Source organism: Choloepus didactylus, chromosome 1, assembly GCF_015220235.1.
Source record: "Choloepus didactylus isolate mChoDid1 chromosome 1, mChoDid1.pri, whole genome shotgun sequence".
NCBI classification, from domain to species: Eukaryota; Metazoa; Chordata; class Mammalia; order Pilosa; family Megalonychidae; genus Choloepus; species Choloepus didactylus.
Genome location: NC_051307.1, coordinates 97,783,903 through 97,845,562, shown reverse-complemented (window position 1 = coordinate 97,845,562; position 61,660 = coordinate 97,783,903). Strand labels below are relative to the sequence as shown.

At 46.2% G+C, this 61,660-nt stretch overlaps 1 long non-coding RNA gene across 2 annotated transcripts; it reads right to left on the bottom strand.

The window, feature by feature from the left end:
• Positions 1-1,514: 1,514 nt before the first annotated feature.
• On the bottom strand, positions 1,515-44,063 carry LOC119535747. 2 transcript variants are annotated; one of them, XR_005217286.1, is made up of 3 exons: positions 43,900-44,063; positions 25,156-25,478; positions 1,515-2,995 (listed from the first exon to the last, which is right to left on the bottom strand). It is a non-coding gene; the product is annotated as an uncharacterized LOC119535747 (long non-coding RNA). The 2 variants fall into 2 exon arrangements; XR_005217285.1 differs by having other exon boundaries at positions 25,156-25,465.
• Between the last annotated feature and the right edge of the window lie 17,597 nt (positions 44,064-61,660).

The window sequence follows — 61,660 nt, the reverse complement described above, 5'->3', positions numbered from 1 at the left end:
TGGAACTTCTCTGTAACGTGGTTTCCTCACCTGTAAAATGGGTCAGTGAGCTACTGAAAAGGACAAATTAGGTGATGAATGTGAAGATGCTCTGTGAATGCAAAACACCGTTCAGCCAGTGGTGAGGGTTATCACGGCACAATGGACTTTCATTGCTGTGACCGTGATTGGGAGCTCCACATGCCACCCGGCAGAGTGGGAAAGGAGGAATGGTGAGTTCCAGCAATGTCTCAGGGAGAAGAGCATCTTTTCTCTGGGTGGCAGCTGTTCTTTTCTGTGGCTTGACTTACCCAGGAATCAATTCTGGGAATTTGGATATAGGAAACATTAGGGTAATCATGGAGTAGGGAGAAGCATATTTCCTTAATGGATAAAGAATTGAAACCTGCCTTTTCTAAAGAGTAAGATGATACCTTTGAAGAGGACATTCCTAAGATAATCTAAAGGTACATTTGCAAAGCCTCTGCATCGTGCTTTATGGTGATGAAATGCCTTAAGGAAATGCTGACTCCTGATCCTTTATTTTGGAGAAACACGTTGGCGGTGTGAGAGTGAGCAGGTTACTTAATCTTTCTGAGGCTTGGCATCCTCACTTTTTTTTTCTTTTTTAAATTAAATTCAGTTTTATTGAAATACATTCACACACCATACAATCATCCATGGTATACAATCCACTGTCCACAATATGATAACATAGTTATGCGTTCATCACCACAATCTATCTCTGAACATTTTCCTTACATCAGAAAGAACCAGAACAAGAATAAAAAATAAAAGTGAAAAAAGAACACACGAATCATCCCCCCATCCCACCCCATTTGTCCTTTAGTTTTTATCCCCATTTTTCTACTCATCCATACACTAGATAAAGGGGGTGTGATCTACAAGGTCTTCACAATCACACTGTCACCCCTTGTAATCTACATTATTATATAATTGTCTTCAGGAGTCCAGACTGCTGGGTTGGAGTTTGGTAGTTTCAGGTATTTACTTCTAGCTATTCCAATGCATTAAAACCTAAGAGGTGTTATCTATCTAGTGCATAAGAATGTCCACCAGAATGACCTCTCGACTCCATTTGAAATCTCTCAGCCACTGAAACTATTTCGTCTCATTTTACATCCCCCTTTTGGTCAAGAAGATACTCTCAGTCCCACGATGCCAGGTCCACATTCATCCCCGGGAGTCATATTCTGCATTGCCAGGGAGATTTACACCCCCGGGAGTCGGGTCCCACGTAGGGGGGAGGGCAGCGAGTTCACCTGTCGAGATGACTCAGTTAGAGAGAGAGAGGGCCACATCTGAGCAACAAAGAGGTACTCAGGGGGAGACTCTTAGGTACCATTACATGCATGTTTAGACTCTCCTTTGTGGTAATGAGCTTCATAAGGGCAAGTCCCATGATCGAGGGCTCAGCACATCAAACCGCCAGTCCCAATGTTTGTGACAACATCAACACCAGTCCAGGTGAGGATGTCCAACACATCCGCACCTTCCCGCAGATCCTCGGGGCTGGGGAGGGGGAGGCTGTAAATATATTTTTTATTATCTGCCCAAATTACTCTGGGATGTGTCACTATTTCACTCCACCCTATCTAACCTACCGTATCTCACTTCCTATTCAAAGTTCCTGCATCCTCACTTTTAAAAGGAGGAAGCTGCCCCAGGGGCTGTGAGTGCGTACATGTGTATGTACATACATATACATATATGCATGCACAACAATACATATTATAGAATAGGGGAAATGTGGTCACTGCTGAAAGGACATTTTTTCCTTGTTTCTTCTGGTCTCTTCTACACACACAGACAGAGGCTATGGGCAAGGTGAGGTTATTCAGAAAGAGGGCTTGGCCTGTAAATGGGAAGTTGGTTTCTTAGGGTAGGTTTCTTAGGGTGTGGGTGAATGATGTTTAATCAGGGATAATAATTGTGACTATTGATTCGATGTCTACTATGTGCCAGGCCTATGATAAGCCATGCCATGACTTACTCCTACAACCATGCTGGGGGGTAAGTATGCCTGTTGTCTCCGTTTTGCAAACAAGCAAACTGAGGCTCAGAGACCCCCACCAAACTGCCCAAGGCCGCACGGCCTGTAAGTGGCAGACTGAGTTCAGTGTTCTGATCGGTCTCCTGCAGAGGTTGGTCTCTCCTCAGCCCTGTGGCACAGAGAATAGGGAACAGGACATGTGTCAGGTGTCTCCAGCTGTTCAAAAAGAAAGACAAACTGGTTCCGAGCCCCTGTGCCTTAACTGTTTTGAGCATGGGTGGGTTTTGTTTGTTTTTCCTACATCACTTAATGCTTAATCATTTCTGCTCAGCTTTCCAGTTCTCAGGCCTGTAGCTCTGTCACTACTCAGCCTCCTGTCCCCCACTGCAGATGTTCCCAGCCCCTGAGCTGCCCCACCCGGCTCTTCCAGCTCAGCTGCCTCCCCCGGGGCCCCCTCAGCCCTCACCCCTGTACACAGACAGGCAGAGTTTGCAGTACCTGCAGCGAGGGCAATGGGCAGTGGGGCCTCACCTAGAGGGAAGCCTGTCAGGCTCCTGCCGCCGGGGTCTCTGGGCTCCGGCCACCCAGAAGAGAGGGCCTGCCTGAGCAGAGTGGGGCGCTCGGCTGCCCCCCAGGCCACGTGTTTCCCATCACCCAGCCCCTGCGTGCCCGGCCCCCTCCACCCGGAGCCTGCCCAGGGCCCTGGGAGGTGAGCGGGAAGGGGGCGGTTTGTGTTGCTGATGAAAGCTGCAGAAACCAGTACCAAGCACACAAGAAGAAGCACAGGGCTGGCTGTGGGTCACAGGCGTGCTTGGACTTGTCTCCCACTTGGGGAGATGGAGACAAAGACTGCATTATCCCCAGAATGAGTGACTGCCTCCGCGGACTGTTTCCACGAGAGACCAGGGAGGAGCGATGCCTTTGGTGTCCTGCGTTCCTCACAGTGTCCCCCGGCCGAGTATGTGGTTCCAGCAACATTCAGGAGTCCTGGGTGTTGGAAACCTTGAAGGGTGTAAGCAGAGAGACAGCACCATCAATTCCTGTCTAGACTAGATTTCTGGAACCCACATCCCCAAGATGAAAGGGTACATTATGAAGACAGGGCATAAATCTACCGTGCCAACAAGACCCACATTCACGTTGGATTATTTATGCCTTTTGCCTCCCTCTAGTCCTCGCCTGTGCCATTGCAATCCATTACCCAGTCCTGACAGATTCACTTAAGACATTATAGCCTCTAAGTAGCCGATCACATATATTTTCATTCTGAGGGGCCATGCACTCCAGGCCGGTTTGCCCCTTCCCAGCTTCCCACAGTGTTGTACCTTTTTGCTTGGGGCCTTAAAAACCCCTGGAAGGCTAAGGAAGGGATGGGGGTGGTCAGAACCGAGCAGTGAGAATTGGCTCGGGAGGCTCCCCGCATGTGCATTACTAATCTGGCCTCCACTGCACCCTTGGTCCCGTGCCCAGTGCCTCTGTGCCGGTAGTTGCTCAAGGATGTGGGAAGCCACCAGAGCGAGGCTGCTGACGTGGCTCCTTTCAGAACGGCCAGCCCAGGCTCCTCGGCAGCTGGAGTTCACCCTCTGCCCAGTCACCCGGGGAGAGCAGAAAGGGCAGTGAACTTCTGCCAGGTCAGATGGTTATCGGCATTGAAAACCAGCCATGGAGTTTCAACCGATACCAGGGAGCCAAGTCTACCTCTCACCCAGGCTTGGGTCCTGCATTTCTTAACTGTCTCTAGGACATCCCAACTTGGATGATCCCCGGCCATTTACAACGTAAGAGCATGAGGCTGGGTCAAGTCACTTCATCTTTTGAGGCCTCAGTTTTCTCATCTTTATCACGAGATCCCTCTGACGCAGTGCAGCAGGAAAAGAGGAGGGGTGAGCTTTGAAATCAGAAATATCTGTGTCTAAATGCTGGCTGTGCTGTGTGACCACTGGAAGGCTCCTTAACCTCTTCCACCCTCAGTTTCCTCATCTGTAAAATAGGAGTAAATAATGTATATTGGCAGACAGTGTTGTGATTCCCAGTCTACAGCAATGGCAATCACAGCTAACATTTATTGTCTGCTTACTCTGTGCCAGGCTCTGTTCTGAGTGCTCTGTATGTACTGAGTCACCTAAATTGTTAGACAGCCCTCTGTGGAGTGGACACAAAGTTAGAGAGTGGTTATGTGCCTTCCCATGGCCATGAAGATAGCAAGTCCTGGATCCGGGATTTGATCCCGCAGTCACCCCTTGACTATTACACTGTGTTCCCACTCCAAGAGGATCCCCATAAATGTCAGTTCCTTTCCTTTTCCTTCCCTCTCCAAGTTCTACATGCTCTCTAATCTGGTGACCAAAAGTAACATCCCCTATTCCGTTCTTAATGTTTACATGACCATCCTCCTCTTCCCACACACTTCCCCGTTGATGCCTGCCTTTTACCCCAACCCCTTTACCGCCACACTTAATAAGTTCCAATTAGAAGGAACAGCTTTGTGCAAATATCCTGGGGCAGAAGGGTGCCTGGAGGAGGACTGAGAGGGGGTGCCTGGTGGCTGCCTCGGGACGGGCAGCAGCTGCAACAGTCAATGGAGCCAAACACCCTGAACTCGGAGGCCACGTGAAGCAGTTTCTCTGCACGCTAGGAGACATGAGGGACTTCTGAAGGATTTTCAGCAATGACGTGATCCAGGCTCTCTTTCTGAAATGCAATTTTCTTTCTATGAGAAACTTTTCCAAGAGCCAGCAGTGCCTTCCTACATCTCTGGGCCAAGGTTTCTCTGCCTCAAGTTCCAGGCCCCTGTGCAGCATCAAATGGGGACATGTGTCTGGGCTGGGAACGAGGTGAGGGCTTCCTGGGTGAGTGGGGAGGGCCACAGAGCCCCCACACTCCACAAACCTGAGTGCCCATCTCCAATGGGCCCTTCCACCCCCTAACTCACAGTCCCCCTCTGTTTCCCACTCTTAGAAGGCCCTTCACCTCTTTTCACAAATCTCTAAAATGTATTTCTTTTCCATTACATTTTAAAAGTAACTCTAAGTCATTCTGATCAACTCTGGCCTCTATGTTTCCAGAGAGCTCTAAGTCCAGTCATCGTGTGCTGACAAAGATGTTTCCTGAACACCTACCAATTGCCAGATCCTGTGCTAAGCCCTGTTTTGAGGGCACATAGCTCTGCCTTCAGAGCATGCACAGTCTAATGCTGGGGAAAGGACATGGTGTGGACACAGGTAACTACACAACACGGAGAGTGAGGGGAGCTGCACAGTGTGATGGGGGAGGGGAGGGGTGTGGGTCAGCACAGACTTTTCCTAGTGGAGGTGACATCTGAGTTGAGCCCCAGAGGCAGAGCTGGACACCCATGCATGGGAGAAAGGACACTTTCGATGCAGGGAACAGCAGGAGCACAGGCCACCTTTGTTCAAACACTGGTGTGGGGTCAGGAGAGACGAGGCCAAGGGGGTTTAGAATGAGATCACTCTTGCTTCACACAGAGCTTCACTCTTGCCCCAAGCTTTTGTGTTCCCAGAGGGACCACCTAGCCGCACTTTTCTTAACAGTCCCAGTGCCTGGAACTGTGATCTGAACAGCGTGGATACTCAGACATGCTAGGAAAGTCTCACATGCTCTGTATATGAGTCCTGTGGGAGACGGAAGGAATGGGACTGAGAAGTGGTGGTTGGCCCAGAGCTGTCCATCCTCTCTACCTTCATCTCAAGCTATTCCTTCCATCTATGGTTCTTCCCAGCCATCATTTCCAAACCTTCCTTCTTAAGTTCCAACTCAAAAACTACCTCCTCCCTGTAGTCTTTCTGGTATCTCCAGCTGGAGGACAATGCTCCCTCTTTGGAACTTTGGAGCTTCCTTAGAACTGTCCCTTGCCTCTCCTGCATGACTGATCACTCTCGCCATATATGTTGTTTGTCTGGGTATTGGCTCACCCTGCCCTTCAGAGTGAAGGGTCCATGAGGCATCTCTCAGCACCTCTTCCCTTCCTGACATCCTGCCACTTTCATATATCATGTGCACAAGAAGTGTGTGCTGCCTGAGACAGTAGCTTTAAAAAGAGGCCTTCCTGGGCCCCAAGAGCTGTGGGCTGAGAGGTGGTTCGAGGTCCTGGGGGTGCCTTGGAGAGTTCTGGCATTTCCTGGAGCTACACTTATCTCACTCTGTACCTACCTGGCAGCCACCTCCTCTGCCCTCCAGAAACGCCTGGGACTTGATGCTTGAGCCCTGATAAGATGGAGTGCTCTGTTCACCTGACTCCCGGTACAATAAAACCTGCTGTCACTGCACTGAGTCATTCAGGGAGGCACCACTTCCTCCTTGTGTGTGGGTTTGCTTTTTTTTTTTTTTAACCACTCTCTCACGTGCTTTAAAAGCAGCAAGAGCCAAAAATATAACCATCAGAGAGCTGGGAGAATCGGGGGGCCTATTGGAAAGAGGGACCCTCTTTCTCTTTAGGATTTTGGAGTATGCTCTCTTGAATCTACTCACTCCAAAGTGGGTGACGTCAGTCACATGAAAGCCTCTCTCCCTGCTGATTTGCAAATACTTCGGCTCCTTTACAACTTGAAATTGGGGCACATTATCAAATGACTCGATTAGGCATTTATTGCTCATTTCTATCTACCCTGCAATGTTCTGAGTGCTTTAGGGTTTACAAAAGAATTATGGCCCCAACCTACCATCCGTTCCAACCTGCCATCCCATGCTGAACCTCAGCATTTGTGTGACGCCTCAGTTCTCTGGACCAGGGCCAGCAACAGCGGTAGGGAACTGCCATCTTGCCCCCAAAATTGCCTACACATTCCCACCTCCAGCCAGGTGTTTGCTCAAGCTGTTCCCTCCACCTGGAATTCCCTTTCACCCCTATTTGCTTATGAAATTCCAATGTATCCTCTTACAACCCAGCTCTAGAGTAACAGTCACCAGGAAAAGGGAACCAATTTCCCCAAGCGGAATTCCTTCCCACTTGCCTCCTGGCTTTCATTGCAAATTTCTGTGCCTCTCCTAAAGCAGTGGCTGGTGTTTCTGTCGAATGCTCCTTCACACACAGGGCCTGTGCTCATGCTGTGAAGACAGAGGCAGGTGTTCCAGAGCTGGAGAGACCCAGGCCTGGTGTCTTCCTTGTCAGCCTCAGTTGCCCCAACTGCAGAGTGACGGGCTTGCCCAGAGCAGGGGTTTCCCGTCCTGGCTCTGCCTAACCATCTCCTGGGGCACCTGTTAAAAATACAGATTCCTGGGTCCCCTCCCTGACTGACTACATTAGATTCTCAGAAGGTGGGGCTTAGAGTTTATATTTTTAAAAAGCTTCTCAGGCAACTTGTACATAGTCTGCTGGTGCTTACCCCAGATTGCAGCCACTATGCTAGAGGACTCCTAAAATCCTATGACCTTGTGGTTTCTTGAAAGATCAATTTTTTTCCTCCTTAATTTGATGATTCCCTGGAATAAAATACATCAAAACCACCACCATAAGTACAAGTCTGGTGCTTAAATGGGAAAACCCTGGGTCATGACTCCGGTTTCATGTCTCTCTAGGGGCTACTATTTTTTTGTAGACAAATAAATACATCTGGATCTGAAGATTACCCATAGTTGAAAACACATGCCTACCATCATCCATCACTCCGCAATGCTTCAGAGAAAGCCAAGCTGACGTAACAAGGCAAACTTGTGTCCAGATAAATTCCATTACCTATTTTTCCCAATAAGTTCTTGAGAAGCAGTTGCTGTGCTCTCTGTTGCCTGGGTCATTTGGGGCTTACAATTCAGGAAGACTGTGGTTGGCTCCTCCACAGAGGTGGTGCAGGGTCTACCTGTCCAGTGTGCCCTCCTGGAATAGTTCTGGACAATATCTCGGTGTGGGTCTGGTTCTCTGAAAGCCCCTCTTTCTTGCCCATTTCTGAGCTGGATTTCTAACATTTTTGCCAATTCTGTGGACAACCCCATTTCCTCTTATTAAAAATCTTTGTACCTAAGTCAACTTGAGTGGATTTCTATTGCTTGCAACTCAGAAACTTTACTGATATGTATATGGAAGTATTTGTTCTGAACCAGAGAAGTCTCAGGGAGTTGCTACCCCTGAGCAACAGATGAAGGCTGCTGTGTAGAAGAGAAACAAGCTGCTTCTATTGGCTCTAAAAGGCAAAGTCACAACAGGGAATGCTTTGGGGAGAAATATCTCAACTCTACACAAGGCAGAACCTTCAGAGCTAGTCCTCAGGAACATGATGGGGGGAAGTGAGCTTAATCCCTGCTACTGGAGGGGTTTCTTGGAGGCTGGCCTCTTCAGTTGAGGATGGGCTCATTCATTTGATAAAGGTGTCTCTGCTTTTAAGATATATTTCCCTTTCTAGTTGGGTTTCAGTACAAAGAAGGTGCACCCACCCCAAAGCCAATTCCTTCTGTCAGTGAATAGTTACTAAGTGTCCACTAGATTCTAGGCACTGGGGGCCCAAGGACTCAAAAAGTACAGCCTGGTGGGGAGAGAATGATGTGCAAACAATTATAGCGCATCATGAAGAAACGATGTACAATGTGCCATGAAAACACAGAGAAGAGAGTCAGCAGGCCAAGGGGCATGAACAGCAAGGAAAGCTGCAAATGCTAATAAGTCAGCACTCTTTTTCTTACTGGATTTAATTTAACTCATGGCATTTAATCAGACAGCAGTTATTCAGTGGCTGGGTCAGCATACAAAACATGAATAGACAAGCTAAACATTTAATAGGGGATCCCAATTGATACAGATGAAAAAAAATTATAACCGAAGTGAGAATTTTTCTTTCCACAATAGCTTGTTATTATTGGAATTACCCAGCTAGCAGGCAGGCAGACAGCCGTAGTAAGAACACCAGGAAGGCTAAGTTCTTGGCTGGCTTTGAGATTGTGCTTTTCTCATCTAGAAAATGAGAGGATGGAATTCAAAGATCTCAGGTTATGTTTCAGTTCTAATCTCATGGGCCTCTTAAATAACCTCAACTCTCCACTTTTTTCTGAACAGCCATCATTTATTGAATGCTGACTATATGCCAGACACTAGCAGCCTTGCAGATTGTATTTAGTCCTTTTAATACTCCTGCAAAATAGGTATAGTTACCCCGTTTTATAGATGAGAACACCAAGGTGCAGAAAACCTTAGCCATCTTCCTAAGGTTACACAGCTTGCCATGACTGAGTTGGGATTTAAAGCCAGGTCTCCTGGACACCAGGATCTCCCAGGCACGGAATTAATCACTGTGCTCTGCTGCCTCCCTCTGTGAGATACTAAACTCTCCTCAGAGGAGAAACAGGAGTTTCCTGGAGGACAACAAGAAGGGCATGATGGGGGTCACATTTTAGTCTGAGGGAAGCATAAAATGATGGAAGCTGGAGTCTCCGAGAAACGAAGCTGGTAAGGCACGTTGGCGCCAGGTCACTGAAAGCTGTGAGTGCCAGATTGTGGAGCTTGGGATTTATCCTCCAATAAACACTGATCCTGTAAAAATTTGTGGGTCAGCAAATACATGGGGCTGTGATTCAGGATAGTGGCACGGTGGCATTAGAGATGGGAATGAGGTTTAGACAGAAGGTATGAAACTAGGTAAGAAGCACTTTGATAGCCATTAGAAGGATGTTGCTCTCCATCTCTCTCCGGCACCTTTCCCAGGGCTGGTTCCCAAACTCCCGAGAAGTTATGCCTCCCCAAAATGACTTCGTGGAGACATCTGTCCTCATCCTCTTTGGAGAGACATCACCTGTTCATGGAAACTCCCCCTGTTCTCATCTGATGCTATGTAAGTGTCAATAGTACTCTCTGCCATAAGAATGGTGGGTCAGGATGTAGGAGGTGAGAAACACTTCCCACACGTGGCGTCCCCTCCCACGCAGCACTTTGGCCATGTGGAGTCCCACACAGGTCTCGGGCCCTTTAATTAACAGGAGGATCAGGGAGTCCCAATGAGCCAACCACAAGGACTACAGGGCCTTCAAATCTCAAAATTCAACTAGGGGTCAAGGAAAGGATTTCTATACACAGAAAGGAGTTCGTCTGTGTCTCGCCCTCCATCGAAAATGTTCATGAGAGCTGACACTCCCCGGAGAGGTGGCCAGTGCCACAGAGTCTGGAGTCCTTCCCACTGCCAGGAAGGTGTCCTAGGGCAGGAAGACGAGGCCTCCCTTGCCACAAGCTTCCACCACAGACAGTGTGAAAGCAGTTCCGTGGAAAGGAGCTCGCCTGGCAACTGTTCCTCGTGTACATTTGCTGGCTGTCTCTCTTCCCGTCCAAGGTCCCCTCCAGGGTTCTGGGGCTTCCGGAGACACAGCTCTCACCTGGGCATCCTGACCAAGGGGGTTTTCTGAGGAAATACTTTCTCAGAGAAGAATGTCTGTCCCTGGAGGCACTTAGAGAATCTCAGGCTCTCAGGGCTTAAAGGATGTTTAGGGGACAAACCTGATCTGCTACCCCAGGCTTTGACTTGTTTTGCTGCATACCTGACACATTGTCATTTAACCTCTATTTTAACATCCTGGGTCTCAGACCACTCACTACTTTTCAAGAGAGTCAATTCCATTGTTGGGAAGGAAGGGTTTCTGTGTTTTGAAATATTACCCATTTCCCTGTAGCTTCACCTACTGTTGGTTCTGCTTCACTTCCCTAGGGAACCAGAAGAGATCAGAGCATCCAACATTTGCCTCATTTGTACACAATGAGCAGAGGGGAGGTATGCCTGTTAGCGACTGCTGTGTAACAAGCCATCCCACAATGCACTGGCTTAAAACAACAGTCTTTTATTATTATTTCACAAGTCTATAGGTGAGCTGGATGGTTCTGCTAATCTGAGCCAGGCTCGGTTGATTTTGGATAGGCTCACTCTATGCTTTTTGGGGGCTGGCTGGTCTAGGACGGCTTCAGTCTCACATCTAGCAGCTGGCTGGCTGCTGGCTGCCACAATGGAGGTGATTGGACCTTATGTCTCTCACCATTCAGCCTAATAGCCTGGGTTTGTTCATATGGCAGCAGTAAGGATTCCAAGAGAAACACCAGAAGTGTGCACGGCTTCTGGAGGCTAAGCTTGAAACTGGCGAATGGTCATTTCTACCATATTCTATTGGCCAAAGCAAGTCACAGGCCAGGATATAGACGTCACTTTTTGATGGGAAGGGTTAAAAAGTCACATTGCAAAGGATGTGGACACTGGGAGGGATGAAGAATTGGGGCCACTTTCATAAATAATCTCTCAGAGGAGAAAAGAAAATGGTAGGAAAAGAGAAAAGGAACCATCTAGTCCCTGCTTATTAATTTTTCATAATCCTAATATTTGTGATTATAAAGGAAAAAATAAACCATGAGCACTGAAGAAAATTTGGTAACTATAGAAAAATATGAAAAAGAAAATTAATTTTATCTATAATTCACTACACATTTTGGGGTATTTGTTTTCAGTCTTTTTACATCTATAAGCATATATATATATATTTGTAACAGCTTTATTGTGATGTAATTCCACATACAGACAATTCAGCCACCGGAATTTTTTAATATACTTAGAACTGTACAACCATCACCATAATTGATTTTAGAACATTTCCCAACACCGTAAGGAAACTCCAGATCCTTTAGTAGTTACCCTCATTTTCCCTAGCCTCACAGCCCTGGCCAACCACTAATCAACTTTCTGCCTCTGTAGATTGACCTATTCTGAACATTTCATATATATAGAATCATGTAACATGTGATTATTTATTGCATTCTTGTCATAAATAACACTTGGTTGTTGTATATAATCCTTTTTATATGATGCTGGATTCTGTTTGCTAGTGTTTTCTTGAGGATTTTTTGGACCTTTATCCATGAGATATTGGTCTGTATATTTATTTTCTTGTGATTTCTTTGTCTGGTTTTGGTATTGCAGTATTGCAGTAATACTGCTAATTGTTCCCTCCTTACTGTTTTTTTTCTTTTCTTTTCTTTTTTGGCAGAATTTATGAAGAATTTGTATTAATCCTTTTTTAAATGTTTGGTGAAATTCAAACATCTGGGCCTGGGGTTTTCTTTGTGGCCAGTTTTAAAATTACTAATTCAATCACTTTACTTGTTATAGTTCTCTTAGGATTTTCTATTTATTCTTGAGTCAGTTTTGATAGTTTGTATCTTTCTGATCTAAATATGATTTTAAAAGGAACTTCAGATGTATCTTTGTATCATTAAACATTCTTTGAAAACATACGTTTAACAGTATCATAAGTTTGAAACATATGGTATTGCTTCCTTATTTTAGAATAACACCTTGGCCCAAACTGAAATGGACTTTATTCTGTAGCCATAGAAACAAAGTGCCCTGAGCATCACTGGCTGAGCAGCAATGAATATGGCAGCATCCTGAGGTCGTCATAGTTTGAAATTCAAACAGGTGAAAGAAAAAAGATGGAAAGGAAAAGAAAGGGGACCTGCGAAATGGGAGGGGGAGGGAGGGAGCAGATGCAGAAGAAAAGCAAGAAGAGGGAGGAGAAGAGAAAAATAGGAAAGAAAAGTACATGTGCGGGGTAGTGGGTGTTACCAATAACTGATGCATGTCCACAAAGGACACCTAGCCCATGGCCTGCTTGTCCTTGCAAGGTCACTTATTCATCTGTTCACTCCTTCAACAGTTTCCATAAGGATCATGGAAGGAGCTGCTGGTAAAGTAATAAATCAGATAGGGTCCCAGCCCTGGAGAAAATCACTGTCTAGTAAAGCATTGGACACAAATAATGTGAATACAATAGAAGGAATGATAAAAGCCATAAGATTTGGAAGCTAAAAGACTAATAGGGGAAAAGACTTTCATAGCAGAGGATAACATCATCAGCAAAGGCAGGGTCCTGGAAAACAGGGGCAGGTCAAGAATTGTTGCAGTTGAGTTTGGCAGGAGTGGGAAAGAGCAGTGGGGGACAGGTGGAAGCAGTGGGTGACAAGGCTAGAGAAGTAGTGGTCCAGAATACAGGCTCTGACCATGACTGCTTATCTTAGTGTGTGTGGCGGCAGACTGGGATGTTCTGGCTGACTGCAGGACCCCACATTTACAGCTTCAACAGCCTTCAGAACTGGCCTGAGGGTCCACCTTGCTCCGATCCTGCAGCTCTAGAAGATGAGGGCTGACCATGAACCCCTACAGAGCTTCATGAAGGAGACATCTGCAGGAGACTCCCCAGAACCAATTCAGCTCCCCAATCCAGGCTTGCACTGAAGCCAGTTCAGAACGTCTCCCTTCCTCACTTGGCAAGAAAACCCTTTGTTGCAAACTGATGCCCAAGCTTCATTTCACTCATGCAAATTTTGCTACAAAGACAGAAGTGTGGCTGCTCCTTAGAGCTCAAGGAATGTGTATAGGGTGCATTTTCTCACTTTTAGTGGTGGCAGTGGATGGAGCGGTGGGGGAGGGAGAGGAAGGCGACGTCTTGTTGCTGCAGAACCCCATGGTCAGGGTTCTGTCGCAGGTTCCACTCAGGGAGAGGAGGGTGGAGCTTGGAAAGGAGGATCCCACTGGATGGACCTTGGGCCCTTGAGATTCTGAGAGAGAGAGGCGTCACCCCACCGCATTGGACCTTATCCACAGCCTCTCCCCTCTGGAGAACAAAGGCTGTGAGGCAAGGAGGAAAACAGATTAACATTGTAAAAGCTCCCTGGGTCTTCAGCCAAGGAACAGCAAGTCCCAAATAAACTTACAGGAGGTTGTTTAAAGGGAAATAGGCCACAGAAGCCTGCTAACAGCAAACAGAAAGCCATATAGGACTAGCCATGCCACTTCTGCTGTTATGGAAGAACAGAATCAGAAGCCATCTCCTGGGAGGAGCCCCCTTTGGAGGAACATTTAGACACACAGGAAGAGCGTGCACTGGTGGGGCTTTCCTCCCTGCAGCACCATCAGGGTGGAAAGAAGGTCAGCATCAGGGATTCAGAAACAGGAGGCTGGCAACCTGGAACATGCAGGGACTTCCCTTTCCTAAGCCACAGTTTTCCCAGATTCAAAATGGTCAGTGTCGTGTCTTCTGCCCACCACTACCTGCCCCCTCTCCTCTTTGTTGTAGTGTCCCTGTGTCACCTAGTTCAGTCTGGGGGCCCTCATTGAGCCTGAAATCCCTCTTAAAACGGGCAGACAGAGCGCTGCTTCCTCCCCACCCATAACGAGTAACCTCAGGAGAGCCGTCTGCAGGGTAAGCCCCACATGCCACAGGCAGCCTGTGCTTTGCCCCTGGGAGAGCTGGGAGCCATGGCAGACTAGAGCCAGGAGACTTGGCTACTAGTTTCAGCTCTGCCACAAACCTAGTCTGTGGCTTGGGGCACACCATTTAGCATCTCTGGGCCTCAGTTTTCTTTCTGTGAAACAATCCAGGGTCATATGATATTTGTGAGTTGCAGGGGTCCTTAGAGATCTAGTCTGTGGGTGGCAGACAATAGCCTGCTGGCCAAATCTGTTTGCTGCCTGTTTTTTTTTTAAATAAAGTTTTATTAGAACACAGCTAGACCCACCATTTACATATTGCTCCTGTCACTACAACAGATTTGGATAGTTGAGACAGACACCATGTGGCCCGCAAGCCTGAAACATTTGCTCTCTAGCCCTTTACTGAAAAAGTTTGGTGAGCACTCCTCTAGGCCCACACTATCATCTTACCAGCCAGGAAATTGAGGCATGCACAGGACAAGAAATTTGCCAAAGCTCATAGAGCGAGTCAGGGCAGACGTGAGGACAGCCCAGCTTTCTTGATTTGAGTCAGCAGAAAGGTCTTGCCTGGTCTAAAGCTCTCTATCTGATTCTAAAAATGCCATGGGGCTGTGTCGGGGGAGAAAGCCTGTGCTGACAGAGGAGTGGATTTTGTTCTTCTTTTTCAAGATGGCAGAGTTAGGGCAGAGGCTGGATTCTTTCGCTACAGGGAGCAGCCCTGTTGAGTCCGGTGTGGCAGGTGCGATGTGGGTCAGGGTGGGGAAACTGCACCTCGGGGATGCTGGGCCACAGAGCGGAGCCAGGTGGCTCTCTTGAAAGGCAGCAGTGATTCAGGATGGAATCAGAGGAGAGCTGGCCTCTGAGGACATTTTAACCACAGGTCACAGATCTTGGTAAACTTTCATTGGCTTTTGAACCACAGGGAGATATTTTTTCTTGCCTCTTTGCTTACTGGCTGTTTCCTCCTTCTGGCATTTATTAATCTGACTGGTTAACCATTGAACCCAACTGCAGACTCCTCTTATTTCAAATCCTGTTCTGCCTGTTGGCTTCAGAAAAGAGCTCCTACTAAACAAACCTACTTTTCTTCTCTTTCTTTTCATAGCCGGAGTTAACTGATAAAGAAGGTAGGGTCAGGGGTGCCATGTTTGCTATAAAAGCCACACCCCAAAATCTGTGCCCTGGGAGTGGGGGGGCCTCTCCATTGCAGATCAGCAATGCTCAGAAAGAAGTTGACCTGCTGCCACACACATAAGGCAAAAACAAGTTCATTCAATTAGTGCGGGGCACATTTTGGAGAAGACATTTTAAAAGCTTTAATTTATCTGATTTCTCAGCCATTGAACAAAGTATATCTCCTGCTTCTAAATGCAATTGCTATTCTGCTTTACTCTCCCACCACCACCACCCCACCCCACCCCCAGGTAAAGGGGAATAATTTAGGCAAGGAGAACGAGGAAAATGGAGAAGGAAAGGGAGACAGCAGCTATGGGAGGGAAGACAATGAAGAGTCTGTGGGCTCTGATGTGAAAATAATTTCAGAGAAGAAACTTCTGAACAGAAAGGGATCAGAGCCTTGCATTAGCCCTGTTGCCATTTTCTTTTGCTTTTTTAGAATCCACGGGAATGTAAGCTCTGTGTGGGCAGAGATTTTATTTGCTCACTGCTGTGTCCCCAGCCCCTGGAACAATGTCTGGCATAGAGGAGGCGCTCCAGTATTTGTTGAATGAACCGATGAATGCTGAATTAGGGGTCTGGCCACTGGCCACAGCCCTTCATCAGGTGATGGAGGTGCCATAGTTGTTTATTGGTTTCCTTTTGCCCAAACATATTCAGAAGCTCTTTCCCAATTGGGTCAGAAGTGATAGTGTGAGTCCTCCAAATTTGTTCTTCATTTTCAGGATGGCTTTGGCTATTCAGGGTCCCTGTATGCTTCTATATAAATCGATGATTGGGTTTTCCATTTCAGCAAAGAAGGTTGTTGGAACCTTGACTGGAACCGCATTAAATCTGTAAATCTCTTTGGGTAGAATTGACAACCTAAAAATATTTTATCTTCCAACCTATGAACACAGAATGCCCTTCCATTTATTTTCTAGGTCTCTTCTTTGATTTCTTTTAGCAATATTTTGTAGTTTTCTATGTGCAAGTCCTTTACATACTTAGTTAGATTTATTCCTAGATACTTGATTCTTTTTGTTGGTATTGTAAATAGAATTTTTTTACCGATTTCTTCTTCGGACATTGTTCTTTACTAGGGTATGGAAACTGTACTGATCTTTACATGTTGATCTTATAGCCAAACACTTCGCTGAATTCATTTCTGAGTTCTAGTAGTTTCACTGTGGATTTTTCAGGATTTTCTGTATATGAGAGCAAGTCATCTGCAAATAAAATTTCACTACTTCCTTTTTAATTTGGATTGTTTTGTCTGTTTTTGACATTTCCATAAATGGAATCATAGAGTATGTACTCTTTGTGTCTGTCTTCTTTTATTCAATATTTGTAAGATTCACCCATGTTGTTTGGGGTAGCTGTTGTTCATTTATTTTCTTTGCCGAATAGTATTTCACTGTCTGACTGCACAAAGTATATTTAAATATACTACTATAGATAAGCATGTGGATTCCTTCCAGTTTTAGATATTACAAATAATGCTGCTATGAACATTCTTGCACATGCTTTGTGACAAATGTATGTATGTGTTTCTGTTGAGCATATATCTAGGAGTGGAATTGCTATGACTATGCATATGTTCAGCTTTAAAGGATAACACACCAAGCAGTTTCTGAAGTGGTTGTACCATACAGGTGTTTTGTAAAAGCTACCCAGGTGATTCTAATGTGTGGCAAGGTTGAGAAACCCTACCTTTGCTACCCCTCACTTACTAAGGGGTGGCAAAACCAGACCTACTGCCATCACTACCCTGAAATGCCTCCCACCGCTAAAAAAAGAGGTGGAAGGAGGACAGGGCATCATTGGCTATGAGGGAGGGCAGTGTTCCAGGTGAGAAGCTTGTCCTTCTGTCCTGCGGAGAAGGATGAGAGCTACATGCACACTGAAGCCAAGTAAGGTGGGTTCATCACAAGAATCTGTTAGAGATTGGGGCATCTGCAGGCAGGGGAGACTGGCACCTCAGTCCCAGCTGCCTGCTTGCCAAGGGTTGAACCTGCAGCCCACCCTGGTCCCACCATTCAAATGGACTCAAGTTGGGTAGGAGAATTTCTGGAATAGCTTAACAGATAACCCCTGAAGGAAAGGGTCATACACTAACATAGAAAGAGCACCAATTTCTTTGCTGGGTATTTCTGAAACTGGGAGCCTTGCTGGACTGGCTAGTGCCAACAGGGATTAGGAGGGACTGTGAAATCTGTGTCTGGGAAGAAGGAAACTACTGAGGGTGTGGAGGAGAGCATCACAAGTCCTGCTGCTCCAAATGAGCTCGTGCAAAGCAGAGGAAGGACAGTAGTCACTGGGCTGCGCAGTGGATGTGAAGCAAACACCACCCCCACATAGGGAGCTGGGGATTTGGACAGAAGGACACTGTTCCTGGGGAGATGGCCATATTGGTGGAGGCCTCCAGCAGCCCGAAAAACCAGAGTGAGGCCAGGGACCTCCCTACCTGGGGAAGAGAGGAGGACTGAAGGAACTGGCCTGGCCCTCTTCCCCATGCCAAATTCTTCGAGATATTAGTACAGCCAGCATCAGAGGGCAGGAAAGCTTGGAAACACACATGAGATTGACAGGTTAACACAAGATCAACCGAGATTTTTTGTTTTTTTGTAAAATTAACATAGCATAAAATCGCCATTTTAAGCATTTTCATGTGCAAAATTCACTTGACTGAGATTTAATTAGCTGAAAACGATGCAGTCTGTCCAATATGCCTCAAAGGAATAGGGAAGAGGGGAAGCAGTGATTTTTCACTGCCTGATTAGGAGGGGGTGTGTGTGGGGGGCACAGACAATCTAATGACAGTCCTATGAACCTTTTCTTTTTTAACACTGAGCATCTCTGTTTGTACATCCCACAGGCAACTAAAACTCATCATACAACATTGTGAATGCATTGTCTTACTCCTCTACAAACCCCCTTCTAAAAAAAAAAATAAATAAAAACTTGTTTCCTTCCTTTTCATCCCTATATTGGCAGCACCACCATGCACTGATCAACCACGCCCAAATCCTGAGATTTCCAGATTTCACTTTCTCCTTCACCCCCATCTCATGTCATTAACAAATCCTGTCCACTCTACCTCCTGCAGACCTCCCTGGTTCACCCTCTCCTCCCTGCCCTCACTGCTGTGGCCTTTGCTCAGAACTCGGCTATCCCTCCCCTGGACTGCAGCAGTAGCCTCCTCTCCAGTCACCCTCCTTCAATCACAGGCTCTGCCCTGGGAGCTTTCCAAACCTGGCCCCACCTCATCACCCCAGTGTCAGCGTAACAATCACTTCTGCAGCAAGCCTTTGCCTGACCACCCACCACATGCCTGCCCAAGCAAGAGCCATCCTATTTTATTTTTTTCATTCTAGTCGTTTTATCTTTTCTGTACTACTTATCACGACCTGAACCAATCTTGCTGATTTACTTGTTTACTGTTGGTTATCGGTCACCTCCCTTCAACATTAGAATATGAGCTCTGTGAGAGCAGAAACCTCCCCTGCGGGTTCTCCATCGCATCCCCTTCCTCTAGAGCTGCACTGTCCAATATGGCGGCCACAAGCCACAGGTGGGTACTGAGCTTTTGAAATGATCCAGTCTGAATGAGATGCAGTGCAAATGTAAAACACACACACTAGATTTTGAAGACTTGGAAAAAAAATAATGTAAAAGATCTTATTAATTGCTTACATTAATTCCCTATTGACATGATACTACTTTGGATCTATTGGCTTAAATAAAATATATTATTTAAAAAATTAATTTCACCTGTTGTTTTTTCCTTTTTTAATGTGGCTACTAGAAAATTTTAGATTACATAATTGACCCGCATTATATTTCACTTGGACAGCTCTGCTGTAGACGGTTACAGGACTCATTCAACAGGAAGATGCTCAATGAACATTTGTTGAATGAATGAGGGTAGCCGAGTGATCTTTCTAAAAGGCAAATCTCATCCTGTAATGCGGGACACTGATTACGTGCTTCAACTTGGCGGGCCTGGGCTGGGGGACCTGATCAGCCCCTGGGGAGGGTGGTGGGCACGGGTGACAGCGCCCTCCGCAGCCCCCCGGGCCTGGGAAAGTGAGGCCGGAGGCAGGCCCCATTTCCTCACCCAAAATAACACTGTTAGGGGAGGCTTGCCGGAGGGAACCGCCTTTTCCCCACCCCCTTACCTTGCCCGGACACTCCCCGTTGCCAGTGCAACTCCCATTACCACCAGTGCGCATACATTGTTGCCAGACACCGTTACCGGAGCAACTCTCGCCCCTTTTCAATCAACCTCCGCGCCCTCTCAGAACCAATCCAAGCCTTTAACCTCTACAGCTACCCCGCCCTCTAAACACCCGATATAAGCTTGTACTCTCCCCTAATAAACTCTCTTGGCTTCTTCACCCTAAAAGAACCGTGTCCCGCCTGTTCCTTTCTCGCCGCCCTCCATACTTTGCACGCCACCCCGCCGGGGACCTGGCCAAGTCCCCCGCCTCGCCCTCGCCTCCGGGAAAGAGCCCCCGCTGCTGGTACCCTCCAAGCAATCCTGAGAGCCTAGGATTTAGCAACCGGCCGCCACCCCCCCCCCCCCCGACGAATCCACTGCGACCGCAACTGGCGCCCAACGTGGGGCCCCTGGAATTAAAAGTCCTCTCCACGCAGCGGTCCAGTGAAACCACCCGCTCGCCCGGACGCCTCTCCAGCTCCCCTTCTCCTCGCCTGCAAAGTAAGGGCCGCCTCTCCCTCGCCGCCCCGCGGAGCCGCCTCTCCCTCGCCGCTCCACGTCTGGAGCCGCCTCTCCCACGCCGCTCCGCGCCCGGGCCGCTCTTCCTTTCCCGCATTAACCTAGCTTTTGCCCCCGACTACCTTTCGTCTTCTCTTCCTATGTCCCCCCATTCCTCCTAACACTCTTCCTCCAGTAGCTTTCCCTCTTCCCCTCCATTACTTTGCTGTGGTCCTTTGTGTCTTTGTTTCTTTGTTTCGCGTGGTGTGCCTCTTTGCGACCGCCCCCCCCCAAACTGCTCTCGCTACTAGAGGCTCCTGCCTTCTATTCTCGCCGTCTCCTTCGGCCTCGCGACCACGGTTTACCTCATTTTCTTTACTCAATAATCAACCCCCCTTTTTTCTTTTCTCACTCTGCTATGGGTAATCGTCTATCTGCACGCCAAGCACCCCAAGTTCGTGCTCTGGCTGGTCTCCTAGACACACATCGCTGTAAAGTGTCTGTCCGGCAGCTGCAGGTATACTGGGACCTCCTGCTGCCCTTTAACCCATGGCTCACCACTTGCCATCTTTGGGACCCTGTTACTTATGATCGCCTTATTGATCGGGTCACCAACGCCATGGAACATGAGAGCAAGCGCTTCCCTCCCGGCTTGCTCCCCACCTTAATAACCGTCCGCTCCTGCCTTCAAGGCTCCCTCCCCCCTGATCGAGGCCCCATTAAATCCAAGGAGGCCCTATCAACCCAGTCAACAGATTCAGACAGTGATACTAATGTAGACCACGATTCGGACACAGAGTCCTTAGTTGAGCAGATTAACAACGCGCTCGAAGTGACTCCCAAAAAACAAAATAACACTGAGCCTCGCCAAGATGGCGAACTTCCTCCTCCTCCTTCTTCTTCCATCGAGGGGAGGAAGTGCTCCGGCGATGACGTCAGCCCTAAGCTGGGCCGGAAACCGCAAGCGCTTTACCCCGCCCTTTCACAGGGCGGAGCTAGTCCACCATCTTATGCCTTAGCCACTCCCACCGCGCCGCCGTCTTGCGACGCTTGGGGCCTCCCACTTCCGCCTCCCCCTCCGGCGAGCTCCCCCTCGGAGCCGCTACCGGCAGCTGCCGCCGCTCCTCCCACCCTGCCGACTAACAACCCCTGGCTGCCTTCTACACCTCAAGGCAACCCTTGGGGCAACGCTCCCCCTACCCCCACTCCCGCGCCAAGCCCTCTGCAAGCGCGTCCTCCTTTCTCTCGTGCTTTTCACTGCTTTCCTCTTAACCTTACCCCCACACCACAGAAACCGTATGACTGGTATCCCATTGACTCTGATACTATTAAGCAGCTTCGCAGGGCCGTCAAGGAGGACGGGTTAGGTAGCCCATACGCTTCCCAAATACTGCAGGATCTCGCCATGGACTTTTGCCTCCCCCAAGACTGGGCCCCGCTTGCCCGTTCCATTCTTAACCCCGGCCAGTTCGTTGATTGGCGTGCCCACTTCCAGGCAGAAGCAGCTAGGCAAAGTGAGCAAGACGCAGCCACTGGAGTCTATCATCACCCCGAAGCTTACTTGGGCACGGGAGCGTTTATAAATGCATCTGCCTATATTAATGCACCTGCCACCTTTTGGCCTATCCTTTGGGGAATCGCCTTACAAGCGTTTGCCAACTGCTCTGCCTGTCGGCCTAATAAATTCACCAAGCTCTTCCAGGAGCCGAGTAAGCCTTTCGCCACCTTTGTCTCCAGAGTTGAAGAAACCTGCGCTCGAAAGCCCTCCAGCCGCACCTCAACTACAAGCAGTGCATCCGGAAACCGCACCTCAGCTACAAACAGCGCATCGCCAACCCCACCACCCCAACCTTTTCTACCCCCCTCTCATTACTCCTCTCCCCTCTTCAGCCTTATCCAAGCAACCTTCACCTCACTAAATGTCTCCTATCCCAATCTTACCTCCTCTTGTTGGCTTTGCCTCTCCACTTCCTCCCCCCTGTATGAGCCAGTTGCCTCCAACCTCTCCTTTTCAGAAAACACAGAGGACAGCCCCTCGGAATGCAATTGGAATACCTCTGCCGTCCCCCTAACCTTTCATTCAGTCTCCTTTACAGGAAAGTGCATCCGCCCTCGCTCAAGTAACTCTCCCAACCTCACAGCTTGTGCCGACTACTCATCTCCCAGCAGCTCTGCAAAATTTCTCATTCCTCATAACTCCTCCCAATGGCTCTGCTCCTCTACAGGGCTTACCCCCTGCCTTAACGTGCAAACCCTCAATACAACTAATGAAACTTGCCTCCTAATTGTCCTCATCCCTAGGGTCCTATACCACAGCGAGGAAGACTTCTTCCTCCGCCTGGAAACAACTGCAGCTTCTGCCCCACTGCAAAAGCGAGAGCCCATCACCGTCCTCACGATTGCCTCCCTCCTAGGTCTTGCAGGCGCTGGCACCGGAATCGCTGCATTAGCCAGTCAAGGCTCCGCCCTAACTCACCTCCGGGCGGCTGTTGACGAGGACATTCGTCACCTACAAGACGCTATTTCCCATCTTAAAAATTCTGTCAATTCCCTCTCAGGTAGTGCTCCAAAACCGCCGAAGTCTCGACCTTCTCCTCCTCAAAGAAAGAGGCCTTTGCGCCGCCCTAGGAGAAAAGTGCTGTGTATATGCCAATTCCACAGGTCTCGCTGAGGACAGCCTAAAAAAGGTCCGAGAGGGACTGGAACAACGCAAAAGAGACCGTGAAGCCACCAGCTATTGGTCCCACATCTTTACCCCCCTCCTCCCTTACCTCCTCCCTCTCCTCGGCCCCCTACTAATGATTATTCTAGCTCTCACCTTAGGACCCTGCATTATCCGCAGAATTGTCCAGCTTGTAAGGAAACAAACGGATGCTATTTTCTCCTCGTTCGTGCAAGTCCAGTACCAGCGACTCGCCACCTCTGACGCTCCCTACTCCGAGATGACAACCAACCCTCCACGACCTCACCGCCACCGGTCAACCCGCCGACCGCGAGGCCCTTCTCGATCGTCTGAACATCGCACCAACCTCGAGCTCCAGCTTCTCTGAACCTCCAACTTTAAACCCCCCACCCTCGTCCATCCCGCAAGCAGCAAGGCCCCTGTCGAGCGCCCGGGCGCCACACCAACGCCGAGCTCCAGCCTCGCTGAGCCACCGTCAACCCCTTTTCCCCTCCCCGGCCTCCCCCTTCCCTCATCCCTTAGCGGGCCTCTCCGGTAAGCTTCTTCCTTTAATTAGAAAAGAAGGGGGAAATGCGGGACACTGATTACGTGCTTCAACTTGGCGGGCCTGGGCTGGGGGACCTGATCAGCCCCTGGGGAGGGTGGTGGGCACGGGCGACAGCGCCCTCCGCAGCCCCCCGGGCCTGGGAAAGTGAGGCCGGAGGCAGGCCCCATTTCCTCACCCAAAATAACACTGTTAGGGGAGGCTTGCCGGAGGGAACCGCCTTTTCCCCACCCCCTTATCTTGCCCGGACACTCCCCATTGCCAGTGCAACTCCCATTACCACCAGTGCGCATACATTGTTGCCAGACACCGTTACCGGAGCAACTCTCGCCCCTTTTCAATCAACCTCCGCGCCCTCTCAGAACCAATCCAAGCCTTTAACCTCTACAGCTACCCCGCCCTCTAAACACCCGATATAAGCTTGTACTCTCCCCTAATAAACTCTCTTGGCTTCTTCACCCTAAAAGAACCGTGTCCCGCCTGTTCCTTTCTCGCCGCCCTCCATACTTTGCACGCCACCCCGCCGGGGACCTGGCCAAGTTCCCCGCCTCGCCCTCACCTCCGGGAAAGAGCCCCCGCCGCCGGTACCCTCCAAGCAATCCTGAGAGCCTAGGATTTAGCAACCGGCCGCCACCCCCCCCCCCCGACGAATCCACTGCGACCGCACTGTAACTCCCCTGCTAAAAAGACTTTACTGGTTCCTTGCTTTTGGCTGGACCAAGTTTATGCTCTATGGTGGGGCATATGAGGCCTTCATGATCAGATCCTACCTCTCCCTCTGGTCTTATTCTTTGCCCTTCCCCAACACAGATGCACTGTCTCTTTGCACATGCAACTGTCTCTCCTACACTGCATCTAGCAGTGAGCTCCCAGGTACTTTTCAAGATGCAACTCAATGTCATCCTTCCAGAGAATCCTTTCTTGCACCTATAGGCAGAATCACCTCACTGTGGCAGGGCCACGAGTCAACTGTGAGGTTCACCACCCTTGTTTCTCCCATCATCTCATCGGGGTCCTCACCTTACATGTGCATCCTCGTCTTAGATTATGGCTCCCTGGGGTGAGCAGGGCTGAGGCCTATTCATCTTTCATTCTTCAGACTCAGCATAGTCCCTGTACCAAAGGTGCTCATTAAATCTTATTATAATCTAGAGTCTATAACATGACTAAAATACAAATTATAAATGCTTAAATGCCCAGCTATGAAGAAAGAATCAAGTCTTATTCAGATGATCTTTTGCTCCATAATAGTAGCAGCTTTACACCACAATGTACTCCTGTCTCTGGTAGTTCTGTGAAATGACTGGGTTCAGCTGATGCGTGGTTCGCACCTGGGGTCTGGTTACAGTCAGACGCAGTCAGATGACTCAATTGGACTGGACATCTGTTTTAGTTTCCCAAGCTGCTCAAACAGATGCCATGAAATGGGTCGACTTAAACAATGGAAGCTCATTAGCTTATGGTTTTGAGGTTAAAAGAAAGTCCAAATCAAGGCATCATCAAGACAAGGCTTTCTCCCTGAAGACTGTGGCATTCTGGGGCTGCTGCCAGTGATCCTGGGGTCCTGAGCTTGTCACATGGCAAGGCACATGGCAGTGTCTCCTGGTCTCTCCCTTCCCTTTCAGGTTGAGCTTCCTAACTCCTGTGGCTCTCTCTCTCTGTGCCTGAATTTTATTCTGCTTATTAAGGACTTGAGTAATAGGATTAAGATCCATCCAGATTGAGGTGGGCTACACCTTCTTCCCTGAAGTAACCTCATCAAAAGTTCCCATTTACAATGGGTTCACACCCACAGGAATGGGTTAGGTTTAAGCACATGTTTTTCTGGGGAACATATAGCTTCAGTCACCACAACATTTAAGCAGCCCCTTCACTCACATGCTTGGTGCTTCAACTGGGACGGCTGAAATAACTGGAGCCTGGCAAGGAGACACTTTCCACGTGACTGGCTTCGGAGTCCTCAGAGCATGATGGTCTCAGGGTAGCCAGACTTCTTACATGGTTTTCCTTAGAGCGGGGGTTTCTCAGAGACCCAGTCCACAACTGCAAGGCTCCCTCGGCTTGCATCAGAAGTCCCGCAGCATTGCTTCTGCTGCAAGCTCTTGGTCAAAACCGAGTCATGAGGCAGCACTGATTCCGGAGGATGGGGCTTCCCAAATCCCAGGAGACCAGATACCACCAGTCTAATCTGAAACTCAAACCTGGACAGATCAGTGATACTCACTTACCTTAAGTATCTCTGGGAACAACACAGAGCAAAAATAAATACTCAATGCAAATACATACTTTAAAACAAAATCCCTTACTTAACAAAATATAGTGCTTTGGACCTCAGCTGTGCATTATATTCTACACCCATGCCCGGTGTCGGGGGAAACCTGCAGCACTTCAGGGCAAACTAACTTTGGTGAGTCTCCATGAAAGACAAGTCACATAGTTTTAGAGAGTGACCAAGGGAATGAATTAGGACTGTTCATCCAGGGAAGGTTCTGGGAGCATTTGCTTGATGACTGAGCAGCACTTCCAGCATTTGGTACAGAGTGTGAAGGTAGTTTTCTTTCCAGCTCCCTTTCTTAATATTTGGACAGCCACCTGGAAGGAATGAAAGGTGGCTGGGATTTAAAGAGGGAACAGGAGTGGGTAAGAATGTTCAACACTGTTACTTGCAATAACAATTAGGAAATAACCTTGGTATCCAACAATAGAAGACTTACTAAGAGTTGTTACATAACCATATGGTGCACCATTATGCCAGCATTAAACACTGCTTAATGAAATATTGGCAAAGTGCATAAGAAATTGTTAGGTGAAAAAAAGAATCAAGACATAAAGCTTTGCGTAAAATATTCCAATATGTTCAAATGTGTTAGTGCATAGAAAAAAGACTAGAAGTTAATATATCAAAGCTTCAACAGTGGATACATCCAAGTAGTAGAATCATGGGAAATATCGTGAATGTTTCCTTGTTTGTACTTTTCGTATTTTGCAAACTTCATAAAATGAGTGCATATTATTTTTACAATCAGAAAATAAAATTGAGAGTGAGATGCAACCCCACTGGGAAGTTGGGGCTGCATAACGGCCCCACGGTGCCCCAAGGGGCTGCCAGGGATCAACATAATTATCCCTCGCTAGAGTTGAGGCCTTTTCAGCTACTGCTTTAGACCAATAGTGCTTGGTATCATGTAAGTTTTCTTAACTTCTCTGGACTTTGGTTACCTCCTCTGTAAAATTAGGGGGTTGGACTACAGGATTAAATATACAGATATCTGTAGACCTTCAGAATTTACAAGCACTTTTCCTCATCTTATTTGAGCCCCACCATGGCCTGATGGTGGAAACCAGGCAGGTCTTATCATCACCATTCGAGCCATGAGAGAGCAGAGGCTTGGCAAGGTAAGGACACTAGCCCAGGGTCACTCCCATGATAATCAAAGGTCAGGAATCCAAACTGGGTCTTCAGACTTTATGCCAAAGTTCTATCCACTAAATCAGGGTTCCTTTTCTATAGAAAGTTATAAAATCACAGTCAAAATTTCTGCCTTCTGACATCACATATACTAGGACTAATCTCTCTTCCTCCTTTCCATTCTTCAAGGATCCTAAAGGCAGCTCTAATGTCTCCTCTGATGCATACACATCTTTGGTTCCATCTGCTTCTTCTCAAATGGCTTTGTTTGGGGGGCATGTACCATTTTAGAATCTTAGAATTTCAGAACTGGAACAGCTCTTTAAAGTTCACCTGGCCTAAGCAGCCCCCGTCAGCCTGTTACAGACCCGCTCTCATCTGAAAACATCCCTCGCCAAGGCTCCTGACGGGTTGCCAGGAGTGGAGACAGGGTGATGAAGGCACCCTTTCCCCTACTGAGCCAGCAGACATAGGCCTGCTTACCTCGAGTCAAAGAGGGAATGTCGAGACTACAAAGTGCAAGGCCGAGTGACTCAGGCCTTTCAACAGGGGTAGCACGCACAATAGAAAGATCTGAAAGTTCCAGAGGAAAAGAAAACCAGAAAGGCCAAGACAACTCTCACACAGAGAAAGCCTGCTTGGAACAAATCCCAAGGGCCAAGCCATTAAAAAACTCTCCTGAGAGGGCTCTATTGTGTGGGCTCCAGGTCAAAAGAGTCTGGCTCCACTTAGGGGCTCCCCCACCTGCTGGGAGCCTCCAGAATGAGCCCTTTTTCCTCTGTCCGGGTTCAGCAAACTTCCTGCTTCCTCTGCCTGGCGCAGCGAACCCCTCGCTGTCCCGGTCAGCAAGGGCGAAGGAGCCTGGCAGCGGCGGGCAGCTTGCCGGGTATTGGCAAGGAGTTTCTCAGTAAATACCAGGCTTTGATAATTTCTTGCTTCACTGCCCTCTTGGGATTCTTTCCATCCCCATTAAGAAAAAGTCATGCCTCCCTCTGTCCACAAAGTCAGATGCTTTTATTTTGTGTGCGAATATAGAAAGGGATGCCTATTTCTGATCACAATCCATGGAGTAATATATTTTAAATAGGGGGCAAACAAAACTTTTTTAAAAAAGAAATCTCCCCTCACCCCCAAGCCTCAATGAAAGCTTTGTTAATATGAACATTTAAAAAGCAAAACTTTATTCAATTTGAAATAAATGGAAACACTTTATGGTGGAATCCCTTTTGATCAGAATGGTTTACACACATGAAAAATGATTAGGCATAAAAATCCTACAACTGTTTCCCCTCCAAATAAAACCTTTCTGTGTTAATAAATGTTCCTTCATTTACATCCAATTTTAGGGAGCTCACAAAGAGAGCCCTGAGGTCACAACTCTTCATTTCTGGGATTACATGAAATTATTTCATATATGTTAAGGACAGGAATTTCCACTAAATATGTGTATCAAATGGTAACCCTCAGACTTCAAAAGTTATTTTACCCAACTTTATCACCATTCCCCATCTGCTGTCAGAGCCTTCTACGTCTATCTTGAATCAACTGTGTGCCAACCTGGCTCACGCTAGGAACTTTGATGTCATTCTCATTTCATCATCACAGCTCTATGAGAGATGCTATCTCCATTTTCAAATGATGAAACCAAGTTAAGAGAAATCAACAAATGTATTCAAGGTCATAGAGCTGGTTAGGAGAGCTAGGCAGAAAGTCAGACTCCTGAGCCCAGGATTTTTTTTTTTTTTTAACTTAGAACCTCTCTTTCATGCATGGTCATGCAGCCACTTCTCAAACCCTTCATCGATCAGAAATTAACCTCCCTAGGCAAACCCATTTCAGCTGGAGGCAGTTTTTGTTGTTTCAGAGAAGTCTTCCCTGTACTGAGCTGAAGCCAGCTTCCTCATAACGTCCGACCATAAGTCTGAGTACTACACCTTGGGCAGGAACCAGACCTGTCAGTAAGGATGCACCCAGAGGGCATTCTGGAAGGCTTATGTTGGTGACCCACTTACTAGGAAGTGTTTCAAGTTCCGGGTCAGAAGGTGAGGGTGACCTACAAGGAAATATCATCCTAGGACTATGCCGTGCCAAGCCCACAACTTCTGTAGCTGCCAAGAATAAGGTACAATAGGTTTCAGGAAGTATTGGAAAGTGGTTAATATAGAGGGGGAAGCAGACAGAGGGTCACAGCACCCACATCACAGGCTCAGTTCAGAGAATGAGAGCTCAAAAGAGAGAGAGGGACATGTTCTGATAAGAGGTAAACTTGAGTTTCCATCCTGTGTTTGTCTGAAAGTCATTTCCTGGTTCTTGGTTGGCAGTGACCTGGAAATACAAGCCACCAAGATCATGATTCTAGAAAACCACCACGGAGGCTTTGCCAGGTTCCTAGCCGGTTATGCACTCTGCCACACAGCCTTTGTATATACCTCTTTTACCTCTTTATTCCTCATCATGAGCTCTGGGTGTTGGTCTCTCCTCCAGAGCGTGACCTTGTAGAGCAGGGGTTAGCAACTGTGGCCCATGGGTAAAATCTGTCCCATCACTGGTTTTTGTAAAGAAAGTTTTATTGGACACAGGCACACCCTTTCATTTCCATGTTGTGTTTGACAGCTTTGTCTACAACTGCAGAGTTGAGTAGTTGTAACAGAGTCTGTATGTACCACAGATCCTAAAATATTTACTATCTGTCCCTTTACAGAAAAGTTTGTTGAACCTATTCTAGAGAGTAAGGACAGGATCTTGTTCATCTCTGTATCCCTAGTGTAATAGCCTTAACTTCCAGATCTCAGTTTCTTTATCTGTAATATAAGGCAATCATATCTTCATCACAGAGTTGTGGTGAAATATAAAGGAGATATATTTAGGGACAATATATGCAAAATGCTTAGCACAGTGCATAGCACAGAACAGATAATCAATGGGTATTTTGTGAGTGAATGAACGAACAAATGCAGTGGACAGTCAATCCACCCAAAATGCAATGACGGATATGAAGGCACATTGCAAAACCATAAAATTCTCTATAAGAGCATGGAGGCATTTTTATTTTTTTTCGTAAAATATGGACGTGTCCTGCAGCAAAGACTGTGTTCTCTCTGGCTTTCTGGATCCTGCTTTTATGAGTAGAATCTACATACAGTCTTCAACAACTTAAGCTGACTCATAATCCAAGTCTTACGATGCTCTTGTCCACCCCCCTCTCTTGACATCTTCCTCTAGATACTAGATTAAATCTTGAACTCCTGAAATAAAAGCTACCAAACACTGACTGCTGTGGTGGTTTTGTACTGAGTGAACCCAGCTAAGCTCAAATAACCTTTCCTAGATTTCTCTTCTTTGTATGGTCTGTGTTGATTGGTGTGAGATTTGGAAGGCAAAAGTGAGGTAGCAATCATTACATTTAAAGGTGGGTACAGGATCCAGGTGTGCCACCACAGCCCAGGCACACACACTGTCACTGTCACCTCCTGGGCATGAAGGAGTAGCCAGCTCAGCAGGTCCTCCGGCTTCTGCTGGATCTTGGGTCAGGCGGGTGCCTGGTCCCATTGTAAAGAGCATGAGATGCTTCTGTAGACCACCCTCATGGTCAGGGCGAGATGAGACGGAGGTTCCCTTCACTCTTCCCTTTATCTGATCCAGCTTTCCCTCCTGACTGCCTACCTCAAAACGACTTCAGACCACCAGAGGCAACAGTCTTCCCCAGATTTCTTCAGTAGCTCCCTTTTGTGGTCCCTGGTTAGTAACTTTTCTCTTCCAGACCTTCACTTCCCCAGCTTCTTAAACAATTGTGTAAGGTTTAATCCCTATAATAAATTTCTTATCTCACATCATTCAGAGTGGCTCTGCTTTCCTGATCAAACTGCAACTGATGTAAGAAATTGGTACCAGAAGTGGGTCCAGAAGAAGAGAGCTCTCAGGAAGGATTTTCTGAATTACTTCTGGAATTGTTTTCCAGAATTTGTTCTCTGATCTGACAGTAAATATTTAAAGGCACTAATGATCTTGTTGTCACTGGTAAGGAGTACACAGGTAGTCCATGGTATGCAGTAGCGATACAGTTACTTAGATTATCACCTGCAGACGTGTAATTAAATGCCTATAGAAGTCAAGGCTTTGAATAACCAAATAATTGGTGCCAGAGAACAATTTAACGAAAATAAGAAGCAGTTACATGGTGTGTAACTGCTTCTAAGTGTGCAGAGAACTTGGGAAAAGAAAATAATGAGTTCATGGGCTTAAATTCCCAACTCAAAGTCTGACAAAAGAACCGAAAAGCTTCAATGACTACACTAAAGGAACGCTTTAGCTCTTGTGGCTACAGAGTCTAGATTTCTAAAAGTGAAATCCAAAGTTTATTCTTGAAGGTAGCTGAATAACACAAATTGAAATCACTACCTCGCAGGGTCTCTTATGTCAAAGTTAGGGTATTGATTGAGAAGGAATGGGGCCCTGAAGATTGGGATAGAGACAAGTGAGTAGATTCAGATGATGTGGGGAGCTTGAATTGTTGCATTTTCTCGGAATACTGCTGAGCCGCCTCTGCTAGTAGTAGCAGCACTTCCTCCTCACTGAGGAGCCTTCTCTGAAGAAACCTCGATGCCTCCCATGATGCAGGAAACCACTGATTTTCCTCAGGACCTATTGCCACTCCTCATTACTTCTAGACCTATAACAGGACTCAAGTTTCAGTAGGCCCCAGGGTTAAGGTTTAAAGTATAACCCATGAAGAAATTTCATACACACCAAAATAAGGTTTTACCAATTTACATTCATAGAAACCTGAGAAACATGTTTGGAAAGGGATCTTGATGTTGGATCAGGGTGAAAAGACTATAACACTGGATCAGGCCAAATATGTCAATATAGGTACACTGAGCAGAGATTCTGGATTCAGTGTGGTACTTCAAGTAGCTTAGAGTGGCTCTAACGATTTGCTTGTTTGAGTGACTAAAATCTGGACTCAGTAGTGCCTTATACTGAATGCATTTGAAATATTAGAACTTTCTTCATATACTGTAAAGAAAGGTATCCGACGTTTTAGGGAGATCACAATGTAGGAGAAGATTTTTTATGTGCAACCTGCTTGCCCACCCTTTATTCCCCCAGGAGGGTTCAGAGGCTATGCCCTTCATCAGGACCTTGGGTATGGCCTGCATAGCATGAGGGGAGCCCAGTATGCTTGAAGAGTCTGTAGTAACTAATATCTGTTGACCAGGAACAACAGTAAAAAACAGCCACTGTTGAAACAGGCTCCATGAATTTGAAGGGGATGACAGGATCCCCAAGTAGCAGAGACCAAGTGGAGGATACAACCACGAGTGACAAGGTGGATTTGTTTACTGTTATGGGCAGCAGAGTCAAAGCAGCAGTCATAATGGTTTGACCTGCAGAGATCTTTGGCATTGGCTGATCGATCATGGTGTCTCTCAAACAGAAATTGATGGGTGACCTATTCAATTCTTATTTGATTTACATACATCAAAAAGCTCTGGATAGAGCTTACTTGGTGAATAGAGGTGACTTGATCACTACAGTAGAGAATCATGGCCCCTCAATCAATTCCCAGAATTGATCCAGTTCTCAGTCTCAGAGACCCTTGAATTAAAGGGAACTAGATCCCCTAAGGAAGAAATGTACTACTCAGCCTCTAATTTATATAGTAATATTTTTTTCTAGCTTTCTCAAAGGGACCTAAGGCCATTTACTAGCATAATTGTGTGTTGGGGAAGGAGAAATTATCAGAACTTTCAAGGACCGCTGGTGCTGGCTCTGAACTGACATTAATTTGAGGAGACCCTGAATTTATGGAATTCAAGTGATCTACAGAGTTTTGGCTCAGGTCTATCTCACAGTGGGCTCAGTGTGTTCTCAAACACCCTGAGGTTATTTCTCCAGTGCTAGAATTGATAATGTTAGGAATAGAATTTCCATAATGGTTTCCTTGACCATGGAGTAAGGACTTTCATGATGGGGCAAGTCAAGTGGAAGCCATCAGAATCACCTTTACCTACAAATAGTAAACTAAAAGAAATATCACATTCCTGGAAGGACTGCAGAAATTAGTACTACCAACATTGACTGAAAAATGTAGAGATGGTAAATCCTACCACATCCCCATTCAACTTGCTTATTTGGCTTGTACCAACATAGATGGATCTTGGAGAATATCAATGATTATCATAAAGTTAGTTGGGGTTGACTCCAATTGCAGCTGGTTTTCCAGATGTGGTTTTCTTACTGAAGAAAGTCAATATAACCTCTGGCAGCTATTGATCTGGCAAATGCTGTTTTTCTCTATACCTGTTAGTAAAGACTACCAAAAGCACTTCTCTTTCAGCTAGCAGGAACAGCAATACACTTTCATTATCTTACCTCAGGGCTATATTAACTTCTAGTGTTCTGTCACATTCTAATCACAGAGACCTTGCTAGCCTCTGCATTCCATAGGATATTCCACAGCCTACTATGCTGATGACATCATGCTGATTGGTCCTGGTGGGAAGAAAATAGCAACTACTCTGGATACTTTAACAAGAAATATACCAGGAGAAGGTGGAAAATGACCCTTAAAATTCAGGGGTCATCTATTTTGGTGAGATTTCTAAGGGTCTAGTCATGTGAGAATGTTGAGATACCACATCCAAAGTGAAGAAGTTGCTGCATCTGGCCTCTTCCACCACCAAGGAAATGGCAGAATGCCCAGTGAACCTCTTTGGGCTTTGGAGGCAACTGTACTTCATTTGGGCATACTACTTTAACTCATTTATTGAGTAATCTGAAAGGCTGCCAGTTTTGAGTGGGGTCCAGAAAATGAGAAGACTTTGCAACAGATCAAGCCTGCCACGAGAATGGACCATATCATTCAGCAGATCCAATTGTGTTAGAAGTGTCTCTGGGAGATAGGAAAGCTGATGGAGTACTTGGCAGGCCCCTAGGTAAATCATAGCACAGACATTTAGGATTTGGGTACAGAACTATGCTATAATGTGCAAATGGTTATTCTCCCTTTAAGAAATGGTGTTTGCCTTGCTACTGGGCCCTAACAGAGACTGAAGGCTTAACTATGGACCACTGTTAGAGATTGAGTCATGTCCCCACAAAAGATACAGGACCTTTGACGATGTTATTAGTTAAGGTGTGACCTTAATCTAATACAGCTGAAGTCCTTATAAGTAAAGGAAATTGAACACAAAGTAGAAATCAGAGGAGACAGAAAGAGACTGAGAGTCATGTAAGGGAGGCAGAGATTGAACCACCACCAGAATGCTACAGACATCAGAGAAAACATGCTTGCCCATCACTTCATGTTGGACTTCAAGTCTCAAAAAAACTGTTATTTAAGCCAACCAGTTTGGAGTATTTGCCACAAACTTGGCAAACTAAAACAGCCACCAAGTTTCCATGAAACCTGAGCTAACTGGGTTTTGTCCTTGTGAGTTCCAGCTTTTCCTAGCTCTCTTCTGCTTGGTGTTCTAGTTTGCTAATGCTGCCAGAATGCAAAACACCAGAAATGGATTGGCTTTTATAAAGGGGGTTTATTTGGTTACACAGTTACAGTCTTGAGGCCATCAAGTGTCCAAGGTAACACATCAGCAATCGGGTACCTTCACTGGAGGATGGCCAATGGTGTCCGGGAAACCTCTGTTAGCTGGGAAGGCATGTGGCTGGCGTCTGCTCCAAAGTTCTGGTTTCAAAATGGCTTTCTCCCAGGACGTTCCTCTCTAGGCTGCAGTTCCTCAAAAATGTCACTCTTAATTGCACTTGGGGTATTTGTCTTCTCTCAGCTTCTCTGGAGCAAGAGTCTGCTTTCAATGACCATCTTCAAAATGTCTCTCATCTGCAGCTCCTGTGCTTTCTTCAAAGTGTCCCTCTTGGCTGTAGCTCCTCTTCAAAATGTCACTCTCAGCTGCACTGAGTTCCTTCTGTTTGTCAGCTCATTTATATGGCTCCACTGATCAAGGCCCACCCTGAATGAGTGGGGCCACACCTCCATGGAAATTATCTCATCAGAGTTATCACCTGCAGTTGGGTGGGGCATATTTCCATGCAAACAACTAATCCAGCCGTTCCAACTTAATCCCCACTAATATGTCTGCCCCACAAGATGACATCAAAGATAATGGCTTTTTCATACAAACCAACACACTTGGTGTCCCACCTTTCTTCTCAACAGACTTTACTGCCAACTATTGTAGTTTCAGGCCACCACCAAATGCAAAGTCTTACACAGACTTCTGCACCAGTGTTATTTTGTGGAACCTACTTGGTGCCTTTTCTCTGACCCTCTAAGTGTTCCCTCCAAGATCTTCATTGCCCCAGCTTCTAACACAATTGTGATGGTCTAATTCCTATTAAAAATTCTTATTACATCTCACTCAGAGTGGTTCTGCTTTCCTCATGGAGTCTAACTGATGCAACTGTCTATTTTGTTCACAAATGCATATAATTTGCATAACAACTCTACTAGATATGTTTAATCTCTCCAGTTTTATAGAAGAAGAGGCTTAGAACTGAAGCAGTTTACCCAGTGTCTCATACCCTGTGCATGGCAAGCCAGAATGGAATCCCATCCCTGTCTATCTGACTCCAGAACTGTACACACTGCCACCTTTGGGGCTTGAGAGGAGCATAAGGTCTTTGCCAAGCTTAAGTCCACCATTCGGGTTTCTAGTTTCAGTTGTTGTCTCCACAGGCTCCTGGCCAACTCAACCAGTAAGACTTTGGGATCTGCCCATTCAAGTGCTCTCAGCTACCTGTGTGCTTTTGGGGTTCTTGATATTAAATTTTAAAACATGTTTAAATTATGAAATATTTTGAACACACAGAAAATAATACAATAGATATTCTTGTAGTTGCCATCTAAAATTGCCATATTTGATTCAACTTAATTTTATTTCATTTCTTTAAAAATATATAAAAACAAAAAATATGTTCAATAATTGTTTGCAAACATCCACCAATACAGGAATGGATAAACAAGTGTGGTGTCCAAATGCAAAGAAATACTATACAGTAATTAAAATTAATAACCTAGATCAATATTTTGAGTGAAAAAAGCAAACTGCAAGTGAATAAGAACAGTATAATTGTACTCATGTACATTTTAAAAATCAATAAACCCATACTCTATATTGGTTCCAAAATCTTAAACACTTTTCCAGAGCTGTTCCCTCAGGGCTTCTACCCTGGTTCAGAGCATCCTTGATTCTCTCCCTTTTCATCTCAGAGACTTTTCTAAAATACCATTTTATCTCCTTACAACTCTAATTCTTGACACCAGCAACCGCCTGGAGTCTATGCCCCACGCCCACTCCCTAACATTCCTCTTCTATAACTCCATTCAGGGGTTTACAGTGACCTTTGGTGTGTCAAAATATAATCATCGGTCTTCCCCTGACAAAGTCATTCATCGGTCTTATTTATAAATATTACAGCATTTTAGACCTGAAATTCAACTGGTAGCATACGAATCTCTGGTTATTTGTCTAGGGTGCCCCTTCAGACAACCTTTTGTCATAAAACACGTATCAAGAAAGGCAAGCATGCCAGGTGTTGGTGAGTGTGTAGAGAGGTGGGAATTCTCGGGCACTGCTATTGGGAGTGTAGACTGGTGTCACCACCTTAGAAGACTGTTTAGCAGTATCTGCTAACAATGAAGTATCTGCTAACTGCCATCTGCTAACTCTTCAGAGTGTACCCCATTTAAATCCCAAGTCAGACCCTCAGACCCTCAAGGACCCTGGGGAATAACTGATGCCCAAGAACACGAGGCCTATGAATACAGCGATTAACCAACCATTTTATAGGAGATTGGGTCAGTCCCGTTTACAGATGAGGGAAAGAAAACACAGAAAAATAAAGTAACTTGCCTGTGGTCACTATCTAAGAAATTAAAAACCCAGGATCTGGACAGAGGCCGTCTCACTCTACAGCCTGTTGGAGGAACCCTGAGCATCCTACCATCCCCTAGCCATCGCTTAAATTGGGGAGCAGCACACACTGGGAAATTTTAAAATTCTCTACCTCCTCAGGGTCAAATGATCCTTTTTTTTTTCCCTTTCTCTTCCAAAATGCCTCTTTATTTTGTCATTTGATTTTATTCAATTCACCTGCTGTTTTGAGTTGAATTGTGCCCTTCACCACCACCCCATCCCCTGCCCCAAAAAGATACATTGAAGTCCCAACCAGTAGTAACTCAGAATGCAACCTCATTTGGAAATTAAGATGAAGCCATGCTGGATTAGGGTGGGCCCTTAATCCAACATGACTGGGGTCCTTATAAGAAGAGGAGAAGAGACAGATGCAGAGACACATTGTGGAGACGATGGCCCTTCGAAGACGGAGGTAGAGATTGGAGTTATGCTGCCACAAACCAAGGAATGCCTGAGCTAACGGAAGTAAGAAGAGACAAGGAGGGATCCTCCTCTGCAGGTTTCAAGGGGAGCATGGTCTTGCCAACACCTCAATTTCAGATGTCTATGCTCCAGAACTGTGATAAAATACATTCCTGTTATTTCAAGTCACCTACTTTATGGTACTATGTTGTAGCAGCCTTAGGAAACTAATCTCCTGGTTTATTGAAAAAGCCTCCTGTTTTCTCAATATCCAATTCCTTCCCCTCCAGCTGTAAATCCTTCAATGGCTCCCCATTGCCCACATAGTCAAGTGCAGACCCTCACCATAACTTGTAGAATGCCCTTTGTGGCCCAGCTCCTATCTTTTCTTGAAGTCTCATTTACTCATCCCTTTGCATAGTCTACCTGTCAGCAACCTCAGGTTATTAACTGGGAAGCCACACGCAGGGGACATTGTAACCGCAGTACCTTTCTCTGCAGGTCATTCCCTCTGGGCCCATCAAGACCCAGTGCCAATGCCAGCTCCTCTGGGAAGCATTCCCTGATACCTTTCAGCCAGACCACATCTTCCCCATCTCTCTCTATCTCTCTTGTAGTCTTTATCAGAGTTGGCCCTGGATGATATTTGCACAACTCTCACCCCCTACCAGACTGTAACCTCTTGAGAACAGGGGCTGTGTCTTATTTACTTTTTGATCCCAAAAGTTTGGCATAGTACCTGACATATACTAGCTGTTTGGTTAGTATTAAAGGTTGTTGTACCACCCACTTCAGTCCATGTCCAGGGGAGAGGACACACATGGCATGATGACATCCTCTTGTCCTGACACTCTGGCTGGTTACTCCCAGAACAAACGGCTAAAGCAGAAATCTGGTGGATGGAGCCTTTTCCTGGCCAAGAGAAAACAACTGATACTTGGAAAAGCACAGAGGACTATTCATTGGGGTGCAATTCTGGCTGGACGCCCACCTGAAACTAAGATTTACCCTGCCCAGCCTGGGAATCCAAAGACTCCGCCAAGGTGAATCAGTAGGGACAAGGAGAAGTGGAAAATTCCTCACTCACATTTCACTGGGAAATTTGAACCAGAAATCAATGTTTCAGGCCCAGCCTGTCTTGTTTTTCAAGACAGAACTCCCTGATTCTCCAGTCTGCCCTGAAAGGAGCTGGGGCAGGACCCACGCAAAGCCACTGGTAAGGCTTTCATGTGGCTTCCACTGCTAGAAAAACACCATCTTTCTCTGGATGTCTTCAGAACACAGTTTCTTTTAAAATCTGGCTTTCCTTCCAGGCAGGTCATAGAGACTATTTTTCAAGGGAAAGCACATGTATAAATGCTGGAGAAATAACCATGTTTAATTTTTTTCTTTTTTTTTTTAGTCCTTGAAGCTTTCGTCCTTAAATAAATCATCCAAAGTGATCCTGTGACTAGAGACCCAGAAGTGGTGTCATCTTGGTGCTGAGCAGTTGCCTCTAGAGAACTCTGTCCTATTTGGACACCCACATGAACAGGCACAATGAGACTTTGCTCTTACACAAACCAGCAGACCACGTGGAGTGGCTAGACTCTATCACCTGTAGGCCATTTTCAAAGAGCTGAGCCAGCATCTGACAACTTGCCTGCCTTTTAAATTAAAGCAACTCTTTTGAAAGAGGTAAAGAAGCCTGTAAGCTTGGGCAAAGAGGTAATGTTGAAGCCCTGTGTCGGCATTAGCAGGGACCTTAGAAATTCTTTCTGATAAATCTCAATTTAAGCAGGGCACTGAGGTCCAGAGAGGAAAATCTTGACACCAGTGTTTCATAAGGTTCCCTGTATAAAAATCACCTGGAGAACTGGTGACTCAAAGTGACTGAGGATTCCCTAAGGAATCAGCGTTTTAACTGGCTTCCCAGATGATTCTGACACACCATGAGGTTTGGGAACCTCTGCATAAGCTCACTGGCCTTTCCGCTTAGACATGAGCTAGGGACCTTCCCACAGGCCTTCACTGTTGTGCCATCTGGCTCTGTTTACCCATTCTTCAAACTCCCATAGCTCATCCTGGGCTCTTCTCACCTCCAGACCACCTCTCTTCTCTTACAGCACTCTCCCCTTGTCCCTCTCCTTAGCATCCCAGCCAAGGCCCCCAGCCTCCTAAGGTGCAACATTAAAAGAGGGGGAAACAGCACACTGTCTTCAGGAGTGTTCGAGCTGGAAGGGGCCCCAGAGATGATCCACTCCTGTCCTCCTGCTTCCCTGTTCCCCATCCATACTTGTTCCTTCTTCTGGTTCCTCTTGTCTATCAAGTGATGACATAACTCATGGAAGTAATGGTGTCCGCTGTTTCCAGAAGCAGAAAGCACCATGTGGTCGCAAAAATGATGAGATAGGAAGGGATTTTAAGTGTGGGTTCTCCTTCATGGCTTACAAAATGAGTCCATGGGTTATTTAAAAACAGAAACCATTTTGCCAAATATCTCTGTAGGCTTCTGGTATATGAGGTTTAGGGTTTTGCTAAAGTCAGGCAATGAAGCTTTTATTATAATCTGTTTCCTCCACCTACCCCCCTCTAGCTATCAGCCATTCATTTAAGCGAGCATCTTGAAATTCTTTGTGAGTGAGTGATATTTACTTAAAGGCAGGCCTTAAAGAATGCAGAGAAAGGTGATACAAGTACATGGCTATGGAGTCTGATAAACCCACGACCACATTCCTGCTTCAGCTCTTACAGCTGTGGGGCCCAGAAAATGTTCCTATTTTTCCTAGAGCCTCATTTCCTCATCTAAAAATGTGTTATATTATCTACTTTGCAGAGTAGGCGGTTGTGCTAGTTTGGATACATTATGTCCCCCTAAACGCCATTTTCTTTGATGCAATCTTAGGTTGGAACCTATTGGTTCAATGTTTCCATGGAGATGTGACTCAGTCAATTGTGGGTGAGACCTTTCATTGGATTATTTCCATGGAGGTGTTGCCCCACCCATTCAGGGTGGGTCTTTATTGGATCACTGGAGTACTTTAAAAAGAGCCACACAGGCCCAGACTCAGAGCAACTGAGAGTGACATTTTGAAGAAGAGCTGCAGCTAAGAGAGGACAAAACACCCCAAGAGCAACATTTTGGAGAACTCCATTTTGAAATGCAACCTGGGAGCAAGACACCAGCCACGTGCCTTCCCAGCTAACAGAGGTTTTCCAGATGCCATTGGCCATCCTTCGGTGAAGGAACCTGATGGTTCATGCCTTACCTTGGACACTTTATGGCCTTAAGACTGTAACTGTGTAACCAAATAAACCCCCTTTATAAAAGCCAATCCATTTCTGGTATTTTGTGTAATGGCAGCATTAGCAAACCGGAACAGTGGCATAAAGTCTAAAGGCTCTTTGCCTGATGCTAGTGATGCTAGTACATAGTGAATGTCCTTTCCCTGTTCCTTCATGTCATAAACTGCTGTTTCAGGCAATGCACTGCAAAGTCTCTATGCCTAGTTCCCTGTATCCTAACTCTTCCTGTAATGAGAGGGCTCTTCTGGAAAGAATTGTAAGTTGCTGAAGACAGTAGAATAGTTTCAAGCCAATTCCATTAAAGTGACAGTATGTGAAATAAGACCTTGGTCAATCATGGTGGCCACCTTAAGAAGAACAGAGACCAAATTATTTTACCCAAGTTAGACTTGATAACATCTCAGGTTCTTGCCATTCTTATGATTCCATGATAACAAATTTGACTTGGCGTTCAAGGCCTCTCACAATTACACTCTAACCTGTTTTACACGCTCATCTAATATTCCTTTAAACCACATATTTCTTCCAAACCATGCAGTCTACTGTGCCTCTTTTGTCTTCAGAATTTTCTTTTTTTTAAAGCAGTTTTACTGAGATAAATTCACATGCCACACAATCCATACAAAGTGTACAATCAGTGTCTTCTATGAAATTCACAGAGTTGTGCATTCATCACCCAATCAATTCTAGAACATTTTCATCCTTAAGAGGGTTCACTACGTTACATGGTCCCATGTTTCATCCTCTGTCTTGCCTTCTGCTGACGTACACAACCTTAAACTTTCCCTTTCAGCCCAATAGCACCCACGTATTATCACTGTTAATTACACTCACTGTTATGTGCTACCAACACCTCGATCCATTTCCAAACATTTACAATCAGCTTTATTACATACTCTGCACAAATTAAGCATCAGCTCCCCATTCTTTGCCCTCTTTCTATCTTCCAGTGACCTATTTCTAGATATTTATACCATGCATTTGCTAGTTATATTTAGTTCATGTTAGTGAGGTCATACAATATTTGTCCTTCTGTGTCTGATATTTCATCAGTATAATGTCCTCAAGGTTTACCCATGTAGTCACATGCTTCATGACTTCATTTCTTCTCATAGCTGAATGACATTTCATCGTATGTATATACCACATTTTGTTTATCCATTCATTGGTAGATGGATATCTGGGTTGTTTCCATCTTCTGGCCACTATGAATAATGCCACTATGACCATCGGTGTGCAAATGTCTGATTGTGTCCCTGCTTTCAGTTCTTCTGAGTATGTACTTAGCAGTGGGATTGCGGAGTCATATGGCATTTCTATACTTAGCTTCCTGAGAAACTGCCAAACCATCTTCCACAGTGGCTACACCATTCTATATTCCCACAAACTATGAATGTCTTCCTAGTTCTCCACAACCTGTCCAACACTTCAGTTTTCTGGTTTTTTAATGGTGGCCATTCTCATAGGCATGACAGACTTTTGATTTTTGTACTTTGCATTTTTCCTTCTACTTTCCAAAAATATTAAATTCCACCCATCCTGTAGGACCTCTTCTATCAAGCTCTTCCTGCTTCCCTAAATGTAGTATGCCCCTCCACCCTGCCATCTGCATTTCTCTGAGTGCTAATATCCAACTGCCTGTACTGTAGGTATGTGGGAACACAGCTTACCAAACCAGGGACTCTTTGAGACCAGATACTGGGTCTTAATTTCTCTCAGAATTCCCACAGCATCTAGTACCTGGTAGTTGTTCAGAAAATATTTTTTGAATGAGCAAATGAATTCCAATGAAAAATACATATACATTAAGTTTTCATTTTTAGCATTTTTTAAAATTTAGGGCATGTTAGCAAGAAGGAACAGGTACATTCTCAAACAATTTCAAATAAAAAGAAGAGTTACTGAAAAGATACACAGGTTTATTATTGACTTCCAAGGACAGGAGGTGACAGTAACATTGGGTCACAAGGGAATAGAAAATGTCTCCTCTCTGTGTCCTTCACAGGGCTATGGGTCTCTTGTCTCTAACTCTTCCCGTCAGCTAACTAACTGTCAGCTCCATGATCCTCTCAGCAGACTTGACCTCTCTGTAAGACTTCATTTCCCCTCTCTGATAATTTAGGCTTGCATGTAGCTCTGGCTTTACCATGCACAGTACTATCACTTGCTGCAATGTCCCAGGACCTTTCAGTTCAAGCACTCCTCACTTGAATCTCTTTGTTCTTATACCAGACTGTAGCTCAAAGTCATGTGTCCACCCCTGGGCCAATCAGCTGATCAGGAGCAGTGTCACATGATACCAAAATGCCTTCCCAGGCCCATCCTTTTGGTAAGAGTCTGGGATGGTAGGGAGAAAGCTTCCAATAACTGGCCATTGGTTAGACAGTCATCCCTAAATTAATCTATTACAACAATGTCTACAAAAAGCAAGCCAAGTATTGACTGTTTTCCCAGCAGTTTCACAGAAGGCCCCTAGGAGCTGCAGGATGTAAGTCTCTGGAGCCTGTGGGAGCTGAAGGCTGCAAACAGGTTGGCTCATTCTCCCTCAAGACCTTCTACCTGTAGTTTTACTTCTCTCCCAAGAAACATAGTAATGAGTGGACCAGGAAGGCCCTGACTAGATGGAGATTTCTGGTCTATTCTCCCAGAAACCAGCAGAGGTGATGCTGAGGTTGACAGGATGAGGATCAAAGAAAAGGGAAGAGAAAAGAGATTTAGGATATATCCAAGGAACCAGATGCATAGTCACTAAGACACATAGGGGAGACTGGAAGAGGGCACTGGATGTCAGTTTGAGCTTCTACCTTAAGGCACTGCCCTCTGGGAGAGCTACCCACAGGCACATGTGGGATCAGTTCACACAGAGGATGGGGCTTTATGGGAACTTCTAGGGCCTTCAGACTGATAGACCACTGCATCTGTTCTTACTGTCTTTATTGGCTTAAAAACTGAAAGACTAACACCATGTAGCCAAAGAGGTAGATCCATGCTCTACTAAGTGTCTCTGACAAGCCTGGGTGCTCAGAAAAGAACTGCATCTCATTCATCATCATATTGCTGGCATTTGCCACCCACCAGGCTTTCAGGATTTGTTGAATAAAGATCTGGATTCTTTCCTGCCATTTACTGTTAGTGGGACATTGGGCAAGACTCAATCTCCTTAAGGCATCCTTATCTCTAAAACAGGGGCGGATCTGACCTTCACCCTATCTACACCAATGCTGTGACACAAATGGTGGTAAAAGCTTTGTAAAGCGTAAAGAACTGCAGGAGTGTGTGGAGATTATCTCGATGTCCACCACATGGTTCACAGGGACAGCCTGCGGGCCTGGCCAAGAGACACGGGGGTAACATCATTCCGTCCACACCTGTTTTGGTGTCAATGGTCTGATCAACAACTCTGTTGGCTCTGACCCTGCATACAGCTGCCAGGCACACTCTCCCTTGCCCATGTGGATCCCTCCTCTGGCCAGGGCAATGACCTCCAATGGCTGCCTGCAGTTTCATGTGAGATGCCTAAAAACTATAAAAGGAAGAACAGAATGAGAGCTATTTTCTTAGGCTTCCTGTAGGGTTGGTCTTAGTACTCACCTATGGGGCACTGGTGTGAGGACCCATCTTCTTTCTGGAGCCCTTCATTCATTCATTCATTCATGCATTCATTCACTCACTTCCTCAGTGCACTCCCTCATGTAGACAAGCAGGCAAGCGCTCCAGCGAGGCTTTGCTCAGAGGAGCACAGAGGAGTACCCCCCCATGCCAGACTCCAGGAGAAGCGCCCTGCTTCGGTAACACCTGAGCCACCTCTTGAAGAAAATGACCAATCAGATGCCCTAGAGGAGGGCTGGGAGGGCTTTCCTTGCAGCAGAAACAGCTTGCACAATATCTAGAGGTGAGTGAGAACATGACCTCAGGAAAGAACAAGTTGTTCGGAGTGGCTGGAGTGTAAAAGGTGAGGGCAGCGTGGGCAAAGATGAAGCCAGAGAAAGAGAAAAGAGCCAGACCAGGAAGGACCTTAGAAGCCATGGTTTAAGACCTGTTCCCAAAGATGCCTGAAATTCCACTGTTAAAACTTGCTGGGGGTCACTCAAATGACCTTCTGTGGATAAGCCCCGAGCGCATTCGCCCATTCACTATTAATTAAATGCGGCCTCACCCAGCTCCCTCTGGCCACACCCAGCCCTCGCCTTGACCAGGGTGCTGAGTGCGGGAGCCCAACCCCTGAGCCAGGTCTGGGAAGATACCTCCAAGCACAGGTTCTGCTGCCTTTGGGGGAGCATTTGATCTAGGTGGGAAGACTTGCCAGGAGGCTGGCAACCCACCTGAGGGCAGTAGGCTCCCTGATCATTGTTGCTTCTCAAGCCATCCGGGCCCTTCCGTGGTTAATTTTCACTTTTCATAAAGACGGGTTCATTTACAGAACTGGGAGCAGGGGACTGCCTAATGGGGAACACATGCCTCCGCCACAGCGGGCGCTTTGATTCTTGCAGAGGCGAGACTGCAAACGTCTTGCCGGGCCATGCCCCAGACGCTGCTTTGTGAGACTCTAGGCGTGGGTTTGCATCGTGTGCCGGGAGCCCCCTGCCCACATGAAAGGCCGCGCGGGGCCGGGAGCCACCCCCTTCCCGGAGGAGCGACGCTGGAGAGCGGCTGCCGGCACTCCCCGCCCCCAGCGCAGCGCAGCCAGCCAACCCCCACGCGCTCACACTCGCGCTTCCAGCGAGGAGCCTGGGAGCCGCACAAAGGAAATGGCAAGATAGTGAGTCACCCAGCGGCTCATCTGCTGCTCGGGCTGCAGGCCCACAACAAGATCTTTGTGCTGTGCTCCAGGAAGACTGGATGGAGGGAGGCAGACATTTTAGGGCGCTGAGTAATGCTCGGGAGAGGAGAGGAATCTCGGGCTGGAAGTGGGACCAGACTTCCGGGTCTCCCCTGCACTCTGAGTCCGGGACTCAGGCGCCGCTTAGGGAATGTCCTCGTTGCTGCCATAACAGTCTGCAGCGGCCACCGCTGCACTCCCTTGGAGACCTGCTTGTCCCCTGGGAGGGTGCATCCTACTTCTTGGGGACATACCACCGGGTCGTTGGCCAGGGTGTGCATGGGATGGGTGGCTGGGTGGGTGGATGAAAGAATTCACACAAATAGAGCATGTGAGGAGCCAGCCCAATGTCCTCATTTCACAAAAGGAGAAATGGAGGCCCAGAGTTGGGAAAGGCCCACCCACAGCTCCCACAGTGAGTATGGCAGCTCTAGAATTTGGGTGCCAGGCCAGGCCTTGTGCTCCACCATGCAGCTATTGTTTGGCTTGGAGAACACCTAGAGGGCATGACCCAGGTGTGGACAGAGTTCAGGGTGGTGAGAACCAATAAGAATGGGTAAAACGGAGGGCAAACTCGGGTGCTAGGGGTGTTACTGGGAAGTGTGGGGAGACACCAGAAGCAGGGCTCCAGAGGCCTAGACAGGTGGTAGGGATTACACACAATGGGGAGATACTCAGTATTTGTCAGGTGCCTAGTGTATGCCAGCCATCAACATTTCTCCTTTACACAACCCTGAGAGAGGCATCCTCACAGATCAAGAGTGTTGCTCAGAGACCAGTGCCCTCCGGGTGGCCAGCTGTCTGCTCTGGCAGGGCCTCTCAGAGAGGCAGTGACTCTGTAGGGCCACCGTGTGACAGGATCGGGTTCTCAGCCTGGCAGGCCCAGAGACTCAGTGTATGTTGCCAGTATGTGCAGAAAGTCAGCATCTCAGGACCAACTCACATCAACTCACACTCAAAGAGTCCAATGTAAGTTACCAAGAGACTGGGGAGCCCAATGATGGGAGCCTTTCTGTGAGAAGGTGGACATGGGAGCCAAGAAGACTGCTTGGGGGCATAGAGACAGAACCAGAAAGAGGGAGCCTGCACTGGGTTGAATACATCTCCCATATATTCATTGTCTACCTGGACTGGAACATTATTTGAAAATAGAGTATGTGCAGATGTAATTAGTTGAGGATCAGGATGAGATCTTACTGGATTAGGGTAGGCCCTAAATCCAATGACTAGTATCCTCATAAAAAGAAGAGACAAACATGCAGAAACCGAGAGAAGGTCATGTGAAGGTGGAGGCAGAAGTTGGAGTCCTGCAGCCTCAAGCCAGGGAACGCCTGGGACCACCAGAAGCTTGAAGAAGGAAGCAAAGCTCTTTCCCTAGGGCCTCTGGAAGGAGTGGGTCCCCATCAAAGCCTTGACTTCATTCTTGTAGCCTCCAGAACTGTGAGAGAATAAATTTCTGTCATTTTAAGCCACCCAGTTTGTGGTTTGTTACAATAGCCATAGGAAGTGAATACAGAGCCCATGCCAGGGAGCTCTGACCGTCTGTGGCCCTGGTGGAAGGGGGCTGCCATATGCTGCACGGCTGAGCTTGAGAGGCAGGGCCCTTCCTGGGCAGTGTGGTGCACAGGTGACCTTCCTCAGTGGCTCTCCTCTCTCCTGACTCCTGTGCTGCCCACACTGTGCTCCTGAGTTACAACAACCTTCTCTCAGCTCAAGCAAAAACAACAAACTAATCAAAAGCTTCAGACAAGCTGATACAACCATACTCTGGCATCCACACCCAGGACGCCCTGATCAGAATTCTCAAGGTCCAGATCAAGATTTAGGGCAGCTGCTGCCGTTCCATGGCAGGGATCTTTCTCTGCCTTCTGGTGTTTCCTAATTCATCAACAGAAGCTGACTTTAATTTAAGGATGAGAACACCTCCAAACTTTCTAAATTAGCCAGAGTTTAAAGGTGAGGAGCATTAGAGATTCAATAGCTTGCACAAGGTCACATGGCTAAAAAGTGGTGGCACCGAGATTCAAACCCAGCATATCCCACCTCACTTCACCTTAAGATTAACAGCAACAACAATAAAGGCTACCAACAGCTGGGGGCTTGCTATGTGCCAATCCTATGTGCTCAGCACTTCACATATTTTTTTTTTTTTTAATCACATAATCCTCCAGCAACACCAGTAGGTCGTTCTCATCCCGATTTTGCAGGTGAGGGTTGAAGTGCAGAGCAGTGAAGAATCTTGCCCAAGCCACAGTCACACAGCTACTCAGTGTAGGAGCCAGATTTCAAACTATTCTTATCTGCCTTCTATGTCCGCACTCTTAGGCGCCCTACCTCATGGCAACAAGAGATCTGCACTAACTTAACCCTGCAATGCCCCTGTGTCCTGCCCTGGGGAGAAGCAGTCAGTGGCTCCAAACAGGCAGAGGGTGTAGCAGCCCCACTGTGGGGTGACCCAAGTCCAGAGTCTCGCCCTGGGCTTTGTCAGTTGAGAGGTTAGGTTTGTGTCAGCTTCCCAGAGAGGAACAGGTTCAGGCGGTCTGACTTACGTGACTCACCCCACAAGGGAGTGAGCCAAACACAAGTAGTTGATTCACCTGTGAGATACACCGGCCAGAATAAGATCGTGGTTAAGTGCACTGGCTGAGCAACCAGACACAGCTGGGTTTGACATGCCATCCACCACCTCCCAGCCCCGTGACTTTGGACATGTTACTCATGCTTCCAGTCCCAAGTTTCTGCCTCTGAAAATGGGGGAAATTAGGCCTGTCTTGGGCAGTAGCTGGAGCTTAAGCAAGATGGTGTGTATAAACTGCCTAGAAGAGTGACTGACTGTAGGAGCTGAATACATTTGCAAGTCTTATAATGTTCACTATTATTATTGTTTGAAAACTGGGTTTGGTCACCTGATAAGGTCCCCCCTGCCTGGTGGGCAGGTCCTATCATTAAAAAAAAAAAACCAAAAAAACAAATCCCAACCCAGAGGGCTGCTAGGAGAGCCCAGATTAGAGGGAGAGGCTGACCCCTCAGCCTCTGACAGCTGGATGAACTGCCTGTCCCTTCTCCCCATGGGGTTTGTCTGTCTGGACACCTGGTGCTTTCTTCTGGACAGAGCTTTTCATAACGACAAGGTCTCCTTTTATCAGTTCTTCCTTCCCACTGAGGGTGAGGTGACTGCCACCTCCCTTTGCAGCCCCTGATAGGTAAACTCTTATTCCCCTTTCAAGGCCCTGGTCAAATGTCCCTTCCTCTGGGAGGCCTTCCCAGCTCCCCCAAGCAGAGTTAAATCAACCACACTGTGATTGTGCCTCGAGCCCCTTCCAGGTACTGGGGACACAGTAGTGGAGAACACAGACGTCACTCCTCTCTTTCTGAAGCCTGAAGTCTGATGGGACGACAGAGAAGCAAAGAAAGAGATAAACTGAATCCTCACAGCTTCTGATTGCAAAGAAGGACATGGCCAGAATGACACGATAAGAAAACCTCTGCGGGAGATGGGTGCAGGAAGGCCTCTCCATGGAGGTGGAATCCACCCTGAGGTCTGAAGGATGAGGAGTCTGCCTTGCCAGAGCTGGGGACAGGAGGGTCCTGGCTTAAGGAATAGCTTTTCCCTCTTGTAAAGGGAAAAAATTTAGTGTGTTTCTCATTGATCAGGAAATCAGGCTGGAGCAGACAGGGCAGGCAGGCAGGCAGAGAGGGGGTGTGGTACAAGATGATGAATCAGAGCCAGGTGGGGTCTTGCCCTTCTGGGCACCCAGCGGGGTTTGTGATCATGAAAATAAGACTTGTTCCCATTTCTTGAGCACCTACCATGCGCAGGCACTTTGGGAGGCTCTTCACACAAACTCTGGCATTTAATCCTCACTCTCCCAGCCACCCCACCTGGCTGTACGATCTTTCAGTACTCTTGCCTTACTTCCCTGCAGGTTTGTTTCTTATCCCCCAAGCCCCATCCCCACACGCCCACCTACACACACCCATTTCACTGGAAGCTCCCCTAAGGCAGAGATAGAGTTTTAGGCATCCTGGGAGCCCAGCATACAGCACAATCTATGGATTTTGTTCATCACCACCTCTCTTCTTCAGCAGTTACAATTTTGGGGGTCAGTACCTGAAGTTGGTGAAGATTGTAAAAAACACACAAGCACCTCGCTGTGATGATTTAAGAAATACCTTAATTGAGTCAGCAGCACACTCAGAAATATCACTTAGGTCAGGCAGTTCCGGGCACCGCAGAGGGTGACCATCCCGGAGCTGCCCCCAGAGGGAGTGGTGTGGTCTAGACCAGCTATACCGTCCACACTGCAGAGAGCAGGAGTGAGTCAGTCCCGCTCAGTACACCACCACAAGCACCCCTGTGTGCTAGAGCCTGTAGCGGAAGTTCTATTCAACACAAAAATGAATTCAGTGCCCTCTGCTCTTCAACCACTATATGGTGGGGCTGCTCAAGGTTGTAATAGAGGCATACACAACAGAGCTGGAGAGAAGGGGTTCAACACAGTGGGGACCAGATCACAGAGGGCCTTGGATGCCAGGCCAAAGACTTTGGACTTGAGCGTGTAAGTGATAGGGGGCAGAGGACCTAAAGTATGGTTTTCAGTTTTTAGTTTAGTTTGTTCCCCACCCCACCCCCACCCCTTTTTTTTTAAGCAGGAAATTGCAAATAGCTCTGTGTTTGGGAAGGATCATTCTGGGAGAAAGCGAAGAAAACAACTGACAAAGGGCTTGGAATAAAAATCAAGGAGTGTGGCCAGGGAAAACCATTTTGGGTCAGGGGTGGGGGATTGGGTGATGGCAGGGGCTGGAGGCAGCTTAGTCCATCCCTAGCAGGAGTGCAGTTGGGGCTAGGAGAGAGGGAAGGATCACAGAACCACGGAAACGGTGAGCTGTGGTGGAAGAGCTGGGGGTGTGCAGGAGCAGGGCTGTTGCTGGGGAGATGTCAATCAAAGTTGACGGGCCCAAGACTCCAGAAACCGGAGACTACCGAGGTGTCAGGTCGGATGGAAAAATACTGGGCTTGTGTTGGTATCGGGTTCCTTTCCGATCTCTGCCACTGATTAGTTGTGTAATTTGAAACAAGTCACTTCATTCTCTAAACCTGTGTCCTCAACTAAACAATGGGAATTAACAACCTCCAGATCTCAGACTGTAATAGGTAAAAAGGTGTGTGAAGCACCTTTTATGGAATCCAAGGCCATTTCCCAGGTCTTCAGTTGGAATTCATCTCTACTTTCTCTTTGCAGGTTCCTACCTTAGTCACCACATGACCTTGGACAAATGACAAGCTTTCAACTCCGATTTCTAGAGACCTCCTTAGCTCAAAACTTCAGTTTCTATGACAAATTTAGGTCTACAGATCACCCAAATGAAGATATTTCTGTGTGGAAAATCATATCCAGGCCTATAAACAATAGAGCCATGTTGCCAATACATGATCTCAGCAGACTATGCAATCTATTAAGGTTTGATTTTCAAGCAAAAATGTTATTTATTACTTAAAGAGAGACAGTAATGAAAAGGCAGTTATGTTACAGGGTTTCCCTTCTGTTGGTCTCCTCACCACTCCTAACCTGAAATTTCCTTCACTGAAATTTACCACAATCAATTGAGATGCTTTATTTTGAAAGCGAAACACCAAGGAGAGAGCACCAGTCAGGACAGGGGTGGGGTGAGGAACGGAAGGCCACCAGACAACTTTTCCCAGTCTGCTCAAAAGGCATAAGCAGCCCTTTGATGGGACTCTTACATGAGGGCAATGAAACTGTAACAACCATGTGCCGGGGCTCACTGGGTTGGTGCCAGCTCCTTCTGTGCGTGGAGCCCTGGTCTCTAAACCAGCAGACCACCTGTGGTCTCCACCCTGCAAGGAATCAGGCGCTGCATGAGTCAGACTCAGTCAACGGTGCTCTTGTTTCCTGAATCACCAAATCAGAGTCCAGGGATCTAAAATGAAGGCAAGATGATTCCAAGGATCAAGGGTATAGTTTATTTACAAGAATAGATGCCTCCAACTGGAGGATCTATAAGGTGCTTTTTTATCTGAACTGAGGGCAATTTTGGAAAAGAATAGCTAGGTTTATGAATGACATCTTCACATTAACAGGGAGGAGATCCAGAAATGGGGACTTAGAGGGGAGACAGTTATGTTTCAGCAAAGCTAAGAGAGAGAAGCAACCTGGGAAAACCTGTCTTATCCCTTTGAATGAAGCATGATCTGAATCCACAGATCTACAGGGATATCAGAACTCCACATTAATTGTGAGGGATGATCTCGCACAGGCAGAGGTTAACACAGAGGCTTGCAAGCTGTTTATTTTGGGAAGTGATTCCAAGAAAGAGGAGTGAGGGACTGGGAAGAGGGGAAAGCCAACTGAGGGTAAATTATTGAGCTGGTCTGTCCAGGAGGAAACTTGTGCTTTATGCCACTGGGGACACCTCGAGGAGCTGTGAGGGGAGTATTTATTCACTGGCTGAAGCCAATTATCAGGTTACAGTGGATTGCTAACCCTCCCCTACCTCAGGTGTCAGAATGGTTCCCTCAGGCACTCGCCATGGTGGTGACAGAGAAGCTCCAGAGGCAGAAAGTGAGAGAAACAAGGTGCTGTGTGCAGCTTTGTAAGTTGGTGGCCAAGGCATGGTTGGAGTAAAAAGGGGGCTAAGAGGACATGAGGCAGGCATATGAGGTGCCCCACCGAGCAAGTTAGTGAAGTCAGCACTTGGTAGCAAGCAATAATATACTTGCTGGGTCAAACCTGGACTTCCAACTCAGGGACGGACACTTGGTCTAATTTAATGTTTTGTCCTAGGCACTTTTTTATATATAAACCGGTACACTTGATATTTTTAGAAGATTCTGGAAAGATAATTTCTTTAGAAAGGAAGAGAAGGAAGGAAAGAAGGAAGGAAGGAAGGAAGGAAGGGAGGGAGGGAGGGAGGAAGGAAGGAGGGGGCAATTGTTAGAACTTCAGGCAGATACAAATTCACTAACTTCCCCTTTAAAAAACAAAACAAATGTAGGATTTTCTTTCTGCAAAAATTGAAAAGCTTATTTATGCCTATAATAAAACATTCAAACATTTAAACAGTATGTACAATGAATAAGTTTCTCTCCTATCCCAGACACCAGTCTCTCTCTCCTGAAGCAACCACTCTAAGAGTTTCTTGTGTACTCTTCCAGAAATATTTTATACAAACAATCATGGTTGTATATTTCCTTTAAAAATCACTCATTAAGGTACATACATTGTGGATCTTTTTTTTTCCCTCATTGAGGATTGCTTCATATCAGCATAGTAAATCTACCTCATTTTTAAAAATGCATTCACAATATTCCATTAGAAGGGCTTTCATAATTTATTTAACCAGTCTCCTTTGGGTGAACAAGTAGGGCCTCCCCCCACCAGGTTTTTCCTTCCTTGGTTACAATGACTTGCTGAATATTCTTGTATGTTCTTCTCTATGCCCTGTGTAAGATCATTAGATAGTTTCTAGGAGTGAAACTATCAAAAAAACACGGGCAGTTAAACTTTTAGTAGAGATTGCCAAATTGCTCTTCACAAGATGCCCTACAAATTTACAGCCCTGCCTCAGCAAGGAGAGGGCCAGTGTCCCAACCTTCTCACCACTTTTTTGATTGTTATGAATCTAGTAGGAAAAAAATGAATCTCATTATTTTAATTTGCATTGATTTAATTATGAGTGATAGTAGACATTTCATCACATTTATTAAGCCAGCTGCTTTGCTCTGAGATCACCTAAGAGACAAAATAGAGACATGCACACACTCTGTGTATAGGCTGTGCCTGTGGGAATCAAGGTTAACCTAAAAATCCCCACTGCGCTCTGCAGCAGCCATTGTGCCAGATGCTGGGTGACAACACTGGGCAAAGATGATAGGGTCCCTACCTGTAGCACTTGCAGTCACGGAGAGAGAATCCAAAAAACCCAGCAATTGAAATAATGCACTGAATTGTCACCCTAAGGGGAGCTACAGAGTACCCCACAGCAGGGGCCATTCATTCATCTGACTTGGAGGGTCCAGGGAAACATTCTGGAGGAAGTAACCTTTCAATTGAGACCTGGAGTTGGAGTAGGATTTAAAAGTTAAACAGACACAGGAGATGGGGCAAAGAGGGGTCTCAGCAGGAGGTGGAAAGACTGCAAGTGAGAAGAACCAGAGGTGAGAGACAGCATTGGAACAAATGAAAGGCATGAAAATAGTGTGTGATGGGGGAGTGGAGTAGTGGCATGAGGAGAAGAGAAGAGTAGGGTAACCAGCCGTCTCCCATTTGCTGGGACTGAGGGGAGCCTAAGACAAGACACTTTTTGTGCCAAAATGGGGAAAGTCCTAGGAGGCTGAGAACAAGTTATGGAGCTGTTGATAAACCGTGCTAAGGAACTTGAGCTTAAGGGCAATAGTGAACAATTCGTATTTTGAACAAGGCAGTGACATGTTACATTTTTAAAGGTCCCATATTGTACCAGTTGTGTAATTTGGAAGGGGTTGGAGGGGGCAGTGTGGGTGAGGCTGGAGAGGGCAAGACCAGCTGGGAGGCAGTTTGCTTTATTACAGATGGGAGATGATAGTGCCTCTGCAATGGAGGTACAGAGCCGGGGCAGATTTGAGAACTATGCAGAAAGTAAAATCATCAGGATTTAGTGACTAACTTGTTATGGGAGTGATGTTCACCTCCTCCTCACCCTAGGTGGTTCCAACCTCCTGCTCTGGGCCACACAGGCCCTCCCCATCCAGGTGCCGAGGCTTACCTTGCTCCCCCTATCCAATGACTTCAGAACAGAATTATTCTGGAAGGGAAAGGTTGGGGGGGGGTTGGGGGTGGAGAGAACAGAAGGGAAGGGGAGCGGAGGGGAGGGGAGGGGAGCGGAGGGGAGGGGAGGGGAGGGGAGGGGAGGGGAAGAAAGTTAATTCCCTTTGCCTGCTCCTGAATCTCATCCTTCTCCTTTGCTGACATACCCCTCTATTCTCTAGGAACCCCCAACATCTTCTGGCAGCATCTAGTTCTCCAGCTCAGTGATGTCACTGGGTCCTGCCAGAGCATCCCTGCCTCCCGTTTCTGTGCTCTCTCTCATGGCCTGGGGCTCTTCAAGTGCTGAAGCTGTGCGAGTTCCATCGGAAAATGTGAAACACCTCAACTCACCACTCAGCTTTGTCATGCTCTGCTAGAAAAGTCCTTAAGCAGTGCTGTTTGGGCTCAATGTTTTTCAGAGTTTTGAGCGAAATAGCTTTTTACAGGTTGAACCTGGAGCAACCCTGCTTGTGCCCTCCTCCCTCCCTCCCTCCATGACCTGCATAGAGAGGCAAATCTGGAAAAGTGCCACATGCTGCCTGTGGGGTTCCCTCCCCTCTTCTGGTTTAGGCTTTGTATCAACAGGATCAAGTTTGCAATGCCCTGATTCCTATCCTCTTACGCTAAGTAATCTCCCAGGAGGCTCTTCAGGCCCTGGCACATACCTCTAGTTGCCCACTCCCACGTACCCTAGACCTAACGAAACCCCAGCCTTGGCCGCAGCTTAGGCTCACATTGGACCCACTTCAATTATCTGGCTAAGCATTCTGTTCTTAGGCTGTTTCCCTCTTCCCTAAATTCACCCCATATATACAGTGGAGTTTTGTTACCTGCCCCTAGACTAAGACTCCTGTGATGGTGAAGGCCAAGGAGAAGCAAAGTCTCTGTGGCAGAGACAGGCAGGAGCCCATCTGCTCAAGTTCAATTCCTGCCTGAGACCTGAAAAAACAGCCTGGGCTGCATTTCCCTCCTACAAATCCCAGACTTTAGACAGCTTGTTTTATGATAAGTTAAGGAAGAATTAGGTGAAGGAACATTTAAGCTCCCTACACTCAGGAAACTTGTCTATGGAGAGAGATTTGTCAGACAGTGGATACGTCTCTAGGGAACACCAGGAAACCCCATCACTGAAATACACAAGGACCAGACCAGGTCTTGGAGAAGCTATCATTGGCCTGGATAACCCAACTGTGCTGTTCCATTTACCATCCTTTAAATTCCTGAATTCTACTTCAAATGAATGGGCTATTTTTAAAAGAGGAGTGATGAGAAGAGGAGCCCACCCAGTTTATCAGAGAGAGGATGGAAAGTTCCTGATGCCAAAGGAGCCCGGCGGACATCTGCTAACATTAATGGCAATCGGAAGGGGGGGGACCCTACTTAGCACGAGCATCTCAGACCCTGTGTAAAGGACTCTTGGGCCTTTCTAGGGGTCCCAAGGATGGCTCACAACTGCTCAGGGACAATCCTACTCTTGGTCCCACCAGGGAGCCTCAGTCCCATGTGTGCCACCACCACTGCACTAAAATCCTGGCCCAGGAGAGTAGTCAAGGAGGGTGCCTTAGTTTTCTAGGGCTGCTGTAACAAAGGACTTCAAAAGTGGTGATTTAAACCAACAGAAATATATTGTCTCACAGTTCTGGAAGCTGGAAGTCCAAAACCAAGGTGTCAAAAAGGCTATGCTCCATCTGATGCTGCCAGGGAGAGTTCTTCCTTGTCCCTTCTAGATTCTGAAGTTTGCCAGCGATCCTTGGCGTTCCTTGGTTTGTAGATGCATCTCTGCCTCCATCTCCACATGGACCTCTCTCTTGTTTCCATATTCACATTGTGTCCTCTCCTGTGTCCTTGTCTTTGTCTCCTTTCCCTTCTTATAACAACACGTTTTTATAAGGAATCTAGTTTGGCTTCATCTTAACTAATAATATCTTCAAAGACCCTATTTCCAAATAAGGTCACACTCACAGGACAAGGGGTTAGGACTTGAACATGTCTGTGTTGGGGTCACAATTCAACCTATAACAGAGGGGAAGCAGAATGGAGATGTTCTCAGGTACCAGTCTGCAAATTCTTACATGTAGTAGATTGTAGAACGAGGGGAACAAACCACATTACATTGCCCCATCTTGGGCACCACGTTATCCTCACTATGCCATTGCCCAAGCCCCTACACTAGTGGTGCCCAGTAGAACTTCCCACAACGATCTACAAGTTCTGTATCTGTGCAGTCCAACAGGGTGGCTATTGGTCATCGGTGTCTACTGGGCACTTGAAATGTGGTTAGTGTGGCTGATGAACTGAGTTTTTTCATTTTCTTTCATTCTGCTTACTTTAATTTGCAGCCAGAGGTGCAAATGGCTCCCATGTTGGGCAGTGCAGCCTTAGACAATGCTCTGCTCTACTGGGCACTGCCAGCTCCATTAGGCATTGCCACTGATGCCCTGAATTCCTTGGGGCACCAAGGAGATGGTCTGTGGGAGAGTGGAGGAAAACACTTCCCTCCCCTCTGTCATGTTCTGGTATTGGGTCCCAAGAATGCTTCTTCTGTCTTATTTATTTATTTAGCTCTTTGTGTTTAACTACAGCTCCCTACTTTCCGCTGGGTCTGTGAGATATGATTTGGGATGCAGTTCTCAGAGACCTGTCACTAAAGCTACGGATAGACATCCCTGGATCTTCTCTGCTCAGTAGAAATCCTCTCCCAAGAGCATCCTCAGCTCCCTGTTATTGCCCTTTTCTAGTGCCTGAAACCCAGACCCTTCCTTCAAAAAGCTTACAGATCCCTGCACAGACACGCAAATTGTCTGCTCAGCAGAAGTGAAAATAAAACAAATGCTATAAGACAAGCACAAGGAACAGGGCAGGGCAGCGTAGAGGATAAAGCAATTTTCTAGAGCAGTGGTCCAGGACCAGCATCATCAGTGTCACCTGGGAACTTGGAAGTGCAAATTCTCGGGCCCCACTCAGACTACTGCATCAGAAACCCCAGGAGTGGGGCTCAGCAATCTGTGCTTCAACCAGCCCTCCCGAGAATGATGCCTCTAACCTGTGAGAACCACAGTTCTAGAAGACTGAGGGCCAGTGACAGGGGATGGCAGAGGAAATAGGGACGACCTCTCAGAAGAGCCCCACATGAGCTTGCCCTTGAGCCTGCTGAGCAGTCCACCAGGCAAGTGCAGGAAGGAAGGGCCTGCCCGGGCCAAGGAGCCACACGGAATATCTGCCATTATTGTCCCCACCCTGCTGCCTTCTGTTATGTGTTTAATAATCCCAGAATCATAATTTATCGGTATTATATTGATTTGAGTAAATGACAAATGGCTTCTGTTTAAAAAAAAAAAAAAAAACAGTTCTTGATCAGACTTGATTTTGTGTTCTAAATTTAACTAAGGATGAAAATTTACAAAATTTACCTGATGATATTATCCAATGACCTTTGACTCCTTTAAAGAAAGCATAACAGCTTTCAATGTGAAACTTCTATTCAAAGATATAAAAAATGGATTGCTAAAGACACTGCTTATTTCATAATACTCTTCTCTTAGATATATACTTTCTCTATAAACTCTATTTTCTTCATCCACCTTCCCTCCCTGCCCCTCACCCCTCCTGGCTTCAAACAAGGAAACCAGATAACCAAGCTGGTTAAAATTGTACCAAGTTAAGGATGAAGTTCTAAGCAAGAGACTTTCTCCCTCATGTGTGCCTCCATGCAGGATGCTTACTTTGAAACTTCATGGACATGTGAAAAGAGCCCAGGGTTAGGGCCAGACAAGTTAGGGTTCAAGTCTAAGCTCTGCCTGTTACTAGCCAGCTATAATATGGAGCTAAGAATGTATGGAGGAGCTAAATGAAATAATGTGTAGAGTAGCTGGCACTTACTAAGTGTTTTTTCTACCTTCCTTTACTTCTTCTAGGGTAATAGTGGAGTGTGAAGAGCCCAGCTCCAAACCAGACCCACCCAATGGCTGGATTTCAACCCAGCACAGCCATTTCTTTACTTATTATGTAACCTTGGGTAAATTATTTCACTTCTCCATGTCTGTTTCCTCATCCTTAGAATAGGGATGACAAAAAAATAGTACCTGTGTCATAGGACTGTTGAGAGGATTAAAAATCTCGCTACATGTCAAGTATATAGAAGAATGCCTGAGCTTGGGAAGCACTCAAGAGACATCAGCTGGTGTAATTGATGGCATGATTATTATTCTCAGGCTCAGCTCCTATGAACAAGTACGCTTGCTGGAGGAACAGCCTGCAGATAGTCTCATGCATCGGAAGTTTCAGAGTCTTGATCAACTCTTCTTAACAACATGTATTTTCCTGAAATAAAGATTCATGTTCCCTTCAGAACTTTTTTTTTTAATCATTTTTTATTTCCTACTATGTTCTGATGATTTTTGATGGTTTGTTTGGCTTATATCATGTGACAGCTATTTCTCCATTGAGTCTACAAAATGATTTAGAGAAAAATACATTCCAGAAAAGGGGGAACAGATTGACCCACTTTGTTCCAGAAAAGGATTTATGATGACAAGTCTAAATAATCTAATTTTATATTAGTTCAGTGTCTTCTTTTTGGGTTTTTATCTATAATCGCTCCAAAAAAAATGGTTCACTCAGTCAAATCACTGAATTAAATAAATCTTACTTTAATCCAGCAGTTTTGTGGGTATAGATACTGTTCCAAATGAAGTCCTTCCTTAAGAGTCTGGCATGGGAAATTTTGACAGAAAATTGCGGGGGGTTTAGATAGATTCCTGTTTAAAGAATCTTGTTTTACTTTTCTTGCTACCGAAATACCTGGAATTGAAATCCATGAAGTTCTTACTTTCCATTTATAAGATTGCTCACCCAGAAATAGGAAGAATCCAAACCCTTCACCTTGGAATTCTGGACTCTCTTGTCTTGTGATTTATTACTTAATCCTTATGTTGTTTTCTCTCTTTCTACCAGATCAAGTCCTCTAAGTGTGACTTGCTCATTTCTTGCCTTTTGATCTCTGCATGGATATTCATACTTGCAAATCCATCCAATCCTGCAGGACCTTTCCCAGGACAAACCCACCTGCCCAAAGTTGCCCTCCCCAACACATCTGCTCAGCACCACCCAACCAGTTTGTATTTCCTGACATGGCCTTTGAATTACTCACTTATAATATCCATAAAATGTCCTTCTGAATTTTTCAAACCAGAGTTCTCTATCAGCAGTTCTGGACTCTGCCTGTGCATGAGAATAATCTGGAAGACTCTTAATAAATGCAGATACCAATCTGCACTACCTACCACATCAAGGGGATCAGATTCTCAAAGGGTAGGGCCTAGACGTCAGTATTTTTCAAAAGCTCCCCAAGTGCACCAGGTTCCAAGACTTACTCTTCCAGATGGATGAAGCCTAAGTGAGTGTGCATGTGAGTGCTGTGCAATGGTCTTCTCAGTGTGTGAGCAGCCTTAGGAGGGGGTCATAGAGAAGAGATGCTACATGGGGCATGGTGATGGTTCCTAGGCACGGCCAGTTGGAAGGAGCCTCTCATATTGCCTGATCTGATCTGAAAATTCCAGACAAGTGTCCAGACTCTTTTGACTCTATAAAATTACCCAGGGCTTCTCCTCCTTGAACTGAAGAAATGAGGGTTTCAAGTTTATCAGAGTGTAAGGCATTATATAGATTCACTGTTAGATGGAAACTGGGCAAGATGCAAATGGGCATTGATGGAATTTTTTCTTGATGAAGTATAGGAAAAAAAGAATTAGGAAAGCTACTTTGACTGAAAATTGAGAAGAGGTCCTTGTTCATGGAATGTCATAACAAAATATGTCCCCAGGCACCACTGAGTCCAGAGAGCACAAACTGGCAGGGCTTGGACTGGGTCCTGAGCATGCAAGTATGTGTTTGGCCTGCATGATATTTTTTTGTTGTTGTTGTTAAATTCAGTTTTATTGAAATACATTCACACACCATACAATCATTCATGGTATACAATCCACTGTCCACAATATGATAACATAGTTACGCGTTCATCACCACAATCTATCTCTGAACATTTTCCTTACATCAGAAAGAAACAGAACAAGAATAAAAAATAAAAGTGAAAAAAGAACAGCCAAGTCATCCCCCCCATCCCACCCCATTTGTCCTTTAGTTTTTATCCCCATTTTTCTACTCATCCATACACTAGATAAAGGGGATGTGATCCACAAGGTCTTCACAATCACACTGTCACCCCTTGTAATCTACATTATTATATAATTGTCTCCAGGAGTCCAGACTGCTGGGTTGGAGTTTGGTAGTTTCAGGTGTTTACTTCTAGCTATTCCAATACATTAAAACCTAAGACATGTTATCTATATAGTGCATAAGAATGTCCACCAGAGTGTGGCCTGCATGATATTTTAACTTTTTAAAATGAGTTGCCTACATTTGGTAACAGGAAGATTTTGTTTTAAAAGTCTGGATTTCTAGTTTCTGTTAAAAAATCTGAAGCACTTGCTAGACTGTCCCCACTTTCCATCAAAGCACCAAATGGCTGGAGGTGATTGGCAGCTGCTGCCTCTGGACAGGGGCACACACTCTCTAGGTAGCACCATCCCCACCACTCTCCACCGTACACCTGGCCTAGGTCATTCACTTCTGTTTCCTTCCTGGACCCTAAGAGCATTTGCATTTGTAGCCACTGATCCAGTGCAATGCTCCTAGGTGAAAAATCTCAATAAGTTGGCCAAAGTGACATGGTAAGTTAGGCTAAGAACTGGAAATAGGACCAATGTCACATGACTCCTTGTCCTGAGAGCTATTTGTTTTCAGCCTTATTAAGGTATAATTGACATACAATAGGCTATATATATTTAAAGTATACTATTTGATGAGTTGTGGCATATGTATCATACATGAAACCGTCACCTCAATCAAGATAATGAATATGTTCATCATGCCCAAAAGTTTCTTTTTGCCCTTCCTCTCTTTGCCCAAGCCTCCCCACCCCAACTCCGGTGTCTCCAGGCAACCACTGGTCTCCTTTCTGTCACTATAGTTTAGTTTTCATTTCCTAGAATTTTATATTGATGGAATGATAAGTACATACTCTTTCTTTATCTGGCTTCTTTTACTCAGCATTATTCTGAAATTCATCCATGCTGTTGTGTGTATCAATAGTTCATTCCTTTTTAATGCTATATAGTATTCCGTTGTGTAAGATATACCACAAGTTTTCTATGCAATCATCCTGTTGATGGACATTTAAGTTGTTTGTAGTTTGGGGCTATTAAAAATAAATGTTATGAACATTCTTGTACAAGTCCTTGTCTGCAAATATACTTTCTTTTCTCATAGGTATATACCTGGGAGTGGAATGACTGGGATCATATGATAGCCATATGTTTAATTTTTTTAAATTATAAAAACCATTTTCCAAAGTGGTTTCAACATTTTACATTCCTACATGCAGTATTTGAGAATTCTAGTTTCCCCACATCCTCACCAACAATTGGCTTGGTCAGTCTTTAATTTTACCCTTTCTAATGACAGAGTAGAGTATTTCACTGTGGTGGTTTGAAGCTGTATGCACCCCAGAAAACAAATTCTTAAATCTAATCCATTCCTATCGGTGTGAACCCATTGTAAGTAAGAACTTTTGTTGAAATGACTTCAGTGAAGAAGGTGTAGCCATCTCTATCTGGATGGGTCTTAATCTTATTATGGGAGTCCTTTGTAAGAGAATGAAATTGAGACA